Here is a 70,931-nt window from a genome sequence, read left to right as displayed (position 1 = left end):
TGAATATGTATAGTATACATATACTATACGTATGTGTAAGAGAATCTTTTGCATTGTGGGGAAAAAATCCAAAGAGAATGAGTGTCCTTTCCTACCTGTCTCCCTACTCCCATGCTGAAGCAGGGATTTTCTCCAGTTTCTCGGGTGATGCTGTCATTAAACGCACCAAAGACTGGGGGTCTGCCATACTTTCTTGTTTATAATCACACATGATAATGTGAGAAGGCTGAGGAAAATCCCATCATAAGATAGAGAACATAAGGAAGCATTGACTTTAGCCCAGGACATCCCCCTTTTGTCTCTGCTTCTGACTCTCCCTCCCCTCCAGTTGAAGGAAGTAGCCTGGGGTCTGTAGGGAGCTCCAAGTACCACCGACTTGCATCAGCAGCCTGTCAGAGTCCCAGAGGAGGGAACAGAGAAGCTGGTGTGGAGAAACCAGCTGCAGCTCAGTGCTCAGAATGGAGGACAAACCCCTCTCTTCCACCTTCCTTCTTCTGCCTAGAATTCTCTCCCACAATTTCCACATCACCAAAATCAGTGAATTCTGGGAAAGAGTCTGCTAGCCAGTCATTTCCAGAGTTTGGTGTCTCTTATGGGGGAGAGGGAAGGAATAAGCATTTATTAAGTACCTACAATGTGCCATGTAATGTTCAAAGACCTTTACAAATATCTCATTTGATCCCCACAATTCTAGGAGGTAAGTACTACTATCATTCCCATTTTGTAGTTGAGAAAACTGAGTCAGACAGAGGTTAAATGACTTGCCCAGACTCACAGCTAAGTGTCTGAGACCAAAGGCTCTCTGTGGGACAATCTTCATTCCAATTGCTACAGTGAATGGCCCTAATTTAGAGAGTTTTTCTAGTCCTCCTTGTTCTTAGGGTTCTTCTTCAACCCTCCAAATTATTTTATGTTTATTCGGTCTAAACTTTGAATTTACTGACCTGTGGATATGTTGGATCCTTGAAGTGGAATATAAGCTCCTTGAGGGTAGAAACTATTCATTTCATTTCTGTTAATTTCACTTGGAGCCTTGCATAGTGCTTGGTACAGAGTCAGCATTTAATGGTGTTGTTTGTCCTTCCTTTGAAGAGGACCAATGACATCAGGAGACTGATATCGGTCTTGTTCATGAATTGGATTTAAATGAGGCAGAACTTTGAAATGTTATTAGCTTTGGTCTCTCTTCCAGTGTCATCAAATCCAGTGACAGGATGAAAGTCAAGATGACTGATAATCACCCAGGATGGTATAGTGGATGACCTTGGTGTCTTCGATATCTGACCAAAGTCCTGGCTTCAGCCACCTTCATGGCCTTTGGAACAAATTATTCTGTATTCTTCAGTGGTGGGAGATGGGAGCAAGTCTTCATATGTTTGGGGTAGACATCCCCCTAGCTCACCCACCAGGTTTGAGGCCTGTAGGTTGTTCTAAATCTGGGTTTAATCTGTCTTTAACCCAACCACTTTACATTGTACAGCTTCTTGGAGCCACAGGTGAGAGATGATTGACAGGTAGGATACCAAAGGTAGATGAGCAGTCCTGAAAAAGCCTAGGCAAGTCCTCACACCAGAAGTGCTCGTCCTCCCTGAACACCCCATACACCTCTCAGTACTTCTTAAAGGTTCAAATGTTCACTTATTAAATAGCGTGAGTCTGGATCCAAAAATGGAAATAGACTAAAACATTGGACCAATCTAATTGATAAAATTCAATGGGTACACACTTGGTGCTTAATAAATGGTTATTAAATGAAATTAAGTCATAAAAGGGTAAGTTAATTTTTAAAAATTCCATGTTAAGGCTTTGTCTTAGAAGCTGAGAATGCAAAGGTAGAAAACAAGGTAAGTTTTACCCTCAAGGAACTGACATTCTTGTAAGGTCTTATACTTTACAATTACCATAATATTAATTGTTGTTCAGTCGTTTTTCAGTCATGTCTGACTCTCTTTGATTCCATTTGGGATTTTCTTGACAAAGAGTGGCTTGCCAATTCCCTCTCCAGCTCATTTTCCAGATGAGGAAACTGAGGCAGGCAGGGTAAAGTGACTTGCCCAGGGTCACACAGCTACTAAGTGTTTGAAGCCAGATTTGAACTGAGGGTCATCATCTAGCTGCCCTTAAGTAATAAGAACAGCTCAAATTTACATAAATGTTTTTCTCTGGAGAGCTTTCCTTACAAACCTGTGAAGTTGGTGGCATAAGTAATGTTATTACTTTTTGACTTTAGGAAATTGCAGAAGATGAGCTCCTCAGTAGCAGGGATTATTATTTTTTTTTTTTTGGCTTTATATCCCCAGTACTAGCTCAGTACCTGGTACAGATAGTAAGAATTCAATAAATGCTTGTTGACTCACTGATTGATACAAAGAGTCTTGAATGCCAAGATAGGTGTTTGATGTTTAGTAGACAATTGGGAGCTGCTCGAGGATTTTGACCTAGGGACTTGATCAGGGTGGTTCTTTAATTAAGGGCCCTAATCAGTCAGCCAGATAGATTGGAGTGGGGCCCAGGGATGTGTCTTAACCATCTCAGATTGGCTCTCCGAGGCAATTGCTTATTTTTCCGTGTGAGCATTTACACTTCAGAAATCCGCAAAAACCACATAGTAGGGCTTATTTTTATTGTTTTGTTGATTTTTCCAGAGGTGTCAAACACTGCCATAGTCTGAATCAGATTAAAATGTAATTGGGAAATGTTTAACAAAAGAAATAAAAAACAATAGAAAAAGATAATGTTAATTGTGGTTTTCTAAGTCAATAGGCAGCTCCATTTCTATTTGAGTTCAACAACACTGGTTTAGACTTAAGAAAGTGATGGAGAAAATTTTAATAATGCAGATTAAATTTAAAAGTGCCTCCATTTGGAGGGGGGGAGGCAATTGTTAAACATTTACCAACATACCCTTGAGAGCCATTTCAGAGGCTATTACAGGAGTCTAGGTTGGTGGTAAGAAAGACCTGGTCTAGAGCAGTGCTGCTCAAATAAATTAATATATTTTAACAAATAATATTTAATTAATCAATATATTTAATAAATAGTTTAAATAAATATGAATAAAATAAATATTTTACTCAAATTTACTCGAATAAAAAAATTTACTCAAAAATTTACTAAAATTTACACAAATAAAACAGGATGTCTAAAACTGTATATAAAGAGCCCAGTGGTCCACAGATCAACTTAGAAAATCACATATTAACATTGTCTGTGTTCTATTGTGGTTTAATTGGAATATCAGGCCACCGGATCCAGATGGCTCAGGAGAAGAAGGTAAGGTTCATGACCTTGCACAGCTCTCCATCACTCAAATCAAAGTCAACTGCAAGTCATGTCATCGTCTTGATGTCATGGTCCTCTTCAACAACAGACAAACACAACACAACAATTGTTGTTTAATTAGTTTTGTTAATATATGTCCTGATCACATTTTAATCTGGTTCAGGATGATTTGGGAATATTGTGGGCTGAAATATGGCCTCTTCTTACCACATGTTTGACACCTCTGACCCAGAGTGGTGGGAATGAGAGAGAAAAGGAGAAAACATCTGGGAGAGTAATTATTGGGGAGGTAGAATAGAGAGAACTTAGCAACTGAAATTATATGCGGAGAATCTTGTTGAGTTGTTTCATTCCTGTCAGACCCTTCATGACCCCATTTGGGGTTTTCTCAGCAAAGATATTGGTGTGGTTTGCCATTTCCTTCTCCAGCTCATTTTACAGATGAAGAAACTGAGGAAAACAGGGTGAAGTGACTTGTCCCCGGTCACAGTACTAGTAGGTATCTGAGGTCGGATTTGAATTCAGCAGGTTTTCCAGACTAGCACTCTATCCACTATGACATCTAGCTGCCTGTTGTGGTGGTGGTGTCATTTCAGTCATGTCTGACCCTTCATGATCCCATTTGGGGTTTTCTTGGCAAAGATCCTAGAGTGGTTTACGATTTTCTTCTCTAGCTTGTTTTCCAGATGAGGAAACTGAGGCAAACAAGGTTAAGTGACTTGTCCAAGGTCACCCAGCTAGTAAGTGTCTGAGGAATAAGGAAGTGTCCAAAAATAAAGTCAACAATGATTGTAAAGTTTCTAACTTCAGAATGTTATTATAAACAGGTTTATGGGATAAAATGTTATTAGGATAGAAATTTGATGATGGGAAAAGGTCTAAAAATAGACTCATCTTTCCCTCCTTATTATAAAGTCATATGAATTGTAGACAGTCTTTACTTCGGATAGGGACTGTGTCTTACTCATTTTGATATTTCAAAAGCCACCTAGCACCATGTTTAGCACATAATAGACACTTTGCTGTTTATATGTGATTAATCATGAATAATACTAAATAGTTACATAGTGATGCATAGTTAGTTGTTTCACCTATATGTACTTGGATGAAATTCAAAATACTCCTGAAAAATAATGGTTATATTATAATTCTTATTGTAAAGATCAGGAAACTGAGGCTCAGAGAGATGGAATAGAAAAGGATGCGTCAGATACTTGTTACGTGGCAAGCACCTGCCTAGGTGCAGGGCGAGGCAACAAGAGAGGAGGATGCTTAAGGAGGATGGATTCCCATGGATCTTTAGGGACGAGAGGCGAGGAAAATGGAAAGCCTGGTGATCCTTCATGGTACCAAAAGGATTGTAGCTGGTTACTCCCAGCTCGCTGAAATGGTATGAGAAGCAACGTTTGCCCTGAAGCAAGGGCCGGGAGTTAGTAGTTGTGTTGTTCAGTAACTTCGGTCGTGCCCATTAGGGGTTTTCTTGATAAATTACTTGAAATCCAGGTCTCCTGATCAGCAGTCCAGTATGCTCTCCAATACCCCTCCATTTACAGTCTCTGTTATTAATTAATGAGACATACGAAACACTGGAATGTGGTTGATATTCAATAGATGACACATGTGCATATTGTTTCCCCACTAGGCATGTGACTAAGGGCACACTGGCAAACGTAACAACCAGCCCTCCAAAAAAAAAGTTCTCAGGATGCAATTTTAATTTCAATTAAAATTTCCTCTAATGCTTTCTTAAGTCTAGATAATCAACAAAACAATAAACTGAGCCTTGATTCCTAGAATTTGCTGATTTCTGAGGTGTAAATACTCAAGCTGAAAATTTAACGATCAGTTCTTGTGAGTGGGGGAGGGAGAGTTGTCTCCAGCACACCCTTGGATGCCTTTACAGCCTTACAAGCCCCACTTGAAGGCTGAGTTATGCTAGCTCATTACAATCTGAAACTGCACCGATACCTCCACCTTCTCCAAACCTCTATATTCTCCCTAGGATGTTTTATCCTTCATTCTCGAAGAGGAACATGACATCAAGATGATATGACTTGCAGTTGACTTTGACTTGTATGAGGGAGGGCTGTGAAAGGTTACAACCTCACCTTCTTCTCCTGAGCCATCTGTGTCCAGTGGCATGATATTCACTAGGACAACTGGAGAAAGCCCAAGAAGCAATGTGGGACCCTGGCACTTTCAGATTTAGGTCTTATCACAATCTTAATTGAGTGAGATACACCCATTCAATGAATAGGCTTCTGTAAGTTACTCAAGGGATGGCCCCTTTAATAAAAAAAAAAATCAAACTGGGAGGGAAAGACCTTCAGGGTTCCAGGGTAAAAGAGAAACAATTACTGTTTAGTATTTACATTCACTCTCTGCTAGGTGGGCACCTGTTGAGTCTATGAACTCCAGAGTGAATTGGGTTTAAGGTTTGACCTTTGAGGAAGAAATGTAGCCAGTAAACCCAAAGGAAAAAAGGCAGCTTTGGCCATGGAGTTTACCTTCCCCTGGGCAGAACACCAGAGGACAGGGGAGGGAAGGGGCTTTCATTCAACATTTAAATGAAAGAACTGATAGCAAAACGTGTCTCTGTGGGAAATCCTAGGGAAGGAGGTACCTGTAGTCACACCTGGCCAATGCATTGATTTGTTTTCTTTAACTGTGGTTTTTCTTTGAAAGGGAGAATTTTTCGGGAGGGAGAAGTCACAATCAAGTTGTAATGATGAAGTCTTGAATTCTTCCAATTTGCCTGCATCCTTCTTCATGCTATCACAGAACACATGATAAAGAAGGAAAAGATAATTTTATAAAGGCGAAAATTCTTATACCTGCAGTTTTTGTTGGTAGCAAAGACCTGGAAACAAAATAGATTTCCATCTACTGGGGAAGAAATAAACCTAGTGTGGTACATGGAGGTAAGGGAATATGACTGTGCAATAAGAAATTATGAGTCCTAGGGAGAATGGAGAAATTCTTGACTAAACAAGGGATAGAGAGCATTGTGAACGGCAAAATGGACAATTTTGATTACATTCAATTGAAAAGTTTTTGCAAAAACAAATCCAATGCAACCAAGACTAGGAGGGAAGCAGAAAACTAGGAAAGAATTTTTGCAGCTAGAGTCTGTGATAAAGGCCTCATTTCTAAAATATATAGAGAACTGAGTCAAATGTACGAGAATACAAGTCATTCCCCAATTGATAAATGGTCAAAGGATATGAACAGGCAGTTTCTAGAGGAAGAAATTAAATCTATCTATAGTCATATGAAAAAATGTTTTAAATCACTCTTGATTACAGGATGCAAATCAATACAACTCTGAGGTACTACATCACACCTCTCAGATTGGCTTACACGACCAAACAGGAAGATGATAAATGTTGGAGAAGATGTGGGAGAGTTGGAACACTAGTTCATTGTTGGTGGAGCTGTGAGCTGGAGAGCAATTTGGAACTATGCCCAAAGGGCTACAAAAATGTGCATACCGTTTGACCCAGCAATATCACTTCTAAGACTGTATCCTCAAGAGAGCATAAAAATGGGAAAGGGTCCCACACATACAAAAATATTTATAGCAGCTCCCTTTGTAGTGGCCAAAACTGGAAATCAAGGGGATGCCCATCAATTGGGGAATAGCTGAATAAATTGTGGGATATGAATGTAATGGAATACTATTATGCTATAGGAAATGATGAACAGGAAGACTTCAGAGAGGCCTGGAAGGACTTGAACTGATGCTGACTGAAAGGAGCAGAACCAGAACTTTGTACACAGCAACAACCACAGTGTGCAAGGAATTTTTCTGGTAAGACTGGGTCCTTTTCAGTAATGCAAGGACGTAAGATATTCCAAATGGGCTCTTGAGGCAAAACGCCATCAACATCCAGAGAAAGAACTATGAAATTGGATCGGAGAAGAATGGAGACCATTTTCTCTTGTGTTATGTTTTGTTTGGTTTTATGTTTTCTCCCATTCATTTTAATTCTTCTACGCAACATGACTAAGGTGAAAATGTATTTAAAGGAATGTATGTGTAGAACCTATATAAGATTGCACGCCATCTCAGGGAGGGAAGGGGGAAGAAGGGGAAGGCAGGGGACAAAAATCTAAATTATATGGAAGTGATTGTAGAAAACTGAAAACAAATATAATAATTTTAAAAAGGAAAAGAAATGATGAGCCCACAGAAGCCTGGGAAGATTGGGATGGGCTGATGAAGAATAAAGGAAAACAATATATGTAGTGGCTACAACAATGTAAATGAAAAAAATAAAACCAAACTAAAAGTTTGTTTGTAATTGTAATGATCAAACTTGACCCCAGACAGAGGATGAGAAAATCCATCCCCTCATTTCTTTGCAAAGTAGAGGGACCATGCATGTGTAATACTGTATTTTCAGATTGTTTTGATGTGTTAGTTTTACTGAACTGTTTTTAAATTTTTTTATTTGGTTACAAAAGGTGGCTCTGAGGGTAGGGATGGAGGAAGGTGATATTTGAAAAAAATCGCCACTCAAAATGAAAAGTTATAAATACATATTTAATAAGGTTTTCTGGATATAAATTGTATAGAGAAATAGATTAGCATTGCTCCAAAGTGGTTCAGTCTCTCTAATTCTGAAGCAGTGGGTTCTCCCTCACAATTTATCATCAAACCGTTCTGAGATGTATTATAATGGGGGTCCTTTTTCCCTCAAAGTAATGGAGATTAAGTGATTTGCCCAGTGTCACACAGCTAGAAAGTGTCAAGTGTCTGAAGCCGTATTTGAATTCAGGTCCTTCTGACTCCAGGACTGGTGCTCTACCCACTGTTGCACCTTTTTTAGCATGGGGATCTTTTTTAGCCTAAGAGTTGAACTAGATTGTCCTTAACCCTCTTCCAAATATGCAATTTTGTGATTTGGGAGATTGTTCATGAAGACAGGTTTCCAACCTAATACCAAATTCAGGAAATCCTCTGCTTCCCCTCCCCAGACACTCTGTCAACATAAAGGGGCTGAAATGACCTGTCGGGGAATTGTCATTGCAGGTGTGCTGGGCAGCCACGGAACTTGTGAACTGATCTCTTTCATTGTTTTTAGGATCGGGAGAATTCTTAAAGAAGCATATTTTGATAGTGTAATAAAGTGCTTTAGGAGTCCAATGGGAGACTATTGCTATGTTTTCCATCTTTCACTGCCTTTTGAACTGCAAACAAGCTTAACCCTTCTTCTAGCTACTCTTAGTTTTTAATGACAAAGATTTTCAGGGATCTGGTCACAAAATGGGCAGATCTGGTCTGGGTTGGAACTCTTGTTGCAATTGGGCTGGGGATCCCAGGAGGGCAGAGAAGTAAATGCCTTCTCTTGCGGGTCTCTCACCAACTAGGGAAAGAGGTGAGTATGCACAGATGGTAAGAAAAGGAGAGACTGACTCCTATTCGACCCCACAGAATCATGTGACCAAGACTGGATTTCAAATGTATTAGCAGGACTGATCTCAATTGTCACTGCTGTTGTCCCTCCTTGGTCCTCAAAGAGGACCAGTGACATCAAGAAGGTGATGTCTTGACTTTCAGGTGAATCGGATTTAAGTGAGGCAGGGCTGTACAAAGTGATCCATCAGCCTCACTTTCTCCTCCAGGGATATCAGGGTCCATTGGAAGACATAGGTCAGGACAATTGGTGATGGTCATGAAGGAGGGATAAATTTGTTTCAGCAGGTATTTATTAGGTATCTACTGAGTGTGAAATGAGTACATGGCACTCTCTCACCCTCCTTTCTCCTTCCTGAAGGGGTCTTGTCTGTTGTGGAGAGGGAGAATGGTCCCTTTCTGGTTTGGGAACTGTCCTGGAGACCCATACCACTCTATCACACCCTGTTCACATACATAGCCTTGAGTGCTGAGGTCTGCTCCCCTTTTCCCAAATGCCCTTGGGTGCCAAAACTGCTGCCTAAGGCTCTGTTACTTCCTCCACTTCAAATGCCCTCCCAAAAACCTCCCCATTCTAGACCCAGCTAAAAGGTCAGAGTTTTCAGATCTCAAGTGATCCTTTCTCTTCTATGAACATTGTTTCTTGGGTGGACTTTTCATTTGACAGTTTAGGATCTATTAGCAAAGAAAAGAGAAGGTACATTACTTTAAACTGTTACAAATGAGGCAGGTGAGCAGGTGTGGCTGAAAGAAACATTTTGAGAGACTGGAGGTGGTGTGTGTCAGGTGAATTAAGCCACTTGAGTCCAAGAGCTCTGGGAATAGTGAGGTCCCCCAGACTACCAGTTCTACTTCTAGCCCAGCAGCCCCCTTCCTGCCCCTGGTACCAGTGAGAAGAGAAATTTTTGTGGAGAAGGGGCTCACCTTTCTAAGTACCAGCAGCACCAACCACTGACCAACTACCACAGAGAAGCCCAAGAGCCATGGCAGTACCTTGAAATCCTCCTTCCAGGTCAGTCCCCACAGCCTTTGTCTGGGGAAGCAACCTCATGGAGGTCTGTTTGTGCAGATGCTTTAGTCACAACTACTGAAGACATGGAGAAGAATGTTCCTGTCCCCAAAGTCCTTAGCACTGTTAACTGGTTCAACATTGCACATGGATGTGACTCTGTCAAAGGAAATAACATTAAAGAAGAAATATTATCATCTGGTTGAAAATGAAGCCTTCCCTTGGTGTTGTTTTCTCTCCCCCCCACCCCCATTAGAATGTGAACTCCTTGACAGTGTAAACTGTCTGACTTTTCTATTTGTATCCCCAGTGCTTAGCAAAGTGCTTGTCACAAAGAGAGCTCTTAATGCTTTTTCATTCGTTCTTTGCAGAGGTGGGGGGCTATGGGTGTGAAATACTGCATATAATCCAACTTGATTGATGTCTGGGTTAGTTTTGTTGAACTGCCTTTTTTTAAGGATAGTTTTGCTGGTGTAGAAGGAGGAAGGGATTCACTGGAAAAGAAAGGTGATACAGAAACAAATGATAATTTAAAAATTAATAAAAGAATCTATTGGTTTATAACAATCTTTATATTCTTGCATTGAACTGTAATTTTCCCTTGTGTTTTTGTTTAACTAAAGCAGTGTAACCCTGAAGCTGTGACCCAGCATAACTGGATTGAGAATTAGCCTCTGTAAAGTTGAGAAAGTTCCTTCCTCCTTCTGTACCTCAGTTTCTCCCTTTGTAACAAGAGGAGATGGGATAGGTGGTTTCTAAGGATCTTTCCAGACCTGATATCCTGACATCCCTTTAGTTCTCTGGGTCTCAGTTTCCCCCTTTGTAACATGATAAAGGCATTTGGGACCCTTGGTCCCAGAGAACAAATAACCAAATAAAACATTACACACAAGAGAGGGGCAAATCGGGGGTAGGGGGTGGAGGTGTGTGGGGTGGGACAATGTGAATAATTTGAATGCAGGGTAGGCATCCTGTGCCCTCACCGCTTTGCCTGGTTTTGTTTAGTCACTAGGGAGAATTCAATGGGCGGGAAGTAATAGTCCAAAGAGAGGCAACCGCGTCCTGCGGATGTGTACAGGAGTCTAACTGAGTTTTCAGATGGCTATGAGAACTGCCTGTTTTGAATGAAAAAACAAACAAACGAAAACAATATTCAAATTTCTCATTTAATGCACTGTGGTGACTGTTTGGACCTGGATGAGGTAGGTATATATCCTCTCCGTGAAACTTTCTAAAACTGCAAATTGCAGAAGTTGGAAACGTGCATTGGTAGGGGGCTCTTCTTGCAGGGGATTGCTTTTTTTTTCTTTTTGAATTGGACTTGTGATTTCATTGGAATAAACAACTATTGATGAAATACTTGCTTTATCAATGCAAAAAGGAAGGGGCAAAGCAAAAGCTGTAACGCACAAAAGCGCAGCAGTGGAAAAGCGCGGGATTCGAAACCTAGGCGCGGGAGTCACGAATCTAAGTAGTCCCGGGACCCCACACGGAGGGATACGCATGCGTTTTACGTGCACGTTGGCAGCGCGCGCCACAAGTCGGGCGGACGGTTGAAGTTCGGGTTTTCCTGGCGCGGCGGCGCTCGTTGGGATGCCGACGCCTGGGCAAGTGAACAGATTTTTCCCCATCCCCGAGGTTCGGAGAGCCCGTGGGGCAGATAGGCGCTTCCCTATGGCTTCCGCATCCTACTCCTACAATCCTGAGGAGGTGACCCGCGGCCACCAACGGCAAGTCGGGGATGGAGGTAGAGGCAGAGACAGAGGCAGAGGCAGGGCGGCAGGTGGAGGTACCCGGGGCAGGGGCACGGGCGGCCGCTGGAGCCACAGCAGCTCCAGGGAGAGCAGCGACGGCAGCTGTAGCCCTGACTCCGGTGAGAATCACGGCAGCGGTGCCGCAGCCTGTGAGGCCAGCAACCCCCGTGAGAGCCCCCAGACCGACTAGTCGCGGGGCCGCCGTTCTCGCAACCGGCCCCCGTCCCTGCACCGACCCCGGCGCCGACCTCGGTCCCGCTCCCGTCACAGTGCCCCCTCCTGCATGGGCTCCCGCTCCTGGGAGGGCTATGACCGCCACGACCGGGGCGGACCCTCGGCGGCAGCCACCGTCGCGACCGGCAGCTCTACCGACGAGCGGTCGCCCAGCCCGGGGCCGGCACCGAGCTCGACGCCGAGCCCGGTCCCGAGTCCGAGGCCGTACCTTAACCCGAGCCTCAGTCCCGTTCTGAGCCCGGTTCGGGACCCCGGCCCCAGCCTCAATTCTGGCCCGTTGCCTAAGCCCGGCTTCAGCCGCATGCTGGGAGCTGGCGGTAGCGCCAGCCAGGGTCCGGGCCAGGGCTTCCTGCAGGTTATGGGGTGGCTCTCTGCCTTCCCTGGCCCGTCTGGTAAATTTTACGAACCCGAACCCCGGGGTAACCAGCTCTGGTCCAACTACTTCGAAAAACCCAAGGAGAAGAGTCTTCAGGAGAAGTAAGCCCCCGCTCCTCCCGGGACCCGCTTTCTTCCCCTTCTCTCCTACTTTCTAGTCTTCGCTTGCTTTCCCAACCCCTTTCCCATTTTTCTCTCTCCCTCCCACCCCCTTAATTTTTTCATCGGTTTCTCTGTCCCAAAACTCTCAGCTTCACTTAAATCCCTCACTTCAAAATCTTTCACTTGCCTCCCCAACCCCCTTTCCATTTTTCTTTTCCCTTTCCTTTGCCGTCGATTTCCTCCGTTCTATCAGTCTCATCCCCTCCTTCACTAATTCTCGATTTACTTTCTCCCTTCCACACCTTCCTCTTCTCCTTGGGAACTGGTCGGTATAGGTAACTTAAGCAATACTTTAGAAATGTTTTTGATAGACTTTCCCCCAGTCCCTCTGGGGGTCGGAGGGGTGCCCTGCTATTCGTCTGATGCATGGTGCGTGATTCATCCCAAAGAACGGGTGTATTATTAAAATATTCACATTGCTCCGTATTGTCTAAGAATTACTTTTTAAAAAGTGAAAGCGATTTTTAAAAAAAGTAAAATCAACTTTTTCTCTTTTTAAGAAAAAAAATAGCAAGTGCGAGAAAGTGTTGCCTCTGAGGAGTCAAAAGACCTTACTTAGGTTCGAACCCTGACTGACTGCTGGTGGTTTTGAGCAAGTTAGTCTTAGAGGTTTCATAGAATGATAGATTTGGATCTAGAAAGAGCCCAAGAAGAGACCCTTAAGTATAAACCCCTTCGTTTTACCCACGAGGAAAATGAGATTAGGAACTTGCCCAGGATCGCATTGCTAGTAAATGTCTGAGAGCAGGTTTTAAATCGTAGTCCAGCACTTGATACACGATCCCTCTTGGGACCCGGTTTGTCGTTTGTAAAATGGAGGGAGGGGTGTGGACTAGATAAAGTCTAAAGTCTCTTAGGACTTGAAGTATGTGATCGTGCAAACGCTGTTGTAACTTCTCTCACATTTTAAAATCAAAGATAATACCTGTCTTAATCTCTACCTGTCTTAGGAGGTTAACGATGGTATCTTGAGAGGCTTAAGATACTGGTGTGTAAAAAGGGAAGTACTAGCACTTGTATATGGAGGCGCCCCAAAGCCTTCCGTGGAAAAAAGTCATATCTACTGCCCTTATTTATTATAGGAACGCAGGAACACAGGCAAAGGGAATATGAGAAACTAAGAATTGACCCTGAAATTGCAAACCTGGATGACTGGAAGGATATTTGGGCCCCAAATATTTCAAATATAATATTTATAATAATAATTCAAAATAATATATACTGTTTATAAGTGCCACTCATAATTATGTTCGTTATAAAAGTTACACATAAAATTTTAAAATGTGACATAAAAGATGCCAGTGTTTGATATTAGAATCAACAGAGAGAATCTGGAGTTTGAGTAGAGAAGTGAATCGGTCAGACCCAGTATTTTGGCTTCTGTACTGATTGGAAAGGGGAGAAATGAGGCACCAGAAGTCAAATTAGGCTGTTGCTGTAGTCCAGGAGAAGGTGTTGAGATCCCGAGCTAGGCTGGTGGCTGTGTGAGCAGAGAGAAGGGGATGAAAGCTCGAGATACTGTGGAAGTAGCGATAATAAGAGTTGATAAGTACTTATATATGTGGGGTGAGTGCAAGTGAGCTGAGGATGACGCCTTTTGCCATAAATGGGGGGGGGGGGGCCCTCTGAAGACGAGTGGATTTGAGGAGAAAGTTGAGGAAATAAAATCTGAAATGGCATATCATAAACCATCCCATGCCGGGTAGTTCCATGAAATTCACTCTGTTTCTCGAAAGGAGAAAAAGGGAATGTCCAAAAATATGGAGGGAACAGACTGGGAAAGTGTTGAGGGACAGGAGGAGGTGTGATTGTGTGGGTTATGGATGGGGGAAATTCAAACAATCTCCTCACCCTCCACTTGATTGATCACTCCTTGCAGCAGGCAATATGCATTTTAGAGCCCAATGATTTAGAAAGTAGAATATACTACTATTTACTGAATCTATATTCCTGAATCTTCTAGGAGATTAAATGAGAGAATAAAAATTGCAGAACGGGGGGCGCCAGAAGTTTGGGGACTTTCTCCAGAAAATCCAAAGCCAGAGTAAGTGATTTTCCCATTCCAAAAGTACAGTATCTCATATCTTATATTCAGAAACTGTCTTAAGGGAGAATTTTTTTATGTAACCATATTTTTAAAAAAAATTTATTATTTTATTTTTACCCAATTACATGTAATAATGGGAAGATTTGGAGGGGGGTTTTGCTAGCTAAATGAAAAGCTTTAGACTTATTTCATGGTTTTATTTCTGTCTTGTGGCTCCATATTATCTTCCTCCTAAATTTTACATCATAGAACTGACCTAAGAATGAAGGCATTTTTTTAAGTGAAAATACGACATTCATTCTTTAAACACTCTTGTGTTTATGTGACATTGATTTCTTATTCAAAGCAAGAATTAATATTAAACTGCTAACTATTTGCAGTGACTTTACTTTTTGCCTAGCCTAGCTGTAACATCTATGTCAAATATGGATGTAACAAAATGAATTTTAATAGGGAGCAAATGGTACTCCTGGTGAAATCAATTGTATATGATCCTCTTTACAGTCTTAAGCTGTTTCTTCCTTTTTTCCATATTTCCTTTTCCTTTAGCAATAGTCTTCATTTTGGGGTTCTCTTTTTCTTGCACATATGGGTTCACTTGGCTAATTTGCAGCAGTGTTTATAACCACTGAACTCATAATTCACAATGCTGTATGAGCTGCATCACCAGAAATGTACCCTTGTAGAAAATTCTAGACTCTTCAAGGCTCAGGGAACTTGCATTCATAGAGGTCTGGAAGGAGCCCTTGAAGGCTATGCAGAACCAAGACCAATGGGTAGAAAATGATAAAGACTGATTTTTGAATGAACATGAGGAAGGACTTTCTAATAACTAGAATTGAAGCAGGCTACTTTTGGATGGCGGCAGATGTTGGAGAGGCATTTCTGCATGGGGCAAATAGGTGGGTGAAATGACCATTGAGAGCTCTTCCAACTTGACTATTTTAACTGGAGCTCATCCCTGGTCTCTTACATAAATAAAATTAAACCATTCCTTCTGAGGAAATCATACATAACATCTAAATAGATGAGTCATTTTCCAAGGGACCAATGGACAAGTTACTTTTCCATTCTAGGTTTTTGGAATGAGAGGAGTGGATTAAATAATCTCCAAGGCCCCTTTCAGCTTGCATTCTATGAATTTGAAATGCTTCTTCAATCCTGTCCTCCTTCCTTTCCATCTAAGTTTCTTAAAATTGACCTAAATACCTTATGTTGAAGTTTAAGCTACTTGCCCCCGCAAGATATTACTGTCTCTTATACGCCCTTCATAGACTTAGTGGACAATTTTTTTCCTTAGATTTCATAACAACAGGATAAATGATCCCAGGCTGAAGCTAAAATACATTTTCTTTGCTTTCTGTTATCAACTTGTAAAATGATGAGTGGAATGTTATGTATGTCCCAATCACTATATTAGAATTGTCTTAATTACCTAATTTTTAGTGAGAAGGGGGGGGGGAATGTCATTTATTGGGAAATAGTTGACTTTTCAAAATATATCAAAAAAGGAGGTGGACTGGTCAGGTATTAAGCATGGACCTACCCAGATCATGGATCCGTGAAAACAGTAAACACTTTATTCTATCACATTTCTTAATTTTTCCAACTCTTTTCTTTACATTTAGTTCAGATGAGCATACCCCCAATGAGGAAGAGACAAAATCTAATAAAACTGCTTCTTCTGACTCAGAAGGTATTTTTACTTAATGACAAAGCTTCTTTTTTTGGATAGCATGGATGGTTTTGTGAATAGTAAAACAATAGACTTTGTAAATTGGAAATATTTCTTAACAAGTAGTTAAAAAGACTACAGCAATATATCCCCAGAATTATCTATTATAATGAAATTCTATTTATTCCACAGAAGTAAGAATGATTCAACCTTAGGAAAAACAGTTATGATTAATCTTTTAAAGAGCAAAAAATCACACAATTATTTTCGGAAAAAAACTTTTAATAAACAGAGTATCAGTTATGCTTCAAAACTCTAATAAGAATAGGCACAGAAAGTCCATTTTTAAAAATAAAAATATGTAAAAACAAAAGCTGGCATTATTTGTGCCACTTGAAGCTCTCACAATAAATACAGGTGTAAAGCAAGGATGCCCACTGTTATTTGACATTGTTCTAGAAATGTTGGCAGTCTCATTGAAAACGAAAGAAAATTAAAGGCATGAAGATAATCAGACAGGAGACAAGGTTATCCTTGTATGCAGATGATGTGATGGTTTACTTAGGAAAACCTCAGAGAATCAGGAAGGAAACTAAGAAAACATAACTTCAATGAAATAGCGGTACTCACATTAAATAAAGAATCATCAACATATTCAGTTAGCAATTTAAAAAACCAGGAGGGGAATAATAGAAAAATCACATTCAAAATAACTTACAGAATGCATAAAGTATCTGGGAGTTGGTTGGTCAACACACTCTCAGTTTAATTTAAATACAATTACAAAATCCTCTTTACAGAAATAAGAGATGACTTAAATAATTAGATTAATTGGTGTACAAGGCTAGACTCTCCTAATATAATAAAAGTGATAATGCTCCCTAACTCTAGTGTTATAGAAATCAAACTATCAAGGTTGCTTTATAGAACTAGACAACATAAAATAATTGTAATATTTACATAGAGGAACAAGAGATCAAGAATCTGAAAGGAAATAATGAAAAAAAATAGGAATAGTGCTTCCACACTTCAGACTATAGTAGAAAGCAGCAATCATTAAAACTGTTTGGCACTAGTCAAAAATAAAAAGTCATTAGAACAAACTAGATTCAGAAACAAAGGGATTCAGAAGTTCCATTGAGCAATAATCTTAAGAACATAAAACTAGTTGGGGAAAAATTATTCATTCCTTTTTTTTTCATTTTTCAATTATTCATTGCTTTTGTTAAGCAGCTGGGAAAACTAGAAAACAATGTGGTAGATAATTGCATCTCATGCTATATACCACATTAAGTTACAAATGAATATGTGACCTGAATGTTAAAGGTTTCATCGTTTACAAATTGGATGAAAATGGGAGTGCCTCTCAAAACTGGTTAAGGGGAGAATTCTCAATCAGACCAGAGATACTGGCGATCATAAAAGATAAAATAGAAAATTTCAGTTACATGAAACTGAAAAGCTTTTGTATAAAATTGCTACAGATAGAAAAAAAGAAACTGTCTTGTAGGAAGAAACTTTGCAATAAGTATCTCTGATAAAGGTCTAATATCTAAGAAATACAGAGAATTAATCCAAATATGTAAGCCCAAGAGCTATTTGCCAGCATAGAACTATTCCCAATTAAGGCAATTCTGAACCTTCATGTTACACACCCCCCTCCTCAAAATGGCAAATTTACTGAAAGACAGAGATAGTCAAAGTTAGAAGTGCTGCAGGAATATAGGCACACTAACACACTGTTGACAGAACTTTAGATTTGTCTAGCCATTCTGTTTGCTGTTTGGGGAGGGAATGGGGTTAAGTGACTTGCTCAGGGTCACACAGCTAGTAAATATCCGAGGCCAGATTTGAATTCAGGTCCTCCTGACTCCGAGACTGGCGTCCTATCCACTGAGCCACCTAGCTGCCCCATGATCTAGCCGTCCTGGAAAACAATTTGGAATTAGGTGAGAAAAGTGACAAAGTTGTTCATAAGCTCTCTTTCATATATCTCACTAGTAAGGCATGAACCCCTATGGAGATCAAACAGAAAGGATCCCTATAGCAGCCTTTTTTTTTTTCAATAGCAAAGAATCATAAACAAAGTAGATACTGGCTGAAAAGACCGTAGTATATAAATGAGTGGGATAGAATAGGATTGTTTGATAAGACATGAGGAATTCAGAAAACCAGCAGATGTAAAGTGATGCATCCTGAAGAAAGTAGAGCCCGTAACATAAGTGAAAAGAAGAAGGCAATGAAGTCAATCAATGAATGATTGTAATAGCTGATCTTGGCCCTGGAGAGGAAATGCAGAGAAACATCTCTCCCTTTTTGTTGGGAGAAGTGGGGAGCTGTGGGTGTGGAATGTTCCATACCCACTCAGACTTGACCTCGATGCTGATTGATTTTGCTTAGCTATTTTTCTTTGTTACAAGGGATATTCTGGGAAATGTCTGAAGTAGTTTTACGTTTAATACTCTTGAAATATTTGTTCAGAGGTAAAGAAGAAGAGAAAAAGGAAGACTAGTCACTCCAGGGATAGAGCTGAGAAAAGGAGAAAGAAGTCATCCAAAAAGAAACATAGAAAGCATTCTGAGGACAGGGATGAGCATAGAGGTAAGAAAACCAATCTTGCCTTGCTTGGTCCCCAAATGAGATTTTCAGCTAGAATTTTGGTTAGAGGGTCCCTAATTTGTCTGCTTTCTTCTGCTGTGTGTTTTTGTCATTTGCAATACAATCCTACTGCTGTGCCATTTTATAAGGAAGAGACCTCTGAACTGTCAGAGCTGTCCCAGAGTGAAGCAGTGAAATCCCCATCAGTGGAAGTGTTCAGGCGAAGGCTGGTTGATTGCTTTTCAGGGATGGTTGTTGGAGAGAGACTTTCATGCTTCAGCAGGGGGTTGGACGAGACAACATCTGGGATCTCTTCCAGCTCTGGGAATCACTGAAAAATTTGATAATGACTAACTCAGGGTAGCTAAAACTGTAGGATGGTCCAGCTTTCTCAGAAAGCTGCTTTTAAACAGGTCACTGATTTTTCTCTGCTAACATAGTTAATATCAATCCATTACCCTGAGTGCATCTTTTGTTGTTTTGCCAGTTACCATGAGTGAATTTCCTACTTTGTAACAGATGAAACAGGAATTGTTGTATTTCCCAGGTTTGGGGCGATTTTGTTGTTGTTTCATTTGCTTACTTGTTTTTTGAATGAGTGCAATAACACCTTGGTGCCTACTCAAACGTTTGTTCAGGTCTTGACTTCCTAGTTATCTGCTTTAATAACTAGGTTCAAAGGAGAAACGGAAATCGAAGAAAACCAAGAAGTACAAGAAGAGCAAGAAGGAGGAGAAAAGAAAGAGAAAACATTCGTAAGACTGATTTTGAAATGACTTTATATCACCTTTATATAGGATGAAAGCTCTTTTCTAAGTTCCCTTATGTTGGGAATGGAGAAGGGACCTTCGTGATTTTATTAAATGAGTTAAACTTTAAAAAAAAAAAAAAGACCTCAATTTATTGCTATTTTCTTTGTTGTTTTGCGGGGCAGTCAGGATTAAGTGACTTACCCAAGGTCTCAAAGCTAGTAAGTGTCTGAGGCCAGATTTAAAGTGGGGTCCCCCTGACTCCGGGGCCAGTGCTCAATCTACTATACCACCTAGCTGCCCCAGTTAAACTATTTTTAAGTAAAACCTATTTACCAAACAGTGAGAGTAGGATACTTAAGCTGAGGATTCTGACATGGATTCTTTGACAATTCTCAGAACACATCTGCAGTTTGCTTTCTCCCTCCTGTCAAGCAAGGAAAATAAAATTGATTGTTCAGAAAAGCAGCTACATATATAACTTATATTAAATTGCTTACTGTCTTAAGGAAGGGGGGAAGAGAAGGGAGGGAGAAAATTTATAACTCAACATTTTGTAAAAAATGAATGTTAAAAATTGTCTTTACATGTAATTTGTTTTTAATATATTTAGATTTTATTTATTTAGTATTTTATTTTTCCCCAATTACATGTAAAAAACCCCCAATTTTTGACATTTGCTTTTAAAATTTTGAGTTTCAAATTTTCTCCCTCCCTTTCCGCCCCACTCATTGAGAAGGCAAGCAGTTTGATATGGGTTATATATGTGTAGTCCTGCAAAACATATTTCTGTATCAGTCATTTACATGTAATTTGAAAATATAAAATACTATTTAAAAGAAGACATTCTGTTTTTCTCAGATGGTATGGAGTATCGCTTTAATATCACTTAAAATATCATTAAAATATCATTGAAAATGTGATGGAAGCATGATATGGAAAGTCATGGAAAGAAACTGGTTCTGAAGTCTGAGTGCTATACTGAAAATGCCATCTGGAACAGTTACTACCCATGTGACCTTGGGCAAATCACTTTCCTGCCCTGGAGTGGGTGGTCTCTCCCAGTTGTAGATCTCTGATGCCTTAATCCTAAGAGCAAGATCTCTTAACTTGTCTAACAAGCAAATTTCCCTGCATCTTGATGGATTTTCCTAGATGTTTAATGTGCACAATAACTTATAATCATGACAGGAAGAAGTCCCGGAAGGTTAAAAAGAGTAAGTACAGGAAAGAATCACCCAAGTTGAGCAAGGAAGTCTTGGATGAAGAATTACTACGAAATCTCTGGCCAGGGAAACTATCAAGTAAGTTCTTTGTAAGCAACTGCTATGGAATGACAAATTCAACTCTCATCTCTTTTTGTAGATATAGATAGGTATGGGGTTGATTGTTTAGGGCAGGGCTGGGGAATCTTCGACCTTGAGGCCACATGTGGCCTTCTAGGTCCTTAAATGTGGCCTTTTGACTGAATCTAAATGTTTACCATATGTGGCCTTAAGACCGAAGGTTCTCCACCCCTGGTTTAGAAGCACCATGCACCCCCAAATCTGATATGTCCAACAGTTTTCATAAGGCCCAGATCTGTTTCTTGTTGTCCAGGATTATTCCCCTGAATTGGACGCTTCCATGATAAGGGACTTTCGTCCTTCCTGTGAAGTACTTCATGAATATAGTCCACCTGGTGGACTGAATATGCTCAATAAATACTTAATTAACCAAGTGGTAACCTTAACGTGTGTGTGTGTGTGTGTGTGTGTGTGTGTGTGTGTGGTTGGGATATTTTCCTTTAGCAGAGAATAAAGAACGTGAGAGATTAATTGGACCAGATGTTCCCAAAGCATGCTCTACTTCGGAAGATAAGCCTGTGAAGTGAGTAGCAGTAGAAATGTAGAAATAGAATACTCAATTTATCTAACTGTATTTCTCTTGTTTTCTTTTGCAACATGACTAATATGGAAATATGTTTTGCATGACTTTATACATATAGTTGATATCACTTGCTTTTTCAAGGGGTGGGGGAGGGAGGAAGAGAATTTGGGACTCAAAATTTCCAAAAATGAATGTTACATATAATTGGGAAATATCTAGTGGAAAAAAATGAAAATATTTTTTAAAAAGAAAAAAAAATGTAATGTTCAAGCTTCTCATGTTTATGTGCCTTTCGAGCCTTCTCTTGGTGGTCACATGAGCTGCCACTCTTCAAGTGAGCTGTCCCTGGTGCCAGTGGTCCCTGCTCAAGGACTATGGGTCAAGTAAATGGAAACTTCAGAAATATCACTTAAGGATTTTGGTTTTTTTAAAAGGGAAAGAAATGGAGAGAGAACTAATGGGAAGCAAAACCATCAAGGGGAGGGGGTGCAGAGTATTTAGATCTACACCAGTCTGTAATCAGTAATAATGATCCTTCCATTTGTCTGTCCCAAAGGACTCTGCATTTCTAGGTCAAACTGCCTACTCACTAGTCATTATTGCTTTCTTTATTGTTTCCCAAGGAAATATTGACTTCTTTCTTCTGTTTACAATCTCCTCTTTGAATACAGAGATGACCTAATGAATAAATCCCTGTCTTAATTTCTTTGCAGTTACGGTCATGCTCTGTTGCCTGGTGAAGGTGCAGCCATGGCCGAATACGTGAAAGCCGGAAAACGAATCCCTCGGAGAGGAGAAATTGGCCTTACTAGTGAAGAGATTGCAGCATTTGAAAAATCAGGCTATGTCATGAGTGGGAGCAGGTGGGTTCTTGACATTGAATGCCATCTCAGAGATTAGGTAGTTTTACGGTCTTATGGTAGTTATGTCACCAAGTGAAAATTTGGAATAAAAAAAAATGCGAACATGCATAGTTTGTTGAAACTATAATAACCACAGCAATAATAACTAGTAATTATAAAATGCTTTAAAGTATCTCATTGAGTCTAAGAGAGATTAACATACATCTAGAAAGTATCTGATAGAGATGAACTCAGGTCTTCCTGACTCTAAGTACAGTGCTCTATCCGTTGTACTACCTAGCTGCTCTGTGTGTAGTTTGACCTCAAATTCACTAATGTCATCAGTCCTCTAAAAACATGTCCTACAAGAGTCTTTCTCTAGTCCTTAAGTTGCCATGTAATAAATATTCATAGCTCTCAGCCTGTGGGAGAATCTATCTGAGCACAACTGTGAATTTCTGCCCTTGGAGGATCCTAACATTTTGGCAACGGGACAAGTGTCTTTTCACAAAAGAATGTTCCCTATTTCTGAGCTTGCCTGTTTGGCACCCTAAGTCCAGTGGTAAGTTCTGTCATTGAGAACCAGTCCAAGATGGACCAAGCTTCATTCCCGGAATCAGGGGGATGGTCCCTGGCACAGAGAGTACATTAACAGTGACATAACCTTTATAAGATCTCTTACATATCTGTGCACATGTAGATGTACACATACATGCACATATATATACATATACATAAACAACCAGTTGGTTTTAATCCTAATGTATGTGGGAAGTCAGACTGTGTCCTTACTTGAGACCAGCAGCAATGCCCAGGTCACCCTGTCTTTTGAGAGAACTCTGTTATTGGTAGGGCCAGCCTTATGGTGCATTGTTCGTTGTTTTCTCTTCAAGACACTATCCCAGTCTACATCTAGAATTTCTCTTTGATCAGAGCTTTGTACCTGGTCCAGTTCATAGCCACAGGGGCTGTTGCTTATTCATTGGATTGGAACCTTGCAGGGATTTTGCCCGATTGATAGTATGCTCGCCCTCATGTGCCCTGCTGTTAGGATCCAACAGAGACATGGTTGCCTAGGTGATCCATTTTCCGACATCTAGTTATGTTGCCATCCAGAGTAGACTATGGGTAGCACCACACCAATCTTGTGTCCTTGGTGGTTAAGATTAAGTAGTATTTTTTATGCTGATAGAGCATCAGTGATTCAGGAAAGATGGGTTGGATTGAATGCTAGAAAAGACACAAAATAAGTTTCAAATCAGCTTGGCTTATTTCACATCTGACCCATTTCAGACACTGTTCTTAAATGGGCTACTTGGTATTCAGAAAGACTGGGAAGTCTATGGGAACATTCGATGGGGTTGAGGAGGTGTAGAGTTAGGCTTATATTATAACAATTTTCTAGGCACCGTCGAATGGAGGCCGTGCGTCTCCGTAAAGAAAACCAGATCTACAGTGCTGATGAGAAACAAATCCTGACTTCATTCAACAAAGAAGAGAGACGAAGAAGAGAAAGCAAGATTTTAGCCAGCTTCCGAGAAATGATCTATAGAAAGAAGAAGGAGAGGCAGAACAAATAAGTTTTCTTAGCTGTGTAGCAGAAGTTTAAGTGAAAAACATCTGCATATCAATTTCTTTTATATATATATATATGATTTGTATTTATAAGTATGATTTTAGTTTTATATAGTTCCTTTGCACAAATATGTTGTTGGCAGAATTTAGGTGCTTTTTTTTTTGGAAGGGAGTAATTGGTCTCCAAAGGGTACTAATTAATGAAAATTCAGGATCTTAAAATCTAGAGCTGGAGGAGCTCAGGTGAAAGCCAGGCCCAGAATCACACAGTGAATTGAATTGAGATTATCCTCAAAGTTATTTTCAACTTTGACCTTCTATAATTCTGTGAATGTACATTTGGGAGGGAGGGGGAAGGAGACATGGCAAAGGTCAGCACGACAAAAGATAAGATCTGTAAATCTCACCCTGCAGGATGATGCTTCTATTACCTCTGTATTACATCCTCTGTTGGATTTAACAAAACCAGCATCTCCTTAATTTCAAATGTGTTTTCAATAGACTTGATGGAAACACAGGAAGGAGCCCATTGTTGGTGACAAAAATGAGGTCATTATTGCGAAGGGAAAATAGGGAATTTGAAAATGTTTTTTATAATTGGACAAGCTAGAGTTCATTCCAGGAATAGTGAATGTTGATTCCTTCCCTCCTTGTGTAATAGACCAGCTGAATTGCAAATAAGAGAGAGCATGAGATTTCTACTCAATCTGGATTCAAATCTGAATTCACCTTTCCTCCCTGTGTAATTTTCAGTCAGTACTTCCCTTTCTCTGGGCTTCACAATTCTCATACATAAACTAAATTTCTTAAGGATTCCAGATCTAACTCCTATTAACCTCAGTTGGTTTTTTAAAATAGCTTTGAGTTCTTTTAATTTTAAAAACCTGGGATATCCAGTATACCAATGCAATGACATTATTTCTGCCTAAATTGTGCCTAGAAAATAGATGACATCTAAAGAGATAGATCTTCAACTTTGATCCATAAGCATGTTAGGGGTAAAGAAAATATTAGAATATTTGAACCTGCTGAATAGTGAAGGTATTTTTTTTTGAAGATGACGATTTATTATCATTCATGAGTGTTATTTAGTTACAGTGTTATATGGGGGGGGGAACCCCTGGTTTCCGTTGTTAAGAATAACCTGTTATTTGAATAGACTATAGAGAAGATAGATTCAACTTACTGCTTTTAAAAGCACGTAATGCCATTTGATGTTGGGAAGAAATGGGAAATGCTGGCTGGGTATTTTCATGTATCATCACTCACCATTATCTTTCTACTGTTGCTCTCTTATTGTACCAGCTAGGGAACTAAGTGAGAATGTTGACTCCATGGCTGATGTATTGAGTTTGGTTTATTTTTCTACAAATAAAGCAGATTTCATGTTTCTGGCATTTTCTGGTGATTCTGAAATGGTCATTTTGGGGGCCATCACTTCTTACATCCTGAATTAGGTAACTAACTTTTTTCAAAGCCTAGCACCAAAGCCTTGTCTTGGTATCTGCCAAACATTTGTCTTCTGCCCCAAGATGGTCACTGTACTTTAGTCCACAGCTCACCTTGCCCACACAACCAGGTATCCAGCACATATAGCATAGTATCTATGCTACGTGATGAGAATTGGAAATTATATCTACTCATCTGGAATTAATCTTAATAACCTAACTACACGTAGGTTAATGGGAAAATCTATAAATTCAAGAAGTGAAATGGTATCTCTACTCCAGAAATAACACTCAAAAGCCTACCTAATGACCATGGAGTAGGTGAGGCTGAAATGTCAAAGTCTGACTCGTTGATTTGCCTGCTCATTTAGTATAAGACATTACATTTACTCAAGTCCACTAAATGTTTTATTCTCTCATTAAATGTCCTGATCTCAGTCCCTCAAAATAATAGCTAACATTTATGTAACATTGTGTGTAGGACACTGTGCTAAGCACTTTACAGATGAATGAACTTTCTTGTCAAACAAGTAAGTAGATGAGTTGAAAAGCAACAATTATTTAATATTGATTTAACAGCTGCATAGGTCAGCTGTGTTGGAGCGGGGAAGAGAGGGCTTGAGAAGCTGATGGGAAATCAAGTTAGGGTGGCTTTATGTTGTTGGGTTTGTTGTTGGGTTTTTTTTGGTTTTTGGTTTTTTTTTTTTTTTTTTTGGTTGGTTGGTTTTTGCCTCAGAGGGGAAGATATGGAACCAAGTAGTCAAAGTTAGAGAGAGGGAGGTTTTCATTACAGAGACAGAAGAATTTGGTATCAATATCAAATATTTCTCAGGATTTTAAGGATTTCAGAGCACTTTACACTATCTTTTTTTCCTCTGCCATCCCATTCCATCATCTTTAGCAGAGGACCCTTTCTCATGCCTACACTCTAACTGATCTTTTTTTTTTTTAATTAATTTACTCTAACCGATCTTTAGTCGCTCCCTGTTTCCCCACTACTTACAAACGCCTATGTTTTTGCCATCTTCCCCAAACCCTTATGATCCATCTAGCAATGCTACCTTGTCATAGATCTCCTTTTGCTGGCCAAATTCCTTGAGAAGGAAGGCTGTAATAGTTGGCATCTCCTTCTTTCCCTCTCGTAACTTTACAGTCTGGCTTCTGACATTTAACCAAAACAGCCCCCTCCAGTTACTAATGATCTTAATTGCCACATCCAATGGCTTTATCCATCGTTCTTGATCTCTCCATAGCCTTTGATGCTTTTGGTAACACTCTTCTCCGTGATGCACTCTCCTCTCCAGGTTTTTGTGACACTTCTCTGGTTCTCCTACTTACCTGATCACTCCTGTCTCCTTTGTTGGATCCTTACGTCATGCCTGCTAAACCATGAATGTTCTACAAGGTTCTGTCCTGGGCCCTCTTTTTTGTACTATTTGACTTGGTGTTTTCATCAACTCTTATCATATAAATTATCTTCTCTATGCTGATGACTTGTCAGATCAACCTGTCTGGTCCTAACCTCTCCTGGCCTCTAGTCTTGCATTTCTAGCTGCTTCCTAGACATCTCAAACTGGATGTCCTTATTACTGTCACAGGTGCCACTGTCCTCAGTCCAGCTCATTTTGCAGATGAGGAAACTGAGGTAAATGGTGTTAAGTGACCTGCCCAGGATCACACAGGTAGTAAGTATCTAAGGCCAAATTTGAACTCAGGTTCTCCTGATTCCATGCCCCACACTTCATCCACTGTGCCACCTAGCTGACCCTAACTGGGGGTATGTAAACTAGTAGAGAAGATGATCTGGAGAGACAGAAAACAACTGGTAGATTTGTAAGTGTATTTAAGCACAGAGAATGGAAAACAGAATTCCAGGAAGCTGGATTCTAAGTGTCCTGACAATTTTATTTCCCAAAATATGCTCTATGTTTGAATTTATGATGTTGTATTTGGTACACATGGACTAGAAATCCAAACCCCAAACCAACAGTGGATCATTGAATTAGAAGTTAAGACTGTTCGTTAGGATGATCTTGCTTTCAATGATGTCCTTCAGCCACTTTTCTCGGAAGCGAGATTTTCCTGGTCTGTGGGGTGAGGGGGAGGAAGGGAGAGAAGGGGAGAGGGAGGGGAAGAGAAACAGAAAGAGGAGAGGGAGGAGGAGATAGAAGGAGAAAGAGAAGGAAAGAGGGAGGGACAGATAAAGAAGGGGAGAAAGAAGGAGAGGGAGGGAGGGAGAGAAAAAGGGAGGAGGAAAGAACTCTTAAAATCATAGAAGATAGATAGCAACAGTCAATGGAGGAGCTATGGGAAGATGGGCCTACTGATGCATTGTTGGTGGACCTGCAAAGGAAACCTATTCGGGATTTCAGTTTGGAATCATACAAGAAAAATGACTAAGCTTTCCAGATCATTTCATCTAGCAATCCCACTACTGGGAATCCCCAAGGAAACAGAGAAGCAAAGGATCAATATATACCAAAATATTCAATCATTCTTTGTGGTAACAAAGAACTAGAAACAAATTTGGTGTCCAAATGGGAAACAATCAAAGAAAAGAACTATGATAAATGAATGGAATGGAATAGTAGGTGTGTGACAGGTATAAGGAATTTAGAGAAATGTGGGGAGATCTGTGTGAATTGATGCAGAGTGAAATAAATAGAACCAAAGAAACAATATGCACAATGAAAACAACAATGTAAATGGAAAGATCACCAAAAGTACATAATGGAAAAACTTATGAAAGTTACCATGATGAGATAATGAAAACAAGAGGTGGGGGGCTACTGGGACAGACTATTGTCTACGTTGTCAGACATGGTTTCTGTATTTTGCTGAGTGCTTTCTTTTGCCACAAGGGAGGGTTCAAACCAAGGCATGGGTGGGTGGAAAATGACTATGAAATCAAGACAAAAGACATCAATAAGATGTACTTTTTAAAGAAATGCTAAAAAAAATTTTAATCAAAATATAATATCTATAAGTCTGGAATGGCCATTTTTGAGGCCATCAATGTCAATTTTCTCATTTTTTTTAACAAGTGAAGAATCAGGCCCAGAACCACAAGGCAGTAAGTATCTAAGGCAGGATTTAAACTCAAGTCTTTACTAACTCCATGACCCACAGTGTATCCACTGCACTACCTAGCTGCTTCATTTCAAAGAAGCTACTAAGCCTGAAGAGGATTTCAAGTTAATTTTTCACATTTCCAGCAAAAAACAAAATCTTTCAAGATTGTGAGTCATCCAAAGCCTTCCTTGTTCCCTCTCATGCTGCAAGGATCAATGACCTAGTGTCCAGGGGTAGGGAAGCTGAGGCCTCAAGGTCACATGTGGTCCTCTAGGTCCTCAAGTGTGGCCTTTTGACGGAATCCAAACTTCACAGAACAAATCCCCTTAATAAAAGGATTTGTTCTGTCAAACTTGGACTCGGTCAAAAGGCTATACCCAAGGACCTAGAAGGCCACATATGGCCTCAAGGTCACAAGTTCCCTACCCCTGAGTTGTCTGTCTGTCTGTGTTCGTCCTTTGCTTTCTAAAAAGACCATGACATCGGAGAAATGATGACATGACTCTCACTTGACTTTGTTTTAAGCGAGGGAGGGTTGTGCAAGTTCACCAGCCTCACTTCCCCTTCTGGGCCATCTGGATCCAGTGATCAGATATATTCATCAGGATTACTGGAGATGGCCCAGGATGCAATGAGCTAGCCCATTTAGGAAGGTCCTTGGAGGATGTGAGTATTTCAACCAAAGGCATGATTAAAATCCAGGATTAAGCCCTCTCAGCTGGGATTTTTTACTACACCCTAGGCAGGAAGAGTAAGTCCCTCCCTCTTCCCCTCTCCCTCCCATTCTTTGTTCCCCTCCCTCCCACTTTTTATGCAGCCTCCAAACACATATTACCTGTGAACATATCTGTTGGACTCCAGGACATAAAATACTTCGACTGGTAAAGTCTGTGGCAGAAAGAAGAAATTAGCCAAGCTAGCTTCCATTTCTGTGTAGCCTTTCCTCACAACAGGCAGCTGCGTATCCCAGGAGGGAGAGTATTGGGTTTGGAACTGAGGACTCATGTTCCTCACTTCAAATCTAGCCTCAGACACTTAGTAGCTGTGTGACCCTGGGCAAGTCACTTCACCCTGTTTGCCACAGTTCCTTCATCTGTAAAATGAGCTGGAGAAGGAAATGGCAGACCACTCCAGGATTTCTGCCAAGAAACCCCTCAATGGGATCACAGAGAGTTAGACATGACTGAACAACAAAATTCCTCATAACAGAACTGCAAGTGTTCTTAATCCCATTTTATACATGAGGGAACTAAGGTTTGGAGAGATCGAATAACTTGCCCAGAGGTATAATGGTCAAGTGTCAGAGCCAGGACTGAAACCTGAGGTTGTCAAAAATCACTGCACCATATTGCCTCAAGAGAGAATTAGGGGAGGACTGAAGAGGGCTTGCTGCAGCTACATATACCCCAGAGTAATGTAAGCTTCTGGAGGGCAGGGACACTCACTCCACCCCCCGCCCTTCCCAGTGTCTTACACATAGTGGGAGCTTAATAGTTTTTGAATGTAACTAGAAGAAAGGCTTCAGAGATACATGGGAATACTTATATGAACTGATGCAGAATAAGATAAGCAGAGCCAAGAAAACAATATACACAATGACAATGACAACAACGTAAGTGGAAAGAATAAAAATAAAATCTAATTTGCTGCATAATCATAATGATCAAGCTTGGCCCATGAGAAGAGGTGAGAATATGCACTTCCTTCCCTTCACTGAGGAGGTGGGGAACCACAGGTGCAGAATAGTGCATACACTGTCACACATGGCCAATGTATTAGTCAGTTTTGCTACATTGCTTTTGCAAAAAGCAGTTAACCTCTCAGGCCTGAGCAGCAAGGTCCTGATTAGAGTGAATAAGAGATCTCTGGGAGTGGTCACTTGTATTGAAATCCATACTATCAGGAGGTCACCAATGAAATCATAGATCCAGTCCAAAAGAAAAATCTCATTTGATATTATGACAACACTGATCACAGCTAACATTTTGGTATATAGCACTGTATGTTAACTTATATATAATATACACATATATACATATATACACACAATATACACATATACATAAACATATATACATACCCTATATATGCATACACACATATACATCCATACATACACACACACACACATAGGAGGCAGGTAGATGGTCCAATGGATAGAGCCCGGGGCCTGGTGGGAGGAAGACTTGAGTTGGAATGTGGCCTCCAACACTCAGTTGTGTGACTCTGGACAAGTCACTTAACCTCTGTTTGCCTTAATCTACTAGGGAAGAAAAAGACAAACCACTCTAGTATCTTTGCCAAGAGAATCCCATTTGGGGTCACAAAGAGTCAGACACGACTGAACAATAAAATATATATTTTTTAATTTATATATTGCATTCATGGATGTATGTAACTCCAGTATTTATATATAGCACTTTAGAACGTAAAGCTAAGCTCTTTACATGCTAGTTCCCAACCTTCAGGCGCTTTAGGATTTGTAAATCCCTTGGGAGGTAACTGGTGTGAGCATAATTGTCTCCATTTTGGAGATGAGGAAACTGAGAATCCAATGAGTGAGGTGACTTGTCCAGAATCCCCAAGCCAGTCAGGATCTGATTAGGGAATTGAACTCAGACCTTCTGTTTCTAATGCCTGGGCTCTTGCAGTGTAGGCTCATGGGATCATAGATTTAGCACTACAAGGAAACCTGGAAATCAGTGAAATTAAACAGCTCCCCTCCTTTACCAAGGAGAATGAGGCATAAAGAGAGGAAGGGAGTGGCCAAAGTTACATGTAGAATTTTAGATCTAAAGCTGGAAGAGACCTCAGAGGCCCTCGAGTGTGACCCCCCTCATTTAACAGAGGATATCAAGGCTCAGATAAGGGAAATGACTGGCCAGGGTTACACAGCTAGTGAGTGTTTGAGCAGCGACTCCAGCTCATCTCTCTGAACTTTCATTCCAGGGCCCATGAAGTCATACAGACGGAGCTTTAGAGTCCAACTGAATTCTAACCAGGCTTGGGATTTTCCTTGGATACAACAATATCATTCTGTGTGTGTGTGTATATATATGTATGTTTGTGTGAGAGAGAGATAATTTGCCGCAGTTCCATTTCAGGAAGGGGCCATCGGCACTTACTTTGGGCTTGATCTTGGAGATCTCAATGAGAAAGTAGATGCAGGCAGTGGCTCGGGGAATGGGCTTCCGGGACGTGGGGATGCTCCAGCGCACCCGGTAATGGTAGCGAAAGCAGAATTCCAGTTCCTCCTTCTCCAGGTATTCAGACAAGTGTAGCCAGCTCTCATCGAATTCCCATGTCTACTCAACACAAAATGGGGAAAGAGGAGGCGGGAGAGAGAGAGACAGAGAGACAGACACAGAGAGAGAGAGACAGACAGACAGAAAGACAGACAGAGAGACAGAGAGAGACGGAGAAAGAGAGACAGACACAGAGAGAGAGAGAGAGAGACAGAGACAGACAGAGACAGAGAGAGAGACAGAGAGCAACAGAGAAAGAGAAAGAAGCAGAAAAGAGGGAGAGAGAGAGAGAGAAACAAAGACAGAGACAGAAAGACAGTGAGAGACAGAGACAAAGACAGAGACAGAGAGAGGGGGAGAAAGAGAGAGATTTAGAAGGAGAGAAAGACAGAGACGGAAAGAGAAAGAGGGGGCCAGGAGAGAGAAAGAAAGAAAGAAGGGAAAGAAAGAGAAAGAGAAGGAGAGAAAGATTGAGAAAGACAGAGAGAAAAAGAGAGGGAAGCAGAGACAGAGAACAGAGGGCCATCCATAGATGGCAGCTCTGCCACTGACTGGAAGGGAGTGATGGCATGCAGCTGCACAGCCCTTAGCCTGAGAGCAGTACTCTTGAAAAGATGGACATACATTGAATCCTGGTTTCCTTTTAACAAAGAAACTTGGGACTTCTGAGAAAAAGCACTGTACAGTGTGAAAGAATGCTGAATTTATAGTACTGAACTTGGAGTCCTGGGATCTGAGTTCAAATGCTGGCTCTACCACTTTCTACCTCCATGACCTCAGACAAATCATCTCATCTCTCTGGGCTCTAGCTTACTCCGCTTTAAAACGAGGGGGTTGGACTGCATAAACTCTGGTATCCATTCCAGCTCTAGACTGAGGATACTATGAAACTGCTCTTTGAGGGTTTCACGATGGTAAATACTTTTTTGTAAAGCTCTCATTTCAGTCTCTTTTGATGGTTTGCCCCTACTTTATTGAGCTCCTAAGTAGGAATTTTCCTGTGCCGAGTTTTCTTAAAGCAAAGCACACCAGCAAAGAGATTGTTGACCAGTTTTCATTTACCAGATGTGTGCCCTTCTGGTATTGAAAAAGTCAGTGAGTGCCCTTGAAGTCAGGAGATTTAGCCTTGCTACTTATTAGCTATGTGACCCTAGCAGGTCACTTCACCTGTCTGAGACTCAGTTCCCTTATATGTCAAAAGGGAGATAGTAATATTGTGGAAGAAAATATCATAGAAATATGAACCATTATTAAGAAATAACACTTAAAATTATTAGAGATAGCTTAGAATAGTGAATAGAGGCTTTGGAGTCAGGAAACTCTGGGTTCAAGTCCCACCTATGGCATATGCTGGCTCAGTACCCTGAGTACCTCTCTAAAGACTATTAAGTTGCCAAGTTGCCCACCCCCTTTGGTAGGGCAAATTTCCTAGACCGAGGAAGTCATGGGGTGTGGTCTACCAAAAACATTTGTATCCTAATAAAGTGCTCCCCCAGTGCCTCAGCAGAGTGTAGGGGTGACTTTGGGTTCTCAAAGGTAATGCCAGGGAAGCACAAGCTTGCCCAGGGTCTACCACCCTGGAAAGACTTGGTGCCCAAGCCCAGGCAGTATATGTTTGTCATCCGAGCACCTGCCTAGGTAAATTAGTCAAAGAATATCTGTACAATCTACTAAGGTGGTGTAGAGTATTGAGATCCTGCCAATGGATGCCTTTAGATGCCTCCTTTAAAGGCAGAACATTTTACATTTCATCCTAGGGAGCCAGTGAAGATTTCTGGGTAAGGGAGGTGGTGAGCAGATCTGTGTTTTATGCAGAATAGACTGGAGAGGGAGGAGACTGATAAGAAAAAGATCCAACATTTGTTTATCATTTACTGTGTGCTAGGCACGGTGTTAAGTTCTGGGAACACACATACAAGTGAAAAGACAGTCCCTGCCTTCAAGGAGGGGGAGACAATAAACAAAAGGGAAGTGAAAAGGGGAGTGGGATAAAGAGGGGAAAGTACTCCTGATTCCTGGAAAAATATGCTACCCACTTCCTGACAAAGAGATGATGGACTCAGGGTACACATTGCAAGAATTTGTTTTGCTTGACTATACATATTTGTAACAGACTTCTATTTTTCTTTATTAAGGGAGGGAGAGGAGATAAAAGTGTGTGTTCATCCTTCACTGCTGAAGAAGACCATGCCATCAGAGAAATAATGACGTGACTTGCACTTCACTTTGTTTTGAGTGAGGGAGGGCTGTGCAGGTCACCAGCCTCACTTCTCCTCCAGAGCCATCTGAATCCAGTGACCAGATATTCCTCAAGATAACTGGAGATGGGCCAGGATGAGGCAATTGGGGTTAAGTGACTTGCCCAAGGTCACCCAGCTAGTGAGTGTCAAGCGTCTGAGGTGAGATTTGAACTCAGGTCCTCCAGACTCCTGCACTGGTGCCCTATCCACTGTACCACCTAGCTGCCCCTGGAGATAAAGGAAAGAAAGAAAGAAAGAAAGAAAGAAAGAAAGAAAGAAAGAAAGAAAGAAAGAAAGAAAGAAAGAAAGAAAGAAAGAAAGAAAGAAAGAAAGAAAGAAAGAAAGAAAGAAAGAAAGAAAGGAAGGAAGGAAGGAAGGAAGGAAGGAAGGAAGGAAGGAAAAGAAAAAGAAAGAGAGGAAGGGAGGAAGGAAGGAACAAAGAAAGAAAGTCCAGAGAGTCGAGTCAAGAGCTAAGCTGAGTTTGAGGTGGGCTTGGCAGAGATTATTGCTAAGGATCTGAACCAGGGAAGAAGATGTGAGCAGAGGAGAGGATGGGAGAGAGATTGCTGTGGTATAAGTGCCAAGATTTGGCTATTGATTAACTCTAGGCATGAGGGAGAGGAAAGCATTGAGGGTGATGCCAAGACTGCATGGCTAGAAGGATAGTGCTGCTGTTGACAGAAATAGGGAAGTCGAGCAGAATAGATTTAGGAGAAAATATAGTGAGTTGTCGTTTTGGATATGTTGAGTTTGTGATGCTGTAGATTATCTAATTCAAGATGTCCAAAAACACCAAAAGATGGTGTGGAACTGAAGGTCAGGAGAGAGTTTAGGTCTGGGTCTATAGCTCTGGGAGTCATGTGCATAGAAATGATCACTGAACCCGTGGAGGGGATGAGATCACCGAGGAGAAGAGTATAAAGAGAGAGCCTTGGGGCCACCCATCTTCAGTAGTCAGGTGAGAGATGACCAGGAGTTCAGAGAAGAAATGCTCACACAAGTAGGAAACCAAAAACAGTATCTCAGAAGTCAAGAGAGGCAAATGAAGGGCAGGGAACAGGGTTCAACCGTGTCAAATGGAGCACAGACTGAGAAAAGACAAAAGAGTTTGTAGTTCTGAGACAGAAGGTCATCTAGAAGGCAGCAGTCAAAGTGTGGCGTTAGAAACCACATTGCATGGGATTGAGATGTGAGTGGAAGGAGAGGAAAAAGGAGAGCCAATACATGAGGCTAGTTTAAAGAGATAGGAGGGTCAAGTGAAGGTGTTTTAAGGATGGGAAAGATGTGAGCGTGTTTCTAGGCATCAAGGAGTCACTAGCTAAGGAGAGACTGAAGATGAGTGAAGGAGGGGCAATGATACAGGGGACCAAGCTCCTAAAGGAGATGGGAGAGGATGGAACTTTTTGATCCAAGTCCTCTTGGCACAAAATTGAGGATATCCCTGGCAAGGAGATGACCTCAATTAAGGCTGTGCCCTTCACTGGGTATCAACCACCTTTCTTAGTTGTAGGAAGAGGACCATTTCCTTAGCCGCCTTCTACCCATGACTAGCTAAAAGGCCAGGACCCCAGAAGGTCATGCTTTTGCTCTGGCTCTCCCCTACACCTGGACTGCCTCCTTCCTGTCTTCCTTGGCCTCCTTCAGATCTCACCCTCTGCGAGAGGCTTTTTTCCAGTTCCTAATCCCTCTTTCCCTCCATCCCTGCACTGCTAGTGCAGAGAATCTCCCCTGGAGATTCCTTTTCCCTTTATACTAGGTATCTCTTGGTGTACATAACAGTTGACATGTTGTCTCCCCCCATTAGCTTGTGAGCTCTTTGAGGGCAGGCTCTGCGTTTTTGCATTTCTTTCTATCCCTAGCACAGTGCCAAGCACATAGTAAGCACTCAAGAAATGCTAATTGACTAACTAACAGAACTTACTGCAATATATTCTTCAATCTGTTGTCGACCTAGATCCACTGTGAAGTCCTTACATGTTATCCATTCTATGTTTTTGATTGGATTCTCCACTTCTGAAAGCAAGCCATGAGCCAGTTAATCAGTACAGTAGAACCAAATAAGGGGGTAAGCAAGAGTTCCCTACCTCAGTGCTTTGCCCACTCTATAAACGTTTATTGCATGACCTGACCCTCCAGGATCACTACCTTCCAATGTCCTAACTGCAGCAAAAATGGCATCTTCCGCTATCTCAACAGATTTTTCCACTTCATTTGTGGATAAGGTGTCTGTATCCATTATCTTCAACCTGAAAGAAATTCAAGAAGTTGCCTTTTGCCTCTTTCCCTTATTGGATGAGAACCATGGATGGCTGTGGACATAGTGCCTTCCATCAGTGAGGAGTGTTGTACTGTGCAGGGGGACCCTGATGCTCTGTGACTCTCAACACATCACCTCCCTCCTTCCTCCAAGTGTCTTATGGCGTGAATTCAAATCCATTTGGGGTTGAAAATCTTGCAATCCCCTTTGAGATAATTGGAGACTCCCAAGGGTGACATTGAGGACATTAGGAGCCTATGGTTGGAAATCTTCATTTCAATACAGGATAATTCCCATCCACCAAATCACTGATTCTGGAGCACTCAGAAGCAGACTAGGAATTGTCCCGTTTTACAGCTAAAGAAACTGAAGACATAAACTCCTTAAATAATTAAGGGGAGAGTCTGAATTGTTTTTGCTCTTTCTGTCCCCATTGCCTGGCACACATAAGAGCTTCTCTCTCCAAAGTTAGCAATGCCCTCTTGATTTCCAAATCTAATAGCCTTTTCTCAATCATCTTTCTTCTTGACATCTCTGAAGCCTTTGATATTGTGGATCACTCTCTCCTTCTGGACAAAGCTCCTTCTAGATTTTCATGACACTGTTCTCTCCTGCTTGGCACATAGTAGGTGCATAAGAGATTTTTTAAAAATTCATTGATTCCTAGTTTTCCTCCTACCTGTCTGACTACTCCTTCTCACAGTATCCTTTGATAGATTTTTGGAGTCACGCCCACTAACCATGGGAGTCCCCCAAAACTCAGTTCTAGACACTTCTCTCTTTCATTTTCAGTATCTCACTTGTTGATTTCATTGGCTTCTTGGAGTTTAATCATCATCTCTATTCAGATAATTTCCGGAACTATCCAGCAAGCCCTGGCCTCTCTCTGGAGTTATGGTGCCATGTCATTCAATGTCTCTTGGACATCTTAAAGTGGATGCCCCTTGAGCATCTCAAACTCAATGTGGCCAAAACAGAATTCACTATCTTAATGGGTGTCAAACTCTTCCCTCCTCCCAACTTTCCTCTTACTATTAAGGCCATCACTTCTTGCCCAGTCTCTGTGTTTCTCAGCCTTGTTATCATCCTTGTCTCCTTTTTCACACTCATCCCACATGTTCAATCTGTCATCAACTCTGTTGTTTCTACCTTTCTGATATCTCTCACATATGTAGCCTTCTCATCAGCCTAATTCATTCTTTCATTGTCTCCTAACTAGACCTCTGTAATAGGCATCTAATCGGGGTCTCTGCCTCAAGTCTTGCCTGACTTGAATCCAATTTCCATTCAGCTGCCAAAGTAAATTTCCTAAAGTGTAGGACTGATCATGTCACCCTCGCACTCAATAAACTTCAGTGGCTCCCTAGCACCTTCAGGATCAAATGACAAGCACCCTCTGTTTGGCATTTTGAGCCCTTCACAACTTGGCTCCATCCTACCTTTCCAGTCTTTTGATATATCATTCCCCTCTAGTCACACTACAATTTAGCTACTCTGACCAACTGGCAGTTTCTGGAGCTGAACACTCCATCTCTCACCTCCATGCCTTTGCATTGTTTGGCCCCCTTCCTAGACTGCTGTCTCCTCCTCTCTTCCTTCTAGTTTCCCTGACTTTCTTCCAGATTCAGACCTTTCTCTGATCCCCCAGAGGCTAGCACCTTCCCCCTGAGATTTCCTGACATCTACTCCGTATATATCCTGTCTACACCTAGCCATTTTCACATCATCTCCTCCACTGAACTAAGAGCTTCTGGAGAGTAGAGACAGTTTTTGCCTTTCTTTGTATCCCTAGTGCTTAGCATAAGGTCTGGCTTATTAAGTAGGTGCCTTATTAATGCTTGACTAACTTAATAAATTATTGTTGAATGAACCGAGGGGAAGTGACTTTCTCAAGGTAACTTGTTCAAAACACTTTGTTTCCCATCCATTTTGACTCCCTGGTGCTCATCTAAGAACTGAAACAACTATACTGCAAGAGGTGAGGTGTGAAAAAAGGAAACTGAGGCTCAGATAGAGTAAGTGATTTCCCACACAGCTAAGAAAAGTTGGAGGCCAGATTGCAACCCTAGCTCTCAGAATCAGGGCTCTTTTCCACACTGTATCTCTGCTATTGAAGAGATATGGCACAATTCAAAGTGCATCAGATTGGGAGTCAGAGGAACATGGGCTCAAATCCTGCCTGGTCACATACTTGTTTGATGTAGAGCAAAATCACTTCAAAATCACTGAGCCTCAGTTTCCTTCTCTGTCAAATGAAGGGTTAGACTACCTGGCCCCTGACATCCTTTCTAGGTCTAGGATTCTATACGTGACCTTAAGCAAGTCACTTCCCCTCCCTGGACCTCAGTTTCCCTATCTGTAAAACAAGAAGGCTGAACTTGCTGGACTCTAGGGTCCTTTCTAGCTCTAAATTTAGGCACCTATGTTCTAAAACCCATATACATATATCTCTACATATATAATATATATTAACCAATTATATATATGTGTGTACATATATATTAGAGGGTCTCTAACAAATGCTTTGGGAATTCAATGAGTCCATTCATTTAAGCAAACCCTAAAGAAGACGTAACAACCTAAAAGAAGGTGAAGAGAGTGTAGATTTTATCATATCATCTCTCCCTTCTCCTTAGACATTCATCCATCCAGCTGGGGAAGCTAATTGTCAAGAAGGTATCAAGTACTCTTCTCCCTTTCTCTACTTAGTGGAGGCAAATCACTGAGATCAGTGGAAAGGAAAATATGCTGCATTTGGCACCACAAGACCTGGATTCAAATCCAGCTGGTGAGTGTGGGCTCTCAGAACCTCAGTTTCCTTCCCTCTAAAAGAAGAAAAATTGGAGCACCACCTACCTGGAAGGGGAGGGGGAGGTTGGTGGAGAGGAAAGTCTTTGGGGAATGGGACTTGTGGTGATTACGAACACGTCCTTGGTATTGAAGAGCAACCTAAAGTTCAGTAGTCTAGGAGATCAAGCAGCTCAGTGGTGGTCTGTCCTGGCTCCGCCCTTTGGGAGGAAAGTAGAAAGTACAGTTATTCCTTCCACATTGTGACTTTCCCCATCGTGGTTTCAATATATCATGGGTAGGCATAAAAAATTAAATGGGAATTCGGGGGAAGTTTTGCAGAAGCTGCAGGTGGCATGCAAAGGCCAACAGATGACACAGAACCTATGACCAAATACTTAACCCAAATTTTACAATAAAGTACTGTAAACACCCCATGAAAGAAAAAGAAAAAAATCAGACTTTTCTGGAACAAAGGGAGGATCACAAAATTTCATGCATATTTTACAGATCATGGAGGACCCTAACCACCCCGCCTGCCCACCTCCCTGAGGTGTGGAAGATATAGTGTATTCCTTAGATCAAGGAAGGGTGAAATGATCTGGTTGATTCTGGGTCTTTTTTTAAAATTGATCCTATTTGCAACTAACTGATTTTGTCCTGTTACTGCTCAAGTCATGGCTCTTTGTCGCTGAACTTAATGCAGAAACTCAGCTGGACTGTAATGAATTAAGTTTAGAAATCCAGTTCTGCTAATCAGTCCTGTGGGTTCTGGTTCTGTTCTAGACTTCATTGTTTCATTTTATATGAGTGTAAACCAAGCTTTATATTCAGTAATGCAAACAGGTTTCTGTTTCTCGATAAAGCTGTTTACATTCATTGAAAAAGAAAATCAGTGTTCTGTTCTTGCCTCGAGGAAATCTGGTGTCCTTGAGGGATGTGGGTGGACACCAGTCTGGTACACTACCAAACAATCTTCCGAGGAGGTCTGGCTTGTTATCCAAAGAAGTCTGGTCCACTATCTCTAACCTTGCAGATGAACTCAAACAATGAACATTTCCCAGTCACAGGAGGGAAGGAGAGGGCTGTTGCTAGCCCCTCATTCCTAATTTCCAACCAATCATATCAATCCCAGCCTCAGCTCTGGAACTAATCATTTTGATTTCACCATTCATGATGTTCAGCTCTTGTAACCAATCATAACTTGTTCCTCACCTACAAAGTCTTGTTCTGTACTCCCTAGAAACTTTAAAAGGGAGCTGTCCCCCTCATTTGGGGGGGGGGGGGTCTTAGCTTTGCTGAGATCCTATGTATTGGTAAATCAGTGCTTTACTAATAAACTGATCATCCTTGGAACTTTCTGCCTCAGTTTGCCCTATTCTGACCATAATAGGTTTAACAATGTGGGACAGGGAGAGAGAGGCAGGGGGAGATGAGATGGTGGGCACAGAGTTCCCTCTCTAATGTCCTGGAGAATTATCTAGCAACATGTCTCAGATCAGAGATGGAAGAACTCAGGCTGGATTTAAATCAATTCTAAATTGATTTAAATCTGCTGAAACTGGAAGTGTCTACTGTGATCTGCTTGGCTCAAATGATACGTGAAAAGCAGTGAAGCACTGATGTCTTTCAGTTTCACACAGATGACTTGTGTCATTTTTTTTTTTTTTTTTGGACTGGAGGATCCAGACCTGAGATTTCATTGATGTAGGGAACAATTTCCAGTGTGGAAATTCCTTCCACGAATGCTGTTAGGCAGCTCTTCTGTAAGAGATGATCCTAAAAACTACCCCAGGCCCTGGGAGCTTAGTTGACTTGCCTCCAGTCACCCAGAAGACAAGATGTCTGACGTCAGTAACGAATTCAAATGACCCTGATTGTACAGCATGTTCTACCCATTGCCTCTTATGTTGCTCAGAGGAAGACATTAGGGGTCTTGACCTGTGATGCACATGGGGCATCCTTTACATTGCTTGGTAAAAGCAAACATCAGCAGGTTTTTCTGGTAACAGAAATTGGAGACAGGAAGGGTGGGGGACGGTGAAGCTCCCTTGATTTTCCATCTGGTTTCAAAACACCCGTTTCTCCCATCATGGCTAGAAATAGCTTAGTCTAATGGTAAAAGCACAGTACTGGAATTCAGGAATCTCGGTTCCAAATTGAGGTCTGCAAATGGATCGCTCTAAAACCATCACCTCTTTCCCTGCCTAACTTTCTCCATATGTTAAATGGGAATAATAATGAATTGCCCTACCCTGCAGGCATATTGAGTAACTCTATTAAACAGCAAATCCTACAGAAATCCCAGAAATCTTGTTGTAGGGATATCATATTATCTTTATCAACTTCTTATTTTGTGAAACAGGGGAATCTGCAAGAGAAAGCATGGGATGTTATGAAAAAGGGCTTTGGATTTGGGGTTGAGAGATCTCGGTTCTAGCCCTCCTTATATGATCTCAGACAAGTCCCATTCGTTCTCTGTGACCCAATTAACCTGCCTCCCAGGGGGTGCGGAAGGGGGTGCAGAATGAGCACCAAATTTAAGAGGCAGAAGACTGGAGTTTGAATCTGGGCTCTACTACTTACTGTGTGACAGTGGGCACATCCGTTCCTCACTCTGGGCCTCAGTTTCCTCCTCTGTAAAATAAGGGGACTGGACTGGACCAGGAGTTCGTCACCTTTTTTTGTGTCCTGGATCCCTCGGGCAGACTGGCAAAGCCTACAGACCCCTTCTCAGAATTACGTTTTTAAATACATAAAGTAAAATACATAGGACAAAGAAAGCCAATTAGAATGAAATCTAGCCATTGAAATATTTTTTAAAGGAAGTTGCTGGACCCCACGTTAAGAACTCTGGGATCAGAAGCTGTCTCAGGTCCTGTGGAGCCCTGCTAGCTTAAGTCTGTGAAAGAGCTTTTAAGAGGTAATAAAAGGCAAAGTGCCCACTTGTCTGCAGAGTGTGGATGGACCCGAGTGCCAAGTACACTTGGAGTTCTTCGCTACACTTGGGCTTGCTCTAGTCAGATGGGAGGGAATCCAGGAGGGAGACTTCCGAAAAACTTACAATCAAGTCCAAGACTTCTCTGACTGTACTAGAGAGTGATGGGCCCATGGCAACTTTCAGACCTCCCAAAACTGACTTCAGCTCATTGACAGCAGGTTTCAAGCTAATCTTTTACCCGAATGAACCTTCCTCTTTGGAACCCTGAGGTCCTCTCCCTGGATTCCAAAGAGAAGATAAGAGGCAGATCCTGATCTGACACCCCCTGGAGATTTTTAATCATAAACAGTAATCATCAACAAAAAAACAATCTTATGATGACCAAGCTTGGCTTTAAAGAAGGGATGAGAAAATATGCCTCCCTCCCTTCTATGCAGAGGTGTTGCATGTGTGGGGGCATGGGGGGTTTCCTGGTGGGGAACAATGCATACACCATCACATTTAGCTGGTGAGTTTTGCTGAACGGTTTTATTTTCCTCTTTCTTTTTTCGTTGTCACAAGGGATGCTCTCTAGAGGAAGGACAGAGAAAAGGATACATTCAAGAATGATTAAGATAGGGACTGGACCTGAGATTTCATTAATATATGGAATTCCCAGGTAAGGAAGCTCCTTCTATCAATGCAGGTAGGCACCTTTTAGCTGCCTAGAGTACTTAGAGGTTAAGTGACTTTGACCTTGACACAGCCAGGATGGGTCAGTCAGGACTTTAACCCAGATCTTCCTGGCCCATAGGCCAGCTTTATTCACTAGATCACATGCAGAGATGAAGGTGAGGACAAACTGAGGATAACAAGATCTTTTTTTCAAACACACATGTACAAATATAAATTAAAATTAAAAATAAAATACATGAGAATTTTTTTAAAAAGCATGTTGTTGGTGTTCAGTCACGTGAGAATCTTTGTGATCCCATTTGGGGTTTTCTTGGCAGAGATACTGTAGTGATTTGCCATTTCCTTTTCCAGCTCATTTTACAGATGAGGAAACTGAGGCAAACGGGGTGAAGTGACTTGCCCAGGGTCATACAACTAGTAAGACTCTGAGACTGGATTGGAACTCCAATATTCCTGATTCTAGGCCTGGCGCTCTATCCACTGAGCCACCTGGCTGCCCTGAAAAACAATTTACATGACATATATTACGTACAGCTTTTTTAAAAAATGGATTTATTCATTTGAACAAGGTAGTAACAAAAGCATCCCTTTTATTTCTGTGTCCCCTTCTGAACTCTTTTGGTTCGGGGTGTTTTTTGCACTCTGCCATTGTGATTCTTGGCATTGCAGTGATATTTTAATAATCAGTGTGTATCTGCATACTGCCAACCACCAGAGAATTTCATTCGCACACATTCAATTTCCTCTCTCTACTGTCTTCCTTGGCGATCTCCTCCACTCCCATGGGTTCAATTACCATCTCTCCACAGACAATTTCCCAGATCTATACAGCCAGACCTAGTCTCTCTCCTGAGCTCCAGTCCTGAACCATCGACTGCCTGTCAGCCATCTCAAGTCCCTGAGGCATTTCAAACTCAACATGTCCAAAACAGAACTCATTATCTTGTCCCAAACCCTTCCCTCTTCCCAATTTCCCTAATACTGTCAGAGTCACCAGTCCCCAGGCTCACTTCCTCAGTGTCATCCTAGACTTCACGCTCACTCTCACAAATCCAATCTGTTGTTAAGTACTGTCATTTTTACCTTCAAAACATCTTCCGTTCTCTCCACTGAATCACTTCCGCCACCTTGGTGCAGGTCCTGAATTGCTAGCTCTCCTCACCTCAACTCTCCACTGCAGTCCATCTTCCCCTCGCTGCCAGAACAACTTCCCCAAAATGCATATATGACCGTGTCTTCCCCCTACTCAAAAATGACAGTGGCTTCCTATTACTTTCAGGATCAGATGGAAAATGCTCTGGATTTTAAAGTCCTTCCCAATCTGGCCCCTTCCTACCTTTCCTATACTTAATTCCCCTCCACTTACAGTACGATCCATAAACCTGCATTTCCTTGTGGTTCCCCAACCTGGACTCTTGGGTAAAAGAGAAGTCCAGGGTGCTGGGGTGTTCTACTCAGGGGAAGGTATACTTCCATGGCCAAAATTTGCCTTTTTTCCTTTGGGTTTATTGGCTAGATTTCTTGCTCAAAGACCAAGTCTTAAACTCAATTCACTCTGGAGTTCATAGACTGCACAACAGGCGCCCATCAAGCACAGAGTGAATGTAAATACTAAATAGTCATTGTTCCTCTTTTACCCAGGAACTCTGAGGGTCTTCCCCTCCCAGTTTGATTTTTTCTTTTTTTATTAAAAGGGGCCATCCCTTGAGTAACTTCTTAAAGAGGTCTATTCATTGAATAGGTGCATCTCACGCAAAGTGAGAATGTGATAAGACCTTAGCCTGAAAAGACCAGGGTCTCACATTGCATTCTGGGCCATCTCTAGTCAGCCTCATGAATATCAGGCCGCTGGACCCAGATGGTTTAGGAGGGGAAAGTGAGGCTGGTGACCTTGAACAGCCCTCCCTCACTCAAAGTCAAGTGCAAGTCATGTCATCATTCCCTGACATCATGGTCCTCTTCGAGAATGAAGGACAATCACAACAACCTCCCTGAACCCTTCATCTACCTACCCCATACCTACCTTCTTCCCTGGCTCTCCCTTTAAGACTCACCTCAAATCTAACCTTCTGTAGGATGTCTTTCTTGCTCCCTCACTAGGACCTTCCTTCTGAGATTCCCTTCCATTTACACTGTATAGATCTCGCATGGGTTATTTCCTTCATGAGAATGGGAACTCTCCAAGGGCGACAATTGCTTTTGCCTTTCTTTGTAGCCTGGGTACTTAGTGTGATGCCTGACACATAGGAAGTGTTTAATACATGCTTTCTGACTGATGGACATTATTGGCCGTTCATAATTGGCCAATCAGGAGATGTTTTGTCTTCCTAGAACAGATATCTGGGGTGTTTGCCTTGTGAAGGCTCACACGTCTAAGAATAATGCTATCAGAAGAAAAGTGGAAAGCACAGAGTGGGAGGGTAATGGGTCCTGAACAGGAAACTGGAGGATTTAAGAACCAATGGAGGGTTTGTATCATTTCACCCATTTGAAAATGGGAACCTTAGAAGAGAAAGGAAAATACGGGAAGTGGAGTGAGTTGGAGCTGGCTTTCTGAACCAATGTTTAATCTATCGGCATAATGCCCTCTTAGCTAAGGATAGGATGAATGGGGATTGGAGGAATGTGTTTGCTTGGAGGATTGCCAATGTGATGGAGAGGGCTTTAAACAGAAAATGGAAGGAGAAAACTGCAAACCTATGTTGTTATTTTGGACAAGACTGGTGATTTCTGCCATTAAGAGGATTTCTGGTGAGAAAGCTCCCCCTATCTATCGAGACTGGGAGCTGCTCCATAATTTAACTGTGGCCCCATCTGAGACATTGGATGAATTGCTCTGGGTCACACAGGATCTGATCTAAGTGATACATAAGTAAGGGAGAAAGAGGGTGGACACGCTACCCAAAGGCCTCAGCTGTCTGTATCAGTGCACAAAATGCAGATTAATAAAGTAAACCAGAGATTTTGGACAAAAGAAAATCAGTTGGTGGGATGGGCTTGCATGTTTGGAAAGTAAATAATGGTTCAAAAGAAACACAGTTGAGAAAGGAAATAACTAGGGTGATAGAGGAAGGGTTTTTGTTCTGGGGTACTGACGCAGCTGACGCCACTTCTCCTTCACAGAATGGAGAAGGGCAACTTGATATTCCTGATAGGTCAGTCCTAGAAAAAAGAGAAGTGAGGGCCAGGAGGGTAGGGGTGGTCAGTATGGCTTCCAGCATCCCCCTTTGACTACTTTTCACCTTGGAGAGCCCTTTGGGGACTTCTCGATAGGGTATGGCCAGAGATGAGGTCCTGGTCTAGGAGCAAGAGACCTGTTTCTCCTCCTGTTCAAATTTAGAGAGAGGAGCTTAGCTCCCAGGAAGCTCTCGGGTGAGTAGCAATTTCCCTCTGGGAATTTGCTTTAGGCCCGAAAATTCTGGCTCTGGAAGAGGGAGCATAATGATCCTACAAATAGAGGAGGGAAGTACATATATTGGAAGGCAGGAGCCTGAAAAGGTGGCTCACTATAGCCAGATCTGGGTGAGAGGGACCTAATTTCCTGACTGCCATCCCTTAAAGTCCACCCCTCTCCATGTTTCTTATCTAACCTTTTAAGGCAGTGTGATGCAATGGGTAGCTCTAAACTAGGTCTAATACTTAGGCTTCATACAATGTTTTCAGGTTTGCAAAGCACTTTGCAAATATCTCATTTGATCCTTCAACAACTCTGGGAGATAAGTGGCATTGCTGTCCAGTCACGTCCAACTCTTAGCTACCCTGAGGTTTTCTTGGTAAAGATACTGGACTGGTTTGCCATTTCCTTTTCTAGTGGATTAAGGCAAACAGAAGTGAAATGACTTTCCCAGGGTCATTCATCTGAGGCTGGATTTGAACTCAGGTCATCCTGACTCCAGACCTGGTGCTCTATCCACTGAGCCACCCAGCTGCCTCTGTAAGTGGTATCATTGTTCCTATGATGGGGAAACCAAGTCAGAAGTTATGTGAGTTACTCAGAGTTACATGGCTAGGAAGTGTCTGAGGCTGGATTTGAACTTGAATCTTCTTTGACTCCAGGTCCAGTGTTCTATCTACTACATCATGTAGATGCTGTATATGTATCTGCCTATATGTACACATATGTAGATGTGTGTATATATACATGCATGTATATACATATACATATGCACACATATGTATCTCATTTGGTCCTCAAAACAATCCTGAGGTAGATGCTACTATTATTATTCCCGTTTTACAGATGAGAAAATTGAGGCTGAGACAAATGAAGTGGCCAAAGTCACATAGCTAGTGTCTGAAGCCACCTTTGAAATCAAGTCTTCCTGACTCCAGGCCCAGCACTTCATCCACTGCGCCACCTAGGGGCGACGGTATGTATTTTATAGGATCATTTGATCCTCACAAACAATCCTATGAGGTCGATAGGGTTATTATCCCCATTTTACAGATGAAGAGGTTAAAAGGAAGACAGAGATTAAGTGACTTGCCCAAGGTCATGCAGCTAGGAAGTATCTGAAGCTGGATTTTTGACTCAAATCTTCCTGTCCTCAAGTCTGGTGATCTCTTCATTGTACCCTCTCACTGCCCCTGTTCTTCTGGGAAGCCCTTGGGTTCAAGTAGTCTCTGATATTTACAGACTGTGAGACCCTGGGCAAGTCATTCAATCTCTCACTGTTCAAGGCACCTGCTACCCCTATCCCTATGTTCTGTATACACTCATCTGTGCACATTTGTCTTGGGTAGATTCCTGAGGGATCAGCTGTTTCATTTTCGTCTCTGTATTCTGAGCACTCAGCATGGTGCCAAGCACATAGTAGATACTTAAATGCTTATCCAAGGATTGGTTTGTTGAGCAATGAAATGGATGATACATATCACAAAGTAGCAGAGAAGGAAGACATACTTGTGAGGGGGGAAGGCAGCAGGTGGGTTGGGGGGTGGGGACTCCCTCTCTTCTCCACAAAGAACAACTAAATCAGTTGTGGATAATTCATTTTTCAGAAGGTGGAAAGAGTGATGAGCAGAAGTAAGCAGCATAGTACAGTGGAAAAAGTTCTGAACCAAAAGTCCCAGGACTTGAGTTCAAATTCCACCTCCAACAGTTACTATCTCTGCAACCTTGGGTAAGTCCCTTCCCCTCTCTGGGCCTCAGTTTCCTTATCTGTAAAGGGAGCAAAGTCAGACTTCATGATTTCTAATGTCCCTCCTATATCTAGATCTAGGATCCTATTCTGAACTTAATGCTGACCAATGAAGGGCAACTAACTGGTTAGTGAGAGTAACAGGAACCTTGGGAGAAAGTGACTGTCACTGGAGTTGGGGATAATCATGGAAGGAAATGGTGGGCACAGTGACCCATTCATCCTAAATTTTAGGCCAAAAGATTTCAGACTTCAGAAGAAGGCGGCAGGTATGATCTGATTTGGCCTGAGTCTCTAAAAGGAGGGTTGGCTCAAAAAAATTTGAAGTCCTGACAATATAATTGCAGATGAAGGATGCAGCACGCTAGCTGTTAAGATCAAGAGAACTGATTTTAGAGTCAGATGACCAGGGTTTAAATCTTAGCTCCATTCACTACTGCCGTTCTGATGGAGGAAAGGTTAAAAAGAAAACACCAGTATACCTGCCCAGATAACTCAGATGAGCTCAGTCAAAAGATGGAAGGGGGGGCCTAATAGTGATGACCAATACCAAAGCATGGCTTGGACCTGTTTTTAAGAATAGTCAGGAAGTTTATGCTTTAGTCTGAATGAACTAAGGCTCGTGAAAGATACTGAGGCCAACACAAAAGACTTTCTAAGTGAGAACAATGAGCAGACATTCATTGGCTGGGCCAGAAGGTGTCAGGATAACAGAAGATAGATGAAAATAAGACCAGTTTGCTTCTCTTTCAAAGAGAAGGCTTTCCAGGCCAGGGTGGGTACAACAAACAAGGCTGGGGGTGGTGGGGAGATGTCTAACTCTGAATCCCTCCATAGTGATCAACTCGTCACAGCCCTGGTCAAAGGCCAGGGGTGGGGAACCTGCAACCTCGAGGACACATGTGACCCTCTGGGTCTTCAAGTGTGACCCTTTGAATCCCAATTTCACAGAACAAATCCCTTTAATAAAAGGATTTTGTTCAGTAAAACTTGGACTCAGTCACAAGGCTATACCAGAGGACCTAAAAAGCCACATGTGGCCTCGAGGCTGCAGGTTCCCCATCCCTGGGCCAAACCCTCCCCAAACTGGGGCCAGATTGCAAAGTGTCTGGATAAGGTGAGTGGATTTTGTCCATGGTGAATCACAGAACCTGCAGTGTTCAGAGGTGGAGGTAGGAGGAGGTAGGGGTGGGGATGAGGGCAGACGACTTCAACTTTTTGGTCAATTTTGTTAAAATAAATAAAATTTTAGTGATCTTTCATTTCTACATTATGTACATTTCTCAATGTGTCTCTCCCCTTTCCAAAGGCCCATCCATCCCATACAATAAAGAATAAAAAAATTCAACATGTTTAAAAAGGTCTGAATTTATACATAGTCTCCCCACTTCCTACAAGGAAGGGGGGAAGGTATCTTCTATCTCTTCTGTGGGGTTTTAGCCACTTTTCAGTCCCCCATCCACTCACCCCAAAAAATCAAGTCACCATCCCCTCCCCATCCAAGTCACTCCTGAGCCCTCTCTTCCTAACCCTTTTTATCGATCCCCAGAAGTGCCCAAAGTGGCCAATAAAGGATGGAAAGGCTAGACACCCAGGCAGGTAGAGGGTGCCCTGCGGGATGAGAGTCCAGCCCCAGTCCTGCCTACCTGACCAACAAGGTCCTTGGCTCAGAACTCTTTCCCCCTGGTCAGCTGCAGCTGTTGAGGCTCCCTTTAGTTCATTCGGCAGCTGTTGAGGCTCCCTTTAGTTCATTCGGCAGCTGTTACACTGGACTCCTACATGGAACGTTTGCAAACAATGGCTGTCCTGGCAACGTCACTCCCAGCCAATGGGGAAAGGCAGAGTGCAATTGTTGCTGGCTTCTATTCAGCAAAGGAACAAGGGGATCTAGTCAGACCACATCTTGTAGCTGCCTTCAATTTTAGAACTTGCCTAGGCCCTAGAGTACCCGCAGCCTACTTCTGCCACAGTAGGGATTTGTAGGGGTCTAGAGAAGGCAGTGGAGCAGAGCGGAAAGACAACTTGGGTCTAGGATCTCCCTTTGTCACCTGTGTTGCCTTGGCTGGCTCTCTTCCCTCTCTGGGTCTGAGTTTCCCCCATGTAGGTTAGACTAGATGATCTCTAGTCTCAGAGAGCTGGGAGCTCTGTCCAGTTCTCAATTCTGGGATCAGGATGGCTGACCATCCTCAACAGTATATCTTCCCAGGGAGAATCACGAGATCTAACTAGTGTGTGTCTTGTTTTAAGACACAGTCTCTTTCCCCAGCAAAGAACATTGGCCTGAATGTGTTTCCCCAAAGTGTGGGTGGGTAGAGAATCCACTTCTCAGTTAATGGGTATGGAATGTATATTCCCCAGTGAGGTCCTCCTGGTTGAGAGACCCTATCCATTGTAGAGAGCTGTGTGTCTAAGCTCACTATGTGCGAGGAGAAAGCAATGTAAGAATTGATACAAGCTCGGCTCTTAAGAAACTTACATTTTAGTTCCCATACATATATAGGCATATAAAAATGTTTAAGATATGGCTAGAGCCCAGACCTCTGATTTTATCGATAAGAGGAGATTCCCAGCGAACACTCTACCAAAGCAAGTTGGCACTTATGCAGCAATTTATAGTTACAAAGGTTCGCTCAGAACAGGAGTCAAATGAGCAGCCCAACGGGCAGCACTGGAGGGCGGTGGGGGTGGGGGTGGGGGTGGGAAAGCCAGATTAAAATGTAATTGGGAAATTCTAACAAAATAAATAACAACACGATAGAACATAATGTTTATATGTGACTTTCTAATATGCTGCCAGCAGAGATGTTTGGTGACCCCCATTTCTGTTTGAGTTTGACACCACGGACCTGGAGCACTGAGGGGTTGAGAGACTTACCCAGTGACTTACAATCATAAAAACCTATACATATATGGTTGGTTGTTGTCCTTCATTTGAACAATGTGGCCAGTCCATCGGAGTTGCATTCTCTGAAGCATAGTTTGAATGTTTGCCACATGAAAGGAGCCTTATGGCCCTCAAAACCTCTTCTTCAGTTGGAAGTTCAGCTAAGGAGGGATTGACTTCAACCTGAAGTAAACGGTCAATGGTCTCAGCATTGATTGATGATGGTCTGTTGAGAATACTATGGAAGTGTTCAGCCCATTTCTCTAGGATCATGTCCTTATCAGTAATCAATGTGACTCCACCAGCACTGAGTAGTTGTGATGCACCATAGGTTTTGGTCCATAAATAGCTTTCAGGGAATCATAAAAGTGCTTTGGATTGTTACTATCAACATAAAACTGAATTTCATCTGCCTTCTTACTGAACCAGGAATCCTGCATTTCTCCTACATATGTACATGCAATATATAGATATATGTAAAACATATATAAAGCAGCTTTAATGTGAGTGTGGATTAAAGTGAAAGTAAACCCTTTGAGAGCAACCTAAATCACAAAGTCAATAAATATTTACTAAACACCTACTGTGTGCCAGGCACTGTGTTCAGGTGTGTGGATACAGAGAAAGGCAAAAGAAGGTCCCTACTCTCAAGGAGCTCACAATCTAGTGAGGTTTCCAGCGGGGTGGGCTCCCACAGCAGAAGGCTGAAATGGGCACACATCTTTCAATCTCAGGGGCATGAGGAAGAATAAAGTGTCAGCCACTTTCCCGAGGGCAGGAAAGTCCCTCCCAGTGATGTTGCTGCAGAAAGGCCCACATCAGTTCTAACAAGGGCCCTCAAAAAACAGATCACAGTCTTGCTGCCCCTGAAAACCCAACCCATGGAATTCATTCAAGCTTCAAGGATTGAGACCAAGCTCTCTGAATGCACAGATGATATTTGTGGAAAACCAACTCCGAGAGGTTGAGAGGATATCAGATGCTGGAGATCATTAATAGAACCTTCTCAATTTCCAGATGAGGAAACTGAGGCCAGGAAGGTTCAATTCAATTCAGTTTAACAAGAATTCATTTTTATGAATTTTTTAATGAACAAAAATGGATTTTCTCCCTCCCACCTCAGTCTCACCATTAGAAAAAAAAACCCCAGAGGTCTGAAGGGCAATATTTGCTCAACAATTTCCCATCACACCTTCTGAGGCCAAGTCTAATGAGTATAATTGTTTATTGGAGCTTTATGTTTCTGCATTTGTTTTGGATGCTAAGGAACTTTAAAGGTTGTCCCATATCTGACACTCATATTGTCTATATGGTGACTATAGCTGGTTGCTGTCCTTCATTCTTGAAGAGGACCAAAATGACATCACTATGCTAGAGTCAAGTTACAGTGTGTCCCACTGTGCCTGATCAGACCAATAAAGGCTCTGAATGCTCTACCACAGGTCGGGTACAATTGGGGTGAATTCTCTAAATTTGCATGTCTTATGTCTCCTTTGAGCTACTTCAATTCTGCTTTGCTCATAGAACACAGTAACATCTCTGATGAGAGCACGGCATGCTGGGTGGTCCTGTGCCAGTGTCTCCCATGTCACACAATCAATTCCAAAGCTGGTTGGGGAACCCATTACTCCCATTTGGAGAAAATGAAACATAAACCATACATAAACTTTATTCAGATTTCCCTGGAGTTTAACTCTGGGGTAAGGGAGTATGAGTCAGAGACATCAGGGTCAATCAAACCCAGCTAATTAATAAAAGGAGTTTCTAATAGATCTGATAATTAAATAAATATAATGCAGGATGACTCAGTTTCTTTTCCTGACAAAAGGAACAGAAGAATTCCTCCAGAAAAGAAAACTACATTTCTAGAATTTAAGAAATGACATTTCTTTCCAAGCCCTTTCTGAAGAAACTTGATGGTACCATAGGAAGCCTACTTTTGACTTCCTGAGTGAGGCTCCATGACTGAACTCAGCCTCAAAGTTCTATATAAAAGAAACAGAAGAAGGGGTGTGAGGTTTGAACGCGAAAAAAAAACCCCAAAAAACAAAGACTTGCTCTCTGGGTAGTCATTTTGTCTTTAATGTGCACCAGACAACATCTTGTCTATGTGTCCTGAAGATGGGCATCATGTGGCCACTCAGATGTCTTCGGTTATATTCTCCAACCCCTAAAAAAGTTTAAAGAGAAAAGAAATGTGAATCCCATTAGTTCTGATGGGAGGTCAGCATTTCTCACTTCTAGTTCTTTCTACAAAGCACTCATAATTCTCTGTTTGCATTTGTACTGATGTAAAACCAGACAGCTATAACTTAAACATATACATTACTATACATGATAACATATCATATAGTTTTGAAAATCATATACCCTGCCTATTTCCAAAAGGACTTGTAGCAACTTTCAGATGGATATATGATAAGTGATGAAAGAAAGGCAGCCCGGCACAGTGGGCAGAGAGTTGGCCTCAGAGTCAGGAAGATCTGCACGAGTCCCACCTCGACTGTTTATCTGCTAAAGGGAATGATCTGAATCACTTTCCCCTGCAGAATCATTTCAGTCATGGCAGACATGTTCAATTAGTCTGTACATTTATTCCAAGTCATGAGAAGCAGCTACAGGTGTGGCACTATTGAAAAAATAAAATTATCTGACAATTAAATCATAGCCATTGGCAAAACAAAAAACAAAACCAACTACCCAACAAATGACTATTTAAAACATTCATCCTAGTTTCTCATCTCTATGGCATGTCAGATCTCCAGGATTTGTCCAGAATTGAAAAAACATAATAACATAATGGTAAAGTGGCCATCATTCAATCTTGGCTTGAAGACCACCAACAAAGGGGAGCCCATTCCACAATGGGACAGCTCAAATTGTCAGAAAGGAGTTCCTCTTTCTGACTTAAACTGGCTTGGTGGTAAAAACCCCCGCTGCCCCCTCCCTCCCAGTTCTGCCTTCTGAAGCCACACAGGACAAGGTCAATCCCACCTCTATGTGACACATAGCCCTTCCAAATCTGAAGAATCATGTCCTCCCAAGCTTTACCTACTCCCCACTGAACACTGCCTGTGGTTGGCACAGTCTTCCATAGTTACACATCCAAGCTGCCAACTCAGAGTCACTGACTAACAGGCTAAAGACTCGGTTGCAGATTACCATCATTAAGAACAGATCATTGTTAACAATTATTTCAGCTACAGCTGGTTGCTGTCCTTCATTCCTGAAGAGGACCAAAATGACATCACTATGCTAGAGTCAAGTTACAGTGTGTGTCCCACTGTGCCTGACCAGATCAATAAGGGCTCCGAATGCTCTACTACAGGTCGGCTGAGTACACCGTGGCTGAGTTTAAGCTCACACCTCCTGGAAAAAGAGAATCAAGAAGTGTTTATGTAGCATTCTGTGTATGTTCTTTTCAGGTGATTCTCCCAACAGCCCTGCAAGGTAAGCAGTTGGGTGGATTTATTAGTCCCAGTCTGCTGAGGTAGGGACTGAAGTTCAAAGAGCAAAAGAAAAAACTTGCATGGTATAGCCACTAAATGTGAGTTGGGCTCTGAGCCTAGCTCTCTGAAATCCAAGGCCAGGATTCTTCCAAATGCACACTGGGCTGCCTTTCTCAAATCAGAGGGGCACCCTACCACCTTAGGTTATAAAAAACAAAACAAAACAGTCAGTTTCCTCTAGATTGGGGCCTACATCTTCCTTAGGTTTCATTCTTCAGTTACCAGAGTCCTAAAAAAGATTTCAAAGAGGAATTTGGCCTTCTAAACGGTGTTAAGGATGATTAATGAATTTGTCTTTTTGAGTGGTCATATTTTCCAGAAATACTGGACCCACAGCATGTAGGAGGCCCCTGAATGTGTTGAGCTCCCCCTTTACATACTTTGTAGTTTGGATCCCAAACTGGACTCCCTATGTATCCCTGGGAGTCCAGACAGGCATTGGCAGCCAGCGAGGCTGGGAAATTGCTTGTGCAGCTGGGACCCTTGTAGATAAGCAGATCAACAAGATGGGATCCATTGTCTAACAGGTCCCAAGGGAATAGAAGGAGGGGTTTTGTCCTTTTCCCACCTTTACTGCACTCTGCCCCACCCTGCCACATCTCTTTAGGTTGAGATTTCTATTACCGCCTCCCTCCTTTGTCCAGCTGTCATAAATATGTAAACTTCCATAGGGATTATGAACCACCAGGTTCCACCCACACATTCATTTCCCTTGTAATAAACCTGGTTTTCACCTAAGTTTCTAGAAGCTGTGATTCCCAGTTGACAACGGTCATCTGAAGAAAAAAAACTTTGGCACCAGGTAAGAATACCAGGCTGGTGAGACACTGCATTATAAGGAATTTCACAGCGCATCCTGGACAGAACCTGAAGCAGCAAACCACCTTACCTGGGGACTCTGAAATCACAAGTCACAATCTGTAGGGTGACTGAATCAGCTGAAAGATGCCACCAAGTTAAGATGTTTTCAAAATGAACATAAACCACCCACTCAGACACATGGCAAACAGTACAAATTTTACCTTAGCCGCATAATAATGCTTGAATCCAGAGATTCTCCTGTCCCTTTCCAATAGAGTCCACTGGTATCGATTACGGGCAATTCTCTTTTCCTATAAAGAAAAAATATCATTACACTGTAGTTCAAATGGCCAAGTAGCCAGAAATTAGAAAGTGGAAAGGAGAAAGTTTAAAGATGCACATTATCACGTAGCTAAAACAAAAGACATGGGGGACATGGATGAAGATGAGAAAACACTGGCTACAAAACTTAAAAATTAAGAAGTAGAAAGGATGAAGGACATGCAAAAAGAGGATGAAAATTAGGAGTCAAAGACCTACTGGTTTAATCCAGAGAACTTCTCCCCAGCTTTCAGACTTTATTGGGAAAAACAGTCTAAATTTAGTAGCATCTACAATATGGATATATTTAATAATGGGGCCTATAAGAGACATACAACAACAACTATAGCTAAAATTTAACTATGCTTCTCATTTTATAAATATCTGATTTCATCCTGACAATGCAGGGTGGTTCAGGTTATAATTATTCTCATTTTACACACAGATGAGGAAACTGAGGTAAGAGGGTAAAATGAGTTGCACAGAGTTGTTCAGCTAGACAGGGCCTGTGGCTGCATTTGAACTCAGGGCTTCATGGGGAAATTCTTCTTGGACTTTTTTCTGTTCCTTGCCCACAACTATTGCACCCAATAAATGATACGCATCTATTCCCACGTTTGTCCATTAAAATCCTATGATTCTCCCAAATTGAGAAACACCTTTGTGCAGGACACAAATAATATTACACTTAATCCTTCAAAGATTCACTAGCAACTCTGTGAGAAAGGATAAATGCATTAGTCTTTACTGTGCCCAATTCAGAGAGAAGGAAACTGAGGCACAGAGGGTAAAATGACATGCTCCAGGTTATTAGGTTAGTCAGTGTCTGAGGCTGGATTTGACCTTAGTATTCTTGAAGAAGTTCTTCCTGCATTGTCTACCGTCTCTTATGAAAAACTTCTGCTCTCAACAAATAATAACCATCCATGCCCACCTTAGCCCATTGAAATCCCATGCCTCTGTCTAATTGGGAAACATCCTCCTGCAGACCAACAATAATATTACATTTAAGGCTTCAAGATATCACAGGAACCAAAGCAAGAAAGGATAAATGCATTAGTCTTTACTGTGCCCATTTTAGAGACGAGGAAACTAGGCAAAGAGGGTGAAATAACTTGACCAGGGTGACTTAGGCAGTGTCTGAGGCAGAATTTGAACTCAGGTCTTCCAGAGGAAATTCATCCTGGACGTTTTTCTATCCCTACCCTACAGCTTTGGCACCAAAGAAATGATACCCATTTATTTGCACATTTGTCCATTAAACTCCCATGACTCCCTAATATGAGAAACACCACCCTGCAGGCCCATAAATAATATTATACTCAATGTCTCAAGGTTTTACTGGGAACTCTACAAGACAGGATAAATCCATTAGTCATCACTGTGCCCATTTTAGAGTTGGGGAAAATGAGGCAAGGAGGGTAAAATGACATGCCAAAGGTTCTTAGGCTAGTCAGTGTCTGAGGCTATATTTGAACTCAGGTCCTCCAGAGGAAATTCTTCCCTTGCCCACAACTTCTGCATTCAAGAAAGGATACCTATCTATTCCCACCTCTGTCCATTAAAATCCCATGACTCTCCCTAATTGAGAAATACCCTCCAGCACATTTAATATCACATTTAAACCTTCAAGGATTCACTGGAACCCCAGTGAGATAGAATAAATGCATTACTTTTTACTATGCCCATTTTACAGTTGAGGCAAAAGAGGCAAAAAATTTAGACTCGAGGCAAAGAGGGTGAAATGACTTATCTGGGGTAAGTTAGATAATCAGTGTCTGACAGTGGATTTCCACTCAGGTCTTGGAGAGGAAATTATTCCTAGATTTCTTTCTGTCCCTAACACACAACTTCTGCCTGAAGAAATGATATCCATCTACTGCCACCTTTGACCATTTAATTCCCATGATTCTCCAAAAGTGAGAAACACCTTCCTACATGAACAAAAAAATACTATACTCAATGCCTTAAGGTTTTCCTGGAAAACCCGTGAGATAGGATAAATGCATAAGTCAACACTGTGTCCATTTTAGAGTTGAGGAAACTGATGTAAGGAAAGTAAAATGACATGCCCAGGGTTATTAGGGCAGTCAGTGTCTGAGGCTGGATTGTTACTCGCATCTTTCTGAGGAAGTTCTTCCCCCACTGTCTACTGTGCATAACCCACATGACCGACTCAAAAGTAAATGTTCCCTACTTATTCCCATCTTTGTCCATTAAAATCCAATGATTCTTTCTAATTGAGAAACGTAAACAGGCAGAACAAAAACAATATGACATATAAGGCTTCAAGGTTTCACTGGTACCCCAGTGAGAAAGGATAAATGCATTAGTCTTTACTAAGCCCATTTTACAGATGACGAAACTGAGGTAAGAATGGTGAAATGACTTGACTAGGCTGATTTAGCTACTGAGTGACTGAGGCTGCATTCGAACTCACGTCTTCGAAAGGAAATTGAACCTCGACGTTTTTCTGTCCCTAACCTACAGCGTTAGCACCCAAGAAATGATGCCCCTCTAATACCCTCCTTTGTCCATTCAAATGCCATGACTCTCCCTAATGGAGAAACATCCATTTGGATACCAGAAATAATATGACATTTAAGGCATCAAGTTTTCACTGCCACCGCAATCACAAAAGACAAATGCACTAGTCTTTACTATGCCTATTGTACAGATGAGGAAACTGAGGTAAGAATGCGGAAATGACTTGACCAGGGTCATTTAGCTACTGACTGTCTGAGGCTGGATTTGAACTCACGTCTTCTAGAAGAAGTTCACCCTTGACTTTCTTCTCTCCCTAACCTATAGCTTTGGCACCCAAGAAATGATGCCCCTCCAATCCCCTCCTTTCTCCATTGAAATCCCATGACTCTCCCTAATGCAGAAACATCCTCCTGCACACCAGAAATAACATCACATTGAAGACATCAAGTTTTCACTACCACCCCAATGAGAAAAGAGAAAGGCATTAGCCTTTACTATGCCCATTGCACAGTTGAGGGAACTGAGGTAAGAATGCTGAAATGACTTGACCACGGTCATTTAGCTACTGAGTATCTGAGGCTGGATTTGAACTCACGTCTTCCAGAGGAAATTCACCTTCGACTTTTTTCTGTCCCTAACCTACAGCTGTGGCAACCAAGAAATGATACCCATCTATTCCCACCTTTGTCCACTAAAATTCCATGATGATACCTCCTTGAAAAACACTGTCCTGCACACGACACAGGATAGTACATTTGATGCTTCAAGGTTTTACTGGGAAGCCTGTGAGTTAGGACAAATACACAATTCTTCACTGGGCCCATTTTACAGATGAGGAAACTGAGGTAAGAATGATGAAATGACTTCACCAGGGTCATTTAGCAACTGAATGTCTGAGGCTCCATTTGAACTCAAGTATTCCACAGGAAATTCACACTGGACTTTTTTCTGTCCCTAACCTATAGCTCTGGCACCCCAGAAATGATGCTCCTCTAATCCCCTCCTTTGTCCATTAATATCCCATGACTCTCCCTAATGGAGAAACATCCTCCTGCACACAAAAAATAATATGACATTTAAGGCATCAAGTTTTCACTGCCACCCCAATGAGAAAAGAGAAATGCATTAGTCTTTATTATGCCCATTGTACAGATGAGGAAACTGAGGTAAGAATGCTGAAATGACTTGACGGGGGTCATTTAGCTACTGAGTGCCTGAGGCTCGATTTGAACTCACGTCTTCCACAGGAAATTCACCCTCTCTGTTTTTTTGTCCCTGACCTATAGATTTGGCACCCGAGAAATGATGCTCCTCTCATCCCCTCCTTTGTCCATTCAAATCCCATGACTCTCCCTAATGCAGAAACATCCTCCTGCACACCAAAAATAACATGACATTTAAGGCGTCAAGTTTTCACTGACACCCCAGTGAGAAAACAGAAATGCATTAGTCCTTACTATGCCCATTGTACAGATGAGGAAACTGAGGTAAGAATGGTGAAATGACTTGACCAGGGTCATTTAGCTACTGAATGTCTGAGGATGGATTTGAACTCACGTCTTCCAGAGGAAATTCACCTTCGACTTTGTTCTGTCCCTAACCTACAGCTGTGGCAACCAAGAAATGATGCCCATCTATTCCCACCTTTAACCACTAAAATTCCATGATGATACTTCCTTGAAAAACACTGTCCTGCACATGACACAGGATAGTACATTTAATCCTTCAAGGATTTACTGGGAAGCCTGTGAGTTAGCAGAAATACACAATTCCTCACTGTGCCCATTTTACAGATGAGGAAACTGAGGTAAGAATGCTGACATGACTTCACCACGGTCATTTAGCTACTGAGTGTCTGAGGCTGGATTTCAACTCAAGTATCCCAGAGGAAATTCACACCGGTCTTTTTTTCTGTCCCTAACCTATAGCTCTGGCACCCCAGAAATGATGCTCATCTAACCCCCTCCTTTCTCCATTAATATCCGATGACTCTCCCTAATGGAGAAACATTCTCCTGCACACCAAAAATAATATGACATTTAAGGGATAAAGTTTTCACTGCCACCCCAGTGAGAAAACATAAATGCATTAGTCTTTACTATGCCCATTGTACAGATGAGAAAACTGAGGTAAGAATGCTGAAATGACTTCACCAGGGTCATTTAGCTATTGAGTGTCTGAGGCTGGATTTAAACTCACATCATCCAGAGGAAACTCACCCTCACCGTTTTTCTGTCCCTAAGCTACAGCTGTGGCAATCAAGAAACGATACCCATCTATTCCTACCTTTGTCCACTAAAATTCCATGATGCTGCCTCCTTGAAAAACACTGTCGTGCAGATGAGACAGGATAGTACATTTAATCCTTCAAGGTTTTATTGGGAATTCTGTGAATTAGGACAAATACACAATTCGTCACTGTGCCCATTGTATAGATGAGGAAAGTGAGGTAAGAATGCTGAAATGATTTGACCAGAGTCATTTAGGTACTGAATGTCTGAGGCTGGATTTGAACTCACGTCTTCCAGAGGAAATTCACCCTTGACTTTTTTCTGTCCCTAACCTACAGCTGTGGCAACCAAGAAATGATACCCATCTGAGGTAAGAATGCTGAAATGACATCACCAGGGTCATTTAGCTACTGAGTGTCTAAGGCTGGATTTAAACTCACATCATCCAGAGGAAACTCACCCTCATCGTTTTTCTGTCCCTAACTTATAGCTTTGGCACCCAAGAAATGATGCCCCTCTAATCCCCTCCTTTGTCCATTCAAATCCCATGACTCTCACTAATTGAGAAACATCCTCCTGCACACCAAAAATAATATAACACTTAAAGCATCAAGTTTTCACCGCCACCCCAATGAGAAAAGAGAAATGCATTAGTCTTTACTAAGCCTATTGCACAGTTGAGGAAACTGAGGCAAGAATGGTGAAATGACTTGACCAGGGTCATTTAGCTACAGAGTGTCTGTGGCTGGATTTCAACTCACGTCTTCCAGAGGAAATTCACCCTCGACTTTTTTCTGTCCATAACCTACAGCTGTGGCAACCAAGAAATGATACCCATCTATTCCCACCTTTGTCCACTAAAATTCCATGACCATACCTCCTTGAAAAACACTGTCCTGCACACGACACAGGATAGTACATTTAATCCTTCAAGGTTTTACTGGGAAGCCTGTGAGTTAGGACAAATACACAATTCTTCACTGTGCCCATTTTACAGATGAGGAAACTGAGGTAAGAATGATGAAATGACTTGACCAGGGTCATTTAGTTACTGAGTGTCTGAGGCTGCATTTGAACTCAAGTCTTCCAGAGGAAATTCACACTGGACTTTTTTCTGTCCCTAACCTACAGCTTTGGCACCCTAAAAATGATGCTCATCTCATCGCCTCCTTTGTCCATTAATATCCCATGACTCTCCCTAATGGAGGAACATCCTCCGGCACACCAACAATAATATGACATTTAAGGCATCAAGTTTTCACTGCCACCCCAATGAGAAAAGAGAAATGCGTTAGTCTTTACTATGCCCATTGTACAGATGAGGAAACTGAGGTAAGAATGGTGAAATGACTTGACCAGGGTCATTTAGCTACTGAGTGTCTGAGCCTGTATTTGAATTCATGTCTTCCAGAGGAAACTCACCCTTGTCCTTTCTTTGTCCCTAACCTATAGCTTTGGCAAGCAAGAAATGATGCTCCTCCAATCCCGTCCTTTGTCCATTAAAATCCCATGACTCTCCCTAATGGAGAAACATCCTCCTGCACAACAAAAATAATAAGACCTTTAAGGCATCAAGTTTTTACTGCCACCCCAATGAGAAAAGACAAACGCATTAGTCTTTACTATGCCCATTGTACAGATGAGGAAACTGAAGTAAGAATGATGAAATAACTTGACCAGGGTCATTTACTGAGTGTCTGAGGCTGCATTTGAACTCAAGTCTTCCAGAAGAAATTCACACTGGACTTATTTCTGTCCCTAACCTACAGCTTTCAAACCCCACAAATGATGCTCATCTAATCCCCTCCTTTGTCCATTAATATCCCATGACTCTCCCTAATGGAGAAACGTCCTCCTTCACACCTGAAATAATATGACATTTAAGGAGTCAAGTTTTCACTACCACCCCAATGAGAAAATATAAATGCATTAGTCTTTACTATGCCCATTGTACAGATGAGGAAACTGAGGTAAGAATGCTGAAATGACTTGACCAGGGTCATTTAGCTACTGAGTGTCTGAGGCTCGATTTGAACTCACGTCTTCCAGAGGAAACACCCTCACCGTTTTTTGTCCCTAACTTACAGCTTTGGCACCCAAGAAATGATGCCCCTCTAATCCCCTCCTTTGTCCATTCAAATCCCATGACTCTCACTAATGGAGAAACATCCTCCTGCACACAAAAAATAATATGACATTGAAGACATCAAGTTTTCACTGCCACCCCAATGAGAATAGAGAAATGCATTAGTCTTTACTATGCCCATTGCACAGTTGAGGGAACTGAGGTAAGAATGCTGAAATGACTTGACCAGGGTCATTTAGCTACTGAGTGTCTGAGGCTGCATTTGAACTCACGTCTTCCAGAGGAAATTCACCCTCGACTTTTTTCTGTTCCTAACCTACAGCTGTGGCAACCAAGAAATGATACCCCTCTATTCCTACCTTTGTCCACTAAAATTCCATGATGCTGCCTCCTTGAAAAACACTGCCCTGCAGATGAAACAGGATAGTACATTTAATCCATCAAGGTTTTACTGGGAACCTTGTGAGTTAGGAGAAATATACAATTTTTCAATGTGCCCATTTTACAGATGAGGAAACTGAGGTAAGAATGATGAAATGACTTGACCAGGGTCATTTAGTTACTGAGTGTCTGAGGCTGCATTTGAACTCAAGTCTTCCAGAGGAAATTCACACTGGACTTTTTTCTGTCCCTAACCTACAGCTTTGGCACCCTAAAAATGATGCTCATCTCATCGCCTCCTTTGTCCATTAATATCCCATGACTCTCCCTAATGGAGGAACATCCTCCGGCACACCAACAATAATATGACATTTAAGGCATCAAGTTTTCACTGCCACCCCAATGAGAAAAGAGAAATGCGTTAGTCTTTACTATGCCCATTGTACAGATGAGGAAACTGAGGTAAGAATGGTGAAATGACTTGACCAGGGTCATTTAGCTACTGAGTGTCTGATGCTGCAGTTGAACTCAAGTCTTCCAGAGGAATTTCACCCTCGACTTTTTTCTGTCCCTAGGCTATAGCTTTGGCACCCAAGAAATGATGCCCCTCTAATCCCCTCCTTTGTCCATTCAAATCCCATGACTCTCCCCAATGGAGAAACATCCTCCTGCACACCAAAAATAATAAGACCTTTAAGGCATCAAGTTTTCACCGACACCCCAGTGAGAAAAGACAAACGCATTAGCCTTTCGTATGCCCATTTCACAGAGAAGGAAACTGAGGTAAGAATGGTGAAATAATTTGACCAGGGTCATTTAGCTACTGAGTGTCTGAGGCTGGATTTGAACTCACGTATTCCAGAGGAAACTCACCCTTGCCTTTTTTTTGTACCTAACTTATAGCTTTGGCACCCAAGAAGTGATGACCCTCTAATCCCCTCCTTTGTCCATTAATATCCCATGACTCTCACTAATGGAGAAACATTCTGTTACACACCAAAAATAACATGACATTTAAGGCATCAAGTTTTTACTGCCACCCCAGTGAGAAAACATAAATGCATTATTCTTTGCTAAGCCCATTGCACAGATGAGGAAACTGAAGTAACAATGGTGAAATGACTTGACCAGGGTCATTTAGCTACTGAGTGTCTGAGGCTGGATTTGAAGTCACGTCTTCCAGAGGGAATTCACCCTTGACTTTTTTCTGTCCCTAACCTATAGCTGTGGCAACCAAGAAATGATACCCATCTATTCCTACCTTTGTCCATTAAAATTCCATGATCCTGCCTCCTTGAAAAATACTGTCCTGCAGATGACACAGGATAGTACATTTAATCCTTCAAGGTTTTACTGGGAACCTTGTGAGTTAGGAGAAATACACAATTTTTCAATGTGCCCATTTTACAGATGAGGAAACTGAGGTAAGAATGATGAAATGACTTGACCAGGCTCATTTAGCTACTGAGTGTCTGAGGCTGCATTTGAACTCAAGTCTTCCAGAGGAAATTCACACTGGACTTTTTTCTGTCCCTAACCTATAGCTTTGGCACCCCACAAATGATGCTCATATAATCCTCTCCTTTGTCCATTAATATCCCATGACTCCCCTAATGGAGAAACATCCTCCTGCACACCAAAAATAATATGACATTTAAGACTTCACCTTTTCACTGCCAACCCAATGATAAAAGAGAAATGCATTAGTCTTTACTATGCCCATTTTACAGATCAGGAAACTGAGGTAAGAATGGTAAAATGACTTGACCAGGGTTATTTAGCTACTGAGTGTCTGAGGCTGGATTTGAACTCACATCTTCCACAGGAAATTCACCCTCGACTTTTTTCTGTCCCTAACCCACACCTTTCCCACCCGAGAAATGATGACCATCTATTCCCATCCTTGCCCATTAAAATTTCAGGACTTTCTAACAGGGAAACACCATCCTGCAGGACACAAATAATATTATACTGAATGTCTCAAGGTTTGACAGGTCACCCTGCAAGAAAGGATAAATCCATTAGTCTTCACTGTGCCCAAGTCAAAGTTCAGGAAACTGAGGCAAGGAGGGTAATATGACATTCCCACACTTATCAGGCTAGTCAGTGCTTGAGACTTGATTGAAACACATCAGACTGGGGAAGGTCTTCCTCTACTGTCTTCTGTCCCTAACCCACAGGTTCCACTAGCAAAATATGATAGACACCTACTCCCACCTTTGTCCATTTAAGTCCTATGATTCTCCCTAATTGAGAAACATCCCCCTGCACACCAAAAACAATATGACATTTAAGGCTTCAAGGTTTCACTGGCACCCCAGTGAGAAGGGATAAATGCATTAGTCTTTACTATGCCTATTTCACAGATGAGGAAACTGAGGTAAGAATGGTGAAATGACTTGACCAAGGTTATTTAGACAGTCAATGGCTTAGGGTGGATTTCAACTTAGGTCTTCCAGAGGAAATTCTTCCCGGACATTTTTCCTTCCCTAACCCATACCTTCTGCATCCAAGAAATGATGCCCTTCTATTCCCACCTTTGTCCATTAAAATTCCATGATGCTGCCTATTTGAGAAACACTATCCTGCACAGGACACAGGATAGTATATTTAATCCTTCAGAGTTTTACTGGGAAGCCTGTGAGTTAGGACAAATGCACTATTCTTCACTGTGCCCATTTTACAGATGAGGAAACTGAGGTAAGAATGGTGAAATGACTTGACCAGGGTCACTGAGCTACTGAGTGTCTGAGGCTGGATTTGAACTCACGTCTTCCAGAGGAAATTCACCCTGGACTTTTTTCTGTCCCTAAGCTACAGCTTTGGCACCCAAGAAATGATACCCATTTATTTCCACCTTTGTCCATTAAAATCCCATGAGTCTCCCTAATTGAGAAATATCCCCCTGCAGACCAAAAATAATATGACATTTAAGGCTTCAAGGTTTCACTGGCACCCCAGTGAGAAAAGAGAAATGCATTAGTCTTTACTATGCCCATTTCACAGATGAGAAAACTGAGGCAAAGAGGCCGAAATGACTTGCCCAGGGCTACGAAGGTAGTAAGTGACTTAGGGTGGATTTGAACTCGGATCTTCCACAGGAAATTTTTCTAGAACTCTTTTCTGTCCCTTACCCACAGCTTCTGCACCCAAGAAATGATATCCTTCTCTTCCCACATTTTCCATTAAAATCCCATGATTCTCCCAGATTGAGAAACACCACCCTGCATGTCACAAATAATATTACACTTAATGGTTCAACATTTCACTGCAATCCCATGAGATACAGTAAATGCATGGGCCTTGACCATGCCCATTTTAGAGATGAGGAAACTGAAGTAAGGAGGGTAAAATGACATGTGAAGGATTATTTAGCTACTCAGTGTCTGAGGCTGGATTTGAACTCAAATCCTTCTAAGGAAGTTCTTTCTCTACTGTCTCCTGCCCCTAACATACGGCTTCTACTCTCAACAAGTGAATTACTCTTTACTGGGCCCATTTTATAGATGACGAAACTGAGGCAAAGAGGGTGAAATGACTTGACCAGGGTCATTTAGCTACTGAGTTTCTGAGGCTGGATTTGAAATCATGTCTTCCAGAGGAAATTCACCCTGGACTTTTTTCTGTCCCTAACCTATAGCTTTGGCACCCGAGAAATGATGCCCTTCTAATCCCCTCCTTTGTTCAATAAAATCCCATGACTCTCCCTAATTGAGAATCATCCCCTTGCAGACCAAAAATCATATGACATTTAAGGCTTCAAGGTTTCACTGGCATCCCAGTGAGAAAGGATAAATGCATTAGTCTTTAGTAGGCCGTGTTACAGATGAGGAAAGTGAGGTAAGAATGGTGAAATGACTTGACCAGGGTCCTTTAGCTAGTGAGTGTCTGAGACTGGATTTGACCTCAGGATACAAGTAATATTATACTCAATGCCTCAACGTTTTACTGGCAACCCTGTTAGATAAGTCAAATCCATTGGTCATCACTGTGCTCATTTTAGAGTTGAGGAAACTGAGGCAAGGAGGGTAAAATGACATGCCCAGGGTTATTAGGCTAATCAGTGTGTGAGGCTGGATTGCAACTCAAATCTTTCTGAGGAAGTTCTTCCCCTACTCTCTTCTGTCCATGACCAACAGCATCGACTGAAAAAAAATGATACCCACCTATTCCCACCCTTGTCCATTAAAATCCCATGACTCTATCTAATTGACAAACATTCTCCTGCAGAGCAGAAAAAATATCACATTTAAAGCTTCAATGTTTCACTGGAACCTCAGTGAGATAGGATACATACTTTACATACATTCTTTACTATGTCCATTTTATGGATGAGGAAACTGAGGCAAAGAGGGTGAAATGACTTGCCCAGGGTTATTTAGCATGTTACTGTCTGAGGGTGGATTGGAACTCGGGCCTTTCTGAGGAAGATCTTGCTGTACTGTCTTCTGTCTATATTCCACAACTTCTACTCTGAACCAATGATATCCATTCATGCCCACCATTGTCTATTAAAATCCCATGACTCTCCCTAATTGAGTAACATCCTCCTGCAGACCGGTAAGAACACTACATTTAAAGCTTCACGGTTTCATTGGAACCACAGTGAGATAGGCTAAATGCTTTAGTCTTTATTATCCACATTTTACAGATGAACAACCTGAGAGCCTGAGTCATTAGGTCACTTGCCTTCCCTCACTGGAAATGTATGAGAAAGGGTTTGAACCCAAGTCCACTAATTCTATCACTCTTTCCATTATGGTGTCTATCAGTCCATCAATGAGCATTTATAAAGTACCTACTATGTGCTAGGTATTGTGCTGTGTTTTCAAATAAAACAGTTCTTGCTCTGGAAAAGCTCACATTCTGAGAGAAATAGCATGCACATATACAACCCACCCTAGACTCTCACCTATCAACTATATTATATATGAGGCAGTAACAAAAGCTAAAAGGGACAAGGAAAGGCCTGAAATAGAAGATATTTTGGGTAGGATTTGAACCAGTGGTCTTCTAGAATCCAAGTCCAGTACCCTATCCACTACACCATTCCACCCTCTCAATAGACGTTGTAGATTATATGACATCTGTTGTTATTTAACTGTGATCCCTTCTAAGGGTAGGTCTAGTATCTGACTCATCTCTGTATCCCCAGCACCTAGCATTGGCCCCTGTACACAGTAGCTTAATAACCGTCTGCTGAATAAATGGAGTGAATATAGTTTGTGGGAAGTAGATGGATTCTCTCCTTTCCATTTGGCCTTGAACCTCTCTATCTTAATCTCTATTTCTTCTTGCCACTTTCTTTGTATCTTCCCGTGATTTTCCCACTCCCTTCCACAGCCAGCTCAGGAGCTCCTTTGCTATTACTAAGAGCCCTTCAGCTGTCTTCTTTTACTTAAAAAATAATTTACACATTTATATAGATATGAATATTATATATTTACATATCACTTTCATTTCTGAATGTCCCCCAACCTCCACCTCTACCTAGTGAGCTATCCCTTATAAAAGAGAACAGGAGGGAAAGAAGAAGCATATTGGCAAAAACTCACATATCTAAGTCTAACAATAAGTATAGCAAATGCTCCACACTCATAGTGAGGGAGGGGAGATAAAAAGGGGATGAGCATTTATACAATTCCTACTATGTGCCAGGAAAAGTGGCTAAGCTCTTTTAGAAATATTATCTCATTTGATCCTCAATGGCAAGCCTGGGAGGTAGGTGCTACTATTACCTCACTTTTACAAATGCAGAACCAGGGCTAGCAGGGGTGAAGTGACTTGCCCAGGGTCACACAAATAATAAGTATCTGGGATGAGATTTGAATTCAAGTCTTCCTGACTCCATGCCCAGTACTCTATTTATTCACTTCACTGCCTCAGATCCCCTATCTCTGTAAAAAGGGGGTTCTCATTTTCTCAGGCAACCAAGTGTTGCCTCCAACATTCTATTTACATTACAGGAAGGGAAACCAGAGCTTCTCCCTCAGTAAAATGGTATTTTGGCCAGAAACTAAAGAGAATACCCCTTTACTTGGAACAGAAAGGACTTACTTTCTGGCATGTCACCTGTGTGAGGAAGATGGAAAGCTACTAATGGAAAGGGCACTGGATTTAGAATCAGAGGACTTGAGGTTGAATCCTGTAGGCCCTTGGATATGTCACTTCACCTCCCTAGGACTCAGTTTTTTCCTCTGTAAAATGAAGGGGGGAGGGGTTGAATTGGATAGGCCCCTGGGTCCCTTCTAGTTCTAATTCTAGGATCCTATGGGTGACCTGAAAGAAGTCCCTTCCCTTCGCTGGGCCTCAGTTTCTTCCTCTGTAAAATGAGGAGGTTAGACTCGATAGCCCCTAAGGTCTCTTCCAGCTCTAGAGCAAGGACCCTGGCCAATTCCCTTCCCCTCTCTCCTCAGTACGGATTGGCCTCAAGGCCAGCTCGAGATCTCTGGGTCCTTTCTCCAGTCTCGGAGCCGCCCCCGGGCTGAGGAGCCCAAGGAGACCACCTCCGGGTCCCAGCTCAGGTTTGTGGGGCCCTACCTTGCCGCCATTGCTGTACTTTTGAATAAGCGCGGTGGTAATTCCCGGGATCGTCAGACACACGCCCATCACGGCCAGTCCCGGCAGAATTTCGAACCACATCTCGAGAAGAGGCTCGCGGCCACAGACAGTTTAGACACTGTTACGACGCCGGTCGCGAGATAAAGGTGACATGAGTCACTTCCCGTCCCAGCAACCCCCGCGCCGCTCCACCCCGCCAATCAGCGGCGACGACCAATCAGCGCCCGCCGCCGTGCCGTGCCCCGCCCGCTAGTAGCCTCTTCCCGACAGGAAGTGACGCCAAGACAGGAAGTGAATCGTTGGCATCGCGGAACTTCGCAGTTTCAGAAAGATCAAGATGGCCGACGACCTGTCTTCTGAAGCTCCGGCTGTGCCGGTGTGCACCTTCCTTTTCAAGAAGTCGGCCCGGAAAGGCACTGCGAGTCGCCGGAAACGGCCTGCCTTCGAGAAACCGTCGGGGGAAGGTGGCGGCAGCAGCAGCAGCAGCGATGAGGGCAACGTGGTGGTCCGGCGGCAGAAGAAGCGCCTGGTCCCCAACCCCATGATCCAGAAGACGCGCGGCAGCTACCGGGAAAAGAAGGCGCCCACCTCTTACAGCGGCGGCAGCAGCGGCGGCGACGACGAAAGCGAGCCTTCCACCGTGAGTGTCGTCTATAAGTCCACACGCTCGGCCAAGCCCGTGGGCCCCGAGGACATGGGCGCCACTGCCGTCTACGAGCTGGACACAGAGAAGGAGCACGATGCACAAGCCATCTTCGAGCGCAGCCAGAAGATCCAAGAGGAGCGACGGGGCAAAGAGGATGATAAAATCTACCGGGGCATCAACAATTACCAGAAGTACGTGAAACCCAAAGACACTTCCATGGGCAACGCCTCATCCGGCATGGTAAGAAAGGGCCCCATCCGTGCTCCTGAACATCTGCGTGCCACGGTGCGCTGGGATTATCAGCCCGACATCTGCAAAGACTACAAGGAAACCGGTTTCTGCGGCTTCGGAGACAGCTGCAAGTTTCTCCACGACCGCTCTGACTACAAGCACGGCTGGCAGATCGAGCGCGAGCTGGACGAGGGTCGTTATGGGGGCATCGACGAAGACAACTACGAGGTGAGCAGCGATGAGGAGGACCTGCCTTTCAAGTGCTTCATTTGTCGTCAATCTTTCCGGAACCCCGTGGTGACCAAGTGCAAACATTATTTCTGCGAGAGCTGCGCCCTCAGTCACTTCCGCACCTCACAACGCTGCTACGTCTGTGACCAGCAAACCAACGGGGTTTTCAACCCAGCCAAGGACCTCATTGCCAAGCTAGAAAAATTCCAGGCAGAAGGGAAGGCCGTCATCTCCGATCCCTTAGAAAGCTCAGATGAAGGTGCAACCCCCATTACTTAAACCTACCGAATGGTAACAATAAAATCTCTCTCAAAGTTTAACATGAGTGGAAATTTCTGACTCAAGTGTCGCGGGGTTGGGGAGGGGGTGGAGGGACGGATGAGAAACAATGGGGAGGTCTGGATTACCTAGTGCCCATGAGGTACCATACTAAACTGGAATGGGGGAGGGTAGGCATAGGGAGGAGGGAAGACTTGGAATGCTTGGTACCCATTCTGGCTAAACTGGAGTAGTGTGGGAGAGGCTTGGAGTGCCTGGAGCCCATGAGGTACCATACTAAACTGGAATGGGGCATGGGAAGGGGGAGAAATAGGTATAGGGAGGAGGGAAGGCTTGGATTGCTTGGTACCCATTCTTCCTAAAGTGGGATAGGGCAGGGGAGGCTTGGATTGCCTGGTGTCCATGAGGTACCAGACTAAGCTGGAATGGGGGGGGGGGGTAGGCATAGGGAGGAGGGAAGGCTTGGATTGCTTGGTCCCCATTCTGGCTAAACTGGGGTAGTGTGAGGGGGGCTTGGATTGCCTGGTGCCCATGAGGTACCAGACTAAGCTGGAATGGGGGGGGATAGTGAGGAGGGAAGGCTTGGATTGCTTGGTACCCATTCTGCCTAAAGTGGGATAGGGCAGGGGAGGCTTGGATTGCCTGGTGTCCATGAGGTACCAGACTAAGCTGGAATGGGGAGGGGGGGTAGGTATAGGGAGGAGGGAAGGCTTGGATTGCTTGGTCCCCATTCTGGCTAAACTGGGGTAGTGTGAGGGGGGCTTGGATTGCCTGGTGCCCATGAGGTACCAGACTAAGCTGGAATGGGGGGGGATAGTGAGGAGGGAAGGCTTGAATTGCTTGGTACCCATTCTGGCTAAACTGGAATAGAGGGAGAGGCTTGGGTT

At 42.3% G+C, this 70,931-nt stretch overlaps 4 protein-coding genes across 10 annotated transcripts; 2 read left to right on the top strand and 2 right to left on the bottom strand.

Moving 5' to 3' along the window:
• The first annotated feature begins 11,206 nt into the window (after nt 1–11,206).
• Nucleotides 11,207–24,987, top strand: NKAP (NFKB activating protein). 2 transcript variants are annotated; one of them, XM_072627021.1, is made up of 9 exons: nt 11,207–11,440; nt 14,199–14,279; nt 15,911–15,978; nt 18,439–18,558; nt 19,229–19,310; nt 20,496–20,608; nt 21,098–21,173; nt 21,887–22,036; nt 23,421–24,987. In XM_072627021.1, exons 1-9 carry the CDS (start codon nt 11,304–11,306, stop codon nt 23,593–23,595), a joined length of 1,002 nt encoding a protein of 333 aa, XP_072483122.1. In that variant the 5' UTR covers nt 11,207–11,303; the 3' UTR covers nt 23,596–24,987. The 2 variants fall into 2 exon arrangements, with proteins under 2 accessions (XP_072483122.1, XP_072483121.1); XM_072627020.1 differs by having other exon boundaries at nt 11,210–11,440; nt 21,095–21,173.
• Nucleotides 16,229–50,043, bottom strand: AKAP14 (A-kinase anchoring protein 14). 6 transcript variants are annotated; one of them, XR_011971284.1, is made up of 9 exons: nt 49,043–50,041; nt 43,339–43,497; nt 38,709–38,860; nt 35,741–35,841; nt 35,517–35,608; nt 31,236–31,415; nt 28,946–28,998; nt 22,808–23,245; nt 16,229–17,884 (listed from the first exon to the last, which is right to left on the bottom strand). XR_011971284.1 is itself a non-coding variant. In XM_072627025.1 (8 exons), the coding sequence occupies exons 4-8, from the start codon at nt 35,829–35,831 to the stop codon at nt 23,212–23,214; spliced, it is 450 nt and encodes a 149-aa protein (XP_072483126.1). In that variant the 5' UTR covers nt 35,832–35,841; nt 38,709–38,860; nt 43,339–43,497; nt 49,043–50,041; the 3' UTR covers nt 22,035–23,211. The 6 variants fall into 6 exon arrangements, 4 of the variants coding, with proteins under 4 accessions (XP_072483126.1, XP_072483123.1, XP_072483124.1 ...); XR_011971285.1 differs by having other exon boundaries at nt 22,959–23,245; XM_072627025.1 differs by lacking the exon at nt 16,229–17,884 and having other exon boundaries at nt 22,035–23,245.
• Nucleotides 50,044–52,340: 2,297 nt separating this feature from the next.
• NDUFA1 (NADH:ubiquinone oxidoreductase subunit A1) lies at nt 52,341–68,943 on the bottom strand. The gene is made up of 3 exons (XM_072626887.1): nt 68,637–68,943; nt 54,812–54,901; nt 52,341–52,450 (listed from the first exon to the last, which is right to left on the bottom strand). Exons 1-3 carry the CDS (start codon nt 68,736–68,738, stop codon nt 52,421–52,423), a joined length of 222 nt encoding a protein of 73 aa, XP_072482988.1. The 5' UTR covers nt 68,739–68,943; the 3' UTR covers nt 52,341–52,420.
• On the top strand, nt 68,905–70,085 carry RNF113A (ring finger protein 113A). The gene has a single exon (XM_072626886.1). The coding sequence runs from the start codon at nt 68,995–68,997 to the stop codon at nt 70,042–70,044; it is 1,050 nt and encodes a 349-aa protein (XP_072482987.1). The 5' UTR covers nt 68,905–68,994; the 3' UTR covers nt 70,045–70,085.
• The last annotated feature ends 846 nt before the right edge of the window (nt 70,086–70,931 follow it).

Source organism: Notamacropus eugenii, chromosome X, assembly GCF_028372415.1.
Source record: "Notamacropus eugenii isolate mMacEug1 chromosome X, mMacEug1.pri_v2, whole genome shotgun sequence".
NCBI lineage: Eukaryota > Metazoa > Chordata > Mammalia > Diprotodontia > Macropodidae > Notamacropus > Notamacropus eugenii.
Note: the sequence above shows the minus strand (reverse complement) of the source record. Positions and strands in the feature narration are given on the sequence as shown.

Coding starts and splice junctions, on each gene's coding strand:
- NKAP (XM_072627020.1), top strand. CDS start 11,304: ATGCCGACGCCTGGGCAAGTGAACAGATTTTTCCCCATCCCCGAGGTT. Junction 19,311..20,495: donor AAAAGAAAGAGAAAACATTC/GTAAGACTGATT, acceptor TAATCATGACAG/GAAGAAGTCCCGGAAGGTTA. Junction 21,174..21,886: donor TCGGAAGATAAGCCTGTGAA/GTGAGTAGCAGT, acceptor ATTTCTTTGCAG/TTACGGTCATGCTCTGTTGC.
- AKAP14 (XM_072627022.1), bottom strand. CDS start 35,831: ATGGATACAGACACCTTATCCACAAATGAAGTGGAAAAATCTGTTGAG. Junction 35,609..35,740: donor TGCAGTTAGGACATTGGAAG/GTAGTGATCCTG, acceptor GCTTGCTTTCAG/AAGTGGAGAATCCAATCAAA. Junction 27,126..28,945: donor TCCAACAGATATGTTCACAG/GTAATATGTGTT, acceptor CTCACCCCACAG/ACCAGGAAAATCTCGCTTCC.
- NDUFA1 (XM_072626887.1), bottom strand. CDS start 68,738: ATGTGGTTCGAAATTCTGCCGGGACTGGCCGTGATGGGCGTGTGTCTG. Junction 54,902..68,636: donor AGTACAGCAATGGCGGCAAG/GTAGGGCCCCAC, acceptor TTTTCTTTATAG/GAAAAGAGAATTGCCCGTAA. Junction 52,451..54,811: donor AGCATTATTATGCGGCTAAG/GTAAAATTTGTA, acceptor AAACTTTTTTAG/GGGTTGGAGAATATAACCGA.
- RNF113A (XM_072626886.1), top strand. CDS start 68,995: ATGGCCGACGACCTGTCTTCTGAAGCTCCGGCTGTGCCGGTGTGCACC.